A 72,089-nucleotide genomic window follows, 5' to 3' on the forward strand; every position below is an offset into this window, starting at 1 on the left:
CGTCGGCTTCATCACCTTCGACCGTCGTTTCCTGGTCGCGTCGGATGGTACAGCGTGCAGACGGAGCCGGGTTACGTCTCCATTGAAAAGCTTTTTTCCTGTAAGGGCTGGAAGGATCGGTGGGTGTTTGTTGAGGTTCCGGAGGAATATCCCTTGCCCCGGTCCTTCCAGCACCAAGTCAATTTGCGGTGTGAGACTAAGGCGGAGCATGACAGATGGGTCACCCCAAATAAGCTTAAGATGGATGCCAGCAAGGTCCCTCTTAACGCCGATGAGGAGCGGGCGATGAAGCTGTTTGAGGTGGGAGATGATGGGTTGCCAAAGGGATGGATTCCTCCGACGCAGATCATTCTCCAGGATGCGCCGCTCTGCCACGTCGGCCTCATACCGGCCCTAGCACAAGGTGAGTGGGGTCGGTGTGAGGCCCCTTTCTGTCATTTTTAAATGTTCATGTTTCTTGAACTTTGATTTCATTCCTTCCACTTTAATCGTTGCTTTGCTTCTTTTGCAGACCATTTTGGCCCGGACCTGTCGGAGGATATCCTTAGGAGAATGGGGCTTGCTGCAGACAAGTCAGTTGTTGATAAGCACCCTAAGGCTCTGGCTCGTGACCGCAGAACGCCGCCGAATGATCTCATGGATCAGCAGCTGAAAGGCTTAAATGCGGAGGCGGCCCAGGCGACGGTTATTGGTAATATGCCGCGCCGAACGCGGAAAACAAAGAAATCGGTGGTGACGGCGTCGACATCAGTCCCGCCTCTTATTCCTTCGATCAAAAAAGGGACAGTGGAAGTCGTTGATGTTATTGCTGGGGAGGACTCCGATGCAGAGGGATCTCCTCATGTTCGTAAGAGGAAAGAGCCTACCCCTGCCACTGACGCCTCTGCTGCTACTGCCGCTACCGCCGAGGCCGGCAAGGATAAAGGGCATCCGACCAAGAAGGCCAAGCCCTCTGGTACTGATCTAACCTGTGGCTCAGATTTAGCCGGCTCATTAGGCGTTCCTGATGACGGGCTCTCTGGTATGTCTATGTATGTTGACACAGATGCCTTGATTGGATTTTTTGTAGATCAACCGCCGCCGTCTACGGGTCACACTGTCGAGCGGCATGCCGAGAAGAAAACTGCGCAGGCAAGTGGCCAAGACACCGCCGTTGTCACATCCTTCCCGAAGTCCACCCCACTCCAGGTTAGGTCGGAGGGCCTAAGCTTGGTTAAGTTGCTGTCAAAGTGGGCCGAGGTGGCCGGCAACCTCGTTGTGGAGCAGGCTCAGGCCATGGCTGAGGCTGCGCCTTAGCTTGAGTAGCTCCAGTCTGAGCTTGCTGCTGCGAAGGAGGAAGCTTGTAGGGCCAAGGTTGAGGCCGAAAAGGCGGTCCTCGCTGAACGAAAGTTTCGGGAGGACGCCGAAAAGGCACTAGTTGTTGAAAAGGCCAAGGTCGAGGCTGCGGATGGCAATGCCGCTAGGCTGCTGGAGGAGCGTGACCACTTTCAGAGGCTCGCCGACCTCAATGCTAAGAGCTACCAAGAGCTGAGGTCCGGGTATAAGGCCCAGGGGAAGGTGATCCGGAACAAGGACGCTGTTATTGCCCAGAGGGAGAAGGACATTGAGATGCTCCAAACCGTTGTCCTTCCTAACATGTGCACCCAATACCGGGACCTGGCCGAAGAAGCCGCCAGGGAAACAATTGGGGAGCTCTTTCCTCTTGATGGCTCCTTTCCGTGGGGGAAATATGACGAGCTGTTCGATGACAAGCTCGAGGCCAAGGAGAAGGCTGCGGAGGAGAAGGCCAAGGAGGAAGCAAGGGTGAAGAAGGAGGAAGATGAGGCCGCAGGGAAGGCGATACTTGCTGAGGATGCTAACGCGGCCAAGGAAGCTGAGGCTGAGGCCGAGGTTGTCAAGAAGGCTGAGACCGAGGTCGGGGCTACCAAGGAAGCTCCTGGTTCGTCCACCAAGGGCGATGCTGCTAACCCCACCGATGGCGGGCAGCCACAGGCATAGGGAGACGGGCGGTCGTCACCAGGCTCACCGGCATCTCGGATAGCTTTAGCTGTTCGGGGCCAATTATTAGGCCTTTTCTCCCTGCCATCTTTTGGCGCTTCAAATTATAAGTCTGTAACCTTTTGCTTTCTTTTTCCTTGTATTTCGTAACACTTTGGTAGGTAGAGTTTTGGCTTATCCCTATGGGGACGGCCGTCGTCTGTATTCTCCTTGCAATTATTTCCAATGAAGTTTGCTTTTTGGCCTTCGGCCTTGGCCGGGGTTTTTATCACCACTCTTCACTTATCTTCTTGCGTTATTTAATTGAGCGCTTCTTTTTACCTTCGGCCGGGCCGAGGTAGTTTAGAATGCGTATCTCAACTGTGTTTAACGTCTTAAGCTCGGTCTTAATTTGCCGAGGGCAAGTCGCGTTTTACTCGTCTCTTCCCGGTCTTAATTTGCCGGGGGCAACGGAGTTTACGTTTTGACTGCTGTTGCACACATGTTAGCACATTGGCTCGTTCCCCCGTCACTCTCGGTCTTAATTAGCCGAGGTGATCAAGGTTTTGGCTCTATCCATTTTGTGTACATATGTGGAGATGTGGGCTCGTTTCCCGTTGCTCCGGCTTTAGCCGGGTAATCGAGGTTTTGGCCTATCTCGCTTCTTGGTGTGGCCGCCGTGGCGTCTACCACTTGGAGTGACCGCCGCGGCGTCTACCTCTTAGGTGACCGTCGTAGCGTCTACTTCTTGGGGTGACCGCGACGGCGCCGCTTCTTGATAATGATCGCCGTGGCGTCTACCACTTGGAGTGACCGGCTGCGGCGTCTACCTCTTAGGGTGATCGCCGTAGCGTCTACTTCTTGGGGTGATCGCGAGGCGCCGCTTCTTGATAGTGACTATGGGGGGAAATGAACACTTTGATGGAAAACTTGGGACCATTCTTCATTAGAAATAACATGCGTCGGGGTGCCCACAGTTGTTTTGGGCACCTCCGCCGCTATACAAAATTTTTCCGAGATTGCCCGTCCCAATGGTGTATTAAAGGCGCACCCTCCATGTCTGTCAGCCGGTGTGTCTTGAGAGAGCGTCGGACCTGGGAGTGTACTGTATCTGGAAGGACTTTAATTTGGCGGTGTCGGCTTTTATCCTTTCCAGGTATCTTCCCATCCCATCGTCTCGAGCCTCATACTCTCCCCTGACTCGGTTGGCCACCAATAGTGAGCATGTTTTTACCACGACGTGCTCCGCCCCGGCAACCCTAGCTGACTCGACTCCCTTTATCACCGCCTCGTAATCGGACCCGTTGTTTGAGGCCGGGGAGATAAGTTTCAAGGCGTGCTTAGACACGTTCCCGCTTGGGCCGGGATGTGGTTCTTCTTGGTCGGTCGGGATTCCTCCAACCATGCCGACGTTGGTATTCATCGGGTCTTCCTCCTGCTGCAAGGATGGGCTCTTCCCCTTCTCTGACTGTTTTGCCACTTTGAGGGATTGCATGTTGCACCCTCTGGCGGATATCTGGGTGTTGACCACCTCGTCCTTCTCGTTCTAGGAGACGAGCTTATGCGCTTCCCCCCGGTCCGAGACATACATCAGTGTCAGGGCCCGGATGGACATTACTGCGTCTGCCTCGCTCAGAGTGACTCGGCCTATGAGGACGTTGTAGGCGGATGAGCCGTCAATGACCACGAACTCCAATAGGACATTCTTGGCCGCATTCCCCTCGCCGAACATGACCGGCAACCTGATCGATCACAGGGGTACCAGGCCGGCCCCGGAGAAACTATACAGCGGATTGGTGCAGGGGCTCAAGTCTTCAGTCTTCAGGCCGAGTCCTAGGAAGCATTCCCTGAACATAATGTTCGTGTAGGCGCCTGTGTCAATTAGGCACCTCTTGATCAGGTGATTGGATATGTCCAAGTGGACTACTAGTGGGTCGCTGTGCGGGGCGATGACTCCCCCGTAGTCCTTCTTCCCAATGGTTATATCGGGGATGTTGGAAGCGGTGGCCGCTGTCTTGGGCACAAAGTTGATGGCCTGATACAACTCGTTTAAGTGCCGTTTGTGCCCATGAGCGGACCCACCGTTCTCGTTGCCCCCGATGACAACATGGATTACACCTATCCGTTCAAAGACGGATTTCTTATTCGAGCCGCTGGCATCAGTCTTTTGATCTTTGGCGACATACTTGCCGAGGCTCCCCTTCCGGATAAGCTCTTCAATGGCATTCTTGGATGCCGGGCAGCAATGCATCGATATGGTGACCGGTGTGGCCGTGGTATTCACAGTACTGACTCGTGTCGCCGTCTCCCTTTGGTTTGGGGGGCCTTTCCCACTTCTGGCCCTCGCTCTTGCTCAGGGCGAAGACCTCGGCGGTGGGCACGACTAGGGGGGTGTGATCGTTGTACTGCTTCGGGTAGTATGTTCCCGACCTCCCCCCGGCGCCCGCCGAGTTCTGCTTCCTGGCAGATCTGTCAGACCGTGACCTATTATTATCACGGCGTCCTTCATCGGGGTTGTCCTCCGGGCGACTCTTTCTTTCTGAGTGTCCGGCCTCGCTGGGGCCAACCCAGGTTTTGTGGTAGTCCTCTACTTTTATGGCCTGATCGGCCATCTTCCTGGCGGACTCCAGGTTCAGGCCGCCGCACTTGATGAGCTCATTTTTTAGGTCCCCTCTTGGGAGGCCTTTCATCAGCGCGAAGGCCGCCAGCTCGCTGTTCAGCTCACGGATCTGCTGAACCTTGGCGTCGAACCTCTTCACGTAACTCCGGAGAGATTCGCCTCCCTCCCGTTTGATAGTCAGGAGGTCCGATGTCTCGACGGCTCTCCTCTTGTTGCAAGAGTACTGGGCCAGGAAAGTGTCCTTTAGGTCGGCGTAACAGTATACCGACCCGTCGGGTAGCCCCTTGTACCAACTTTGCGCCATCCCATGCAGTGTTGTTGGGAAGACTCGGCACCAAACCTCGTCGGGTTGCTCCCATACCGACATGTGAGACTCGTAAGCCTCAACGTGGTCGGTTGGGTCGCCTTCCCCTTTGTATGCTATGGGTGGCAACTTCAGCTTAGTCGGCACCGGGGTATCCAGGACGTAGGCGCTGAGAGGCTGTCTGACCGCGTGTCGAACGACACGCGGCGATCGACTCCTCGCACCCCTAGTCCGGCTCCTCTCCCCGTGGCGGGAGGGGCTTTTTCTCCGACTCTGGTGAGTCGGACTCCTTCCCCGACTCCGGTGAGTCGGGCTTCTCCCCGACTCTGGTAAGTCGGGCTTCTTCTCCGACTTAGATAAGTCGGACTTCTTTCACTCCTCTGGGGAATGCCTCGTCGGCGCTGCGGCGACGCCGTCCTCCCGTGAGTGCGGGAAGGGCTTAGGTCCGCCACTAGCGCTCCGGCCTCCCGGCGTCTTGACGGGGCCGCTTCTTCCAATGCTTCGTTCAAGTCTCTTGGAGTCACATTATGTGCCCTGGTCTCTGGGACGGGTTCCGCCGCTCTTGTCGGTGTGACGGTGTGAGCGGCGCACTACTTATTAGTTCCAGAAGCAGCCTCAGTTTTGCTGCTTCGACCACATGTCCCATGATGGTGATCTGGTCGGCGGGTAGCGGCGTATCTGGCATTATTGGCATCCCGTATTCCGGCTGAATTACTAGGCGGTGGAGGGTCGCGCAACACGTAATTGTGGACGGTATCATCTTGGTAGAGTTCGGTTTCGTCAGTTACGAATACCTCTTGTTGTTTCGACATCTTCTTAGCTTTTTGGGTGGTTTTTTTGTTTGGGAATGAATGTGACTAGCTTCTAGTATCTATTCCCCACAGACGGCGCCAATTGTTCCGGGTGTAATTCCAGAGCAAGTTTGTTTACCACCCGCGCTTGTAAGATGACGTCTTTGGTTGAATCTTCCTCGCCTTGATTGTTCTCCTCGGCCTCTCCTGCAACAATGAGCGAACTGAGGGCTTGGCTTTGTGTCAAGCGTACTCACTCCGACGCTCAAGTCAGTAAACTCGAATGGACTAAGTTGTATGTTACTTGGCTAAGTATGTGTTGTAGAGAGATAAGGAAGATGTTACCAGATGAATAGTGATTCTTAGGCTAAATTGTGAATCCTCTACTCAATGAGAGTAGAGGAGTATTTATAGACTTTCACCTTTTGTCACGTAGTGGCCAAGTGGCCAAGTGGCTAGCAGGTGGAAAGACTGATCTACCCCTCCGCCGAGGGACCTATGGCAGGCCGGCGGGCCCTGTTGACTCACCGCCGAGGGGTCTTGGATATGAGTACGCTGATGTGTGCCCCGGCTGGCTAGTTGTCTCAGCCGGGACCTAGACAGGCTGCGTCGGTTAGGCTGTCTAGGTCGTTGACTTGTTGTGGATATCCTTGACCTTGCTCAATGTGTTGACTCGGTCAGCGGGTGCAGAATATGCCCCATCAGGTTTAAATATATATTTTATTAAATATTAATGTACTTTTTGTTTAATAAATGATAATTAATGGTTTAAATATATATATTTTATTAAATATTAATGTACTTTTTGTTTAATAAATAATGTTAAACGGGTCATTCTTCGTGCCGGGCCGTGCCAAGCCCGTCGTGCCTTGTCCGTGCCGGGCTCCATCGTGCCTGGGCCGTGCCGTGCCTAGGCACGGATTTTTGAAGAAAATTGCGCCGGAGCCCGTCTCAAGCCCAGTCGTGTCGTGCCCGTGCTTCCTCGATTTTTTCACCGGGCCGTGCCGTGCCGTGGGCCGTTCCTAGCCGTGCCGCCCACCGGCCCGCGGCCCTTTATGCCTACTTTAGCCATAACTCGTGTTTACGAGCTCAGTAAATGACGTTCTTTTTCAAATCATTTATTTTCCCGAGAACCACGATTTGAAAAAAAAGATAGCCGTATTTGAATCCCACATCTAGAAATTTTTGTATGTCAAATTTTTTCTGATCGAACAAATTTTGAGTAATAATATCTCTTGTTCACGCTTTCCAAATTAGAGAATTTTTTTCTCAAATTGTAATTTTTTGAAAGATGAACGATTTAAAAAATATCATTTTTTAAGTTTGAATACGAGTTATGAACACTTAGGCGGCCCTGTTCTTTTGAATTGAAACCGTCTGAATTGAACTGAACTTAATGAAGCTGAATTGAACTAAATGAATCTGACTGAACTGAAGTTAATAGTTAATTTGTGAAGAAAAAAGCTGAACTGAACTGAATTGAATAGAATTGAACTGAACTGAAATAAGCTAAAATTAAGTCCAAAAAACCATGACCTAAAATTTTCAAGCTTATAAAGTGAGTATTTCATATAAAATGTCAAAATTTAAGGATATGACGAAATTTTTGAAATTATTATAAAATGGTTGAGATGAATGGGCAGTGCTTACTAATTAAGGGGTGTCATATTTGTGTGGCAATTGTATCAATAGGTCTTGATATAGGCGGGTGGGGCGAACAGACGGGTAAAGACTTCTAATAAAATAAATAGGAGGGACAAGGTGGGGCACCTCCTATATGCTTCCCACTATATAGCAAATGGGTATTTTATAAGGAAAAATGGTATCCATTTATACGTATAGACGGATAGTGTCTGTATTTGTGCAATTGTATATGCCTACATGGTACATTACCTGATCACACATCCCCAAACGTCTCACTTATACGTGATACTGTGACACGTGGCGTAATATTATAGATGTCGGCCTTTTGCACCGACGTTTCAGTTTTATCGTCTAAATTCGTGGCCGACAACATGGGGTCGACCAAATTATTTACGACAGCGGCTTGACACATGGCAGATGCTCATTGGCTCATACTCTCATAGTATGATCATTTGACAGCCTACTTTGCGATCGTGTTTCTGTTCTCTTTGTCCGCTTTCTTCTCCACTATTATGAGATTATTACGAGATTATTAGAGTATCTCCAATGGTTGAGAAAAATTTGAAACCGCGATTTTAAGAAATCGTTTCAAGAAATTTCAACCATTGGAGTAGTCAAATAAATTAGCTTTGCTTAAAAAAAATTGAGCTAAGTAGCTTTACGAAAGCTATCGCTTAAATGGACCCACAAAAAACATAACCAATAGGAAAATAGTGCCTCATTTATAATGTTTTAATTTTATATTTAGAAATTAAAAATTGAATAAAATAATAGGAGAGTGTGTTAGGTGGGTCACATAAAGCTAAGAGAATCGACTCCACCGTTGGAGTAAGTTGTAGAAATAAATGGTTGTGGCTCAAAAAATAAAAATGATGCGAAAGGTAAGTATTTAATACCAACTAGCTTACCATTGTGGATGCTCTTATGATATTGTGTACGAAACTATGGAGGGTAATATAATACCGAGATCACAAAATTTCACTTTAGAAAAACACTAGCCGTCTACGGTTGAAAATAAGTTAAATATATCACCATTTTTATAATAAGACAAATAATAAGTGAGATGATGAAGGTTATCTTATTATGAAAGTGGTGATATATATATCCGTCTACATTTTTAGACGGATATACTCGTCTAGAATAAGACTAATTATATGGAGATTTACAATAATTTGACATAGTAGTAATTACTTTGACTACTAGATGGAATCGGACACTCGGGTTATTGGGTTGCCACGACTCAATACAATTTATAGCTCATTTTAGCACGACATGTGTTAGACAAATCGTGCGTTGTGCCTGGGCCAAAGCTTGCAGCTAGCCAAGGCACACTCAAATTACGAAAAAATAAGATTTAAATGGAGGATTTACACGGATTTGCCGAAACATAACACGACAAAGCATGGGCGTGCTTGGACCGCCATTTCCATTTCACCGACACATCACAAACCCCACCTACACGTAATTGAATTACCATGGCTTTGCACCTCAACTTTGATATATGGAATAAGGACTCCTAAGTACTTGGCCAAGCAATCCAAAATCACTATTGACCAACCTTGGTCACAAATTGATCATTTCTTGTTTTTGGTCACAAATTAACTACCTTTGGTCACATATTAACAAGCTAATTACTTGATTAACCATGATCAAGCAAGGTCATGACCATGCAATTGACCTTGCTTGAGGATAGTCTTATAGATTTATATTGCAATTTAATACGGTATAAGAATCCATGTTATGATTTAAGTTAAACTAAGTTGCAAATTAACAAAATAAATAAATGAACTACCGACCAATAATCTCAGCTCAATGAGAGATTAACTTCAATTTGTAACCCAAGGTATACATAAGAAAAATGTGAAGGGACGTGTGATTGTCATACACATAGAATTAGATGAAAAACTTTATTACAGAGTTTTTGATTAAATTTATATTATCGATTAATTTAGGATACAATCTCTTAAACTGCGAAGATAAAAAAACTCATCCGTAACAAGTATCACATACATGCAAGTTACACATTGGAAGAAGATGAGAGAGTTGTCAAATTTATAAATCGACCAATTACTTTACTCATTACCAATTAATTTTGAGATAAAACCTCTTTTAACTTATAAACTGAATTCTCTTATCCGTATATATTGATATGACCCAGACCCAATAATGTAGCCTTATTGTAGATGTATCTCGGCCGTGTATCTCTAAATAATCTTTGCATGGATATGGTCCATATCCAGGTCACAAGGGTCCTTTGACTCCTCTCTTCTCGTATGCTCCTCACAAAACCCGCAAAGTAGAATTGATATTTAATTTTGCGACCCACATCACGTCGGCCACAAGATTTCAGTAGGATTCAATTATTAATTTGTTGACTAATAAACTGAAAAAAAAGTAGAGAGATTTAAAAACTTTTAGAGTAGCTCTTCTGCGTTATTTTAGGCTGAAATAATAAGACGAAATTTTAAGATTATTTTATTGTGTATTGTGGCCATTTTTTTGTAAATAAGTGACCATAAACTATCAAATGAGAATCCTGTCCTATTTTTGTGTCCCATCTCCCATCTCCTGTCTCATGATCTCTCCTTTTTGACACATAAACATAAAAATCACATATATGGTATATTTATTACAGAAAATTCACGTGGTACCCTTCAACTTTGCCACTTTTCATATGGTATCCAATATTTTAAGTTCGTGTACACGGTACCCTTTACATTTCATTTTCATGCACAATATGCCCTTTTTGTCACTACAAAAACTTTCAATTGAGCGTAACTCCTACATCGGAATTTGAAATCGACCTTTTTTTTCTTCCTAAAATGATTTTCTTTTCATAATCTACGATTTGAGATAAAAAAAATTGACGACGGGCATTTTATAGAATTTTATTTTTCCGACAACTTTAAATCAACCGTAATTTCGATCTTAAATTTACGAATGACCGTTTTTCGTTTTATAAAATTGTAGATCTCGAAGAGATAATCAAGTTTGAAAAAAATTATTCAATTCCGATTTCCGGTCTACGGTTTGTGCTCAATTGAAGATTTTAAGAACAATAAAAACGACACGCCATACTTGAAAATCAAAGCTTAAGGGTATCTTGTGCACAAACTTAAAAAGTTGGATACCACGTACAAATTGGCGAAATTTAGGGGTACCACGTGAATTTTCCGTTATTTATTTATTTCCTATGTTGATGTGTCAAACAAAGAGTAGCATGAGACAGGAGATGAAACATCACTGATGAGCTGTAACACTACCTTGATCATTGTGGTTATATTTGACCTTAAAATAATTATAAAATCCCGTCTTATTTATTTTAGTCGAACTCGACCGTCTGAAACAAGAATTTGCGAAACTTTAATCCTCGTGTCTCCTAAACGCGTTACAAAACCCCTATAAAAACCCATTACACCCATCAACTAAAAATCCATCACTCAATAAACTCCCAAACCAAAGCAAACAACTTAAAAACATCACTTGAGTATCAAACAAAACAAAAACCCATTTTTATATCCCTTAAACTAATTTCACAAATTCTCGTTTAATACGAAAGTATCCATCCTAATTTAATAATGGCGGAGAGGGTGAACGAGCAAGTTGGTGCTACACCAGTAGAGACGACTTCTCGCGGTATGTTCGATTTCATGAAAAAGGACGAGGTCGAGAAGCCAATCAAGGAGGAGACATTTGCTTCTGAGTTCGATCATAAGGTTCAAGGGGACGAGGTCGAGAAGCCAATCAAGGAGGAGACATTAGCTTCTGATTTCGATCATAAGGTTCAAGTTTCCGACCCGGTAGAGGCAGAGTACCAGGATGCACTAGAGAAGAAGTTTGGTGCGACACCAGAAGAGGCAGAGTACAAGGATGCAGAAGAAAAGACGCAAGGTGCGAACCCACTAGACACAACTGATCATAGCTTGTTCGACTTAATTCAGAACGACACCGAGAATAAAATCCCAGTCACGGAGGAGACATTCGGGTCTGACTTCGATCACAAGGCTCCAGTTTCGGAACCGGCAGAGTATAAGGATGAAGACGAGAAGAAGCACGGTACCGTTGTCGAGATGCTACGATCTTACAGCTCTGTAAGTGTCTTATGCTTTTTTTTTAAACTTATTATTAGCATCGATTCTTGTTTAGAACGGTCTTAACTCATGACAACTCAACGGATTATAATATAGGTGAAAATAAAAAGAAGCTAGACGGATTAAAAATGACATTTATTTTAGCCGCTTCTTTGACATTTATTATAAGCCCATGTAAAGGGAGAAAATCGGAAAAGGTTGGGAGCAGTGGTGGAGCGAAGGGGCTACTTGGAGAGATCATCCCGATAATGTTTGAAAATTTCGAAATTTTTAGTTAAAATTTTCAAATTTTTCCAAGGTTCCATTATAAAATTACTCTTTTGCCCCCGCTGACTTTAAATCTTGGCTCCGTCACTGGTTGGGAGCATTTCTCAGTAATAAATATCGTCTCATAAGTCATAATGCAGTAAAATATAATTGCAATTTGAAATCATGCCTAACAATTTGAGTGTCTACTAATTGCAGTCTGATGAGGAAGGAGATGAGGAGGAGAAGAAGCAGAGGAAAAAAGAAAAGAAGGGATTAAAGGAGAAGCTGGTGGAGAAGCTACCAGGACACAAAGATGATGAGGTGGTGGAGCACACTCACGTGCCAATAGAGAAGCCTCACGTGCAAGAGGCAGTGTACTCTGAGCCACCTCAACAAGAGGAGGAACCTGAGAAGAAGAGCTTCCTTGACAAAATCAAGGATAAACTCCCTGGCCACAGCAAGACTGAGGACAGCCACGATGAGGCGGTGCCACTGTCGGTCGAGCCGGTTGTCAAGGGAGAGGAGGAGGACAAGAAGGGGTTCATGGACAAAATTAAGGATAAGATCCCTGGGTTAAGTAGCTCCAAGGCTAGTGATGAGAAGAATGATCATGTGGATAAGTATTAATTACTAGCTAATTGTTATGCTTAATGACAATTAAAGGGATTTTATATTATGTGCTAAGTGCGCTTTTCGTTGGACAAAAAAAAAATACGGTAATATGTATGGTTGATTAATTTGTTGGTCTTTGGTTTTTTTTTGTTGGTGATTAATTATTTGGGTGTCGTGGGACATTTGTTTTTATTTTTTATTTTATATCTATTTTATGTAACTATGTAAGTACAACGTGCTTATGTTTATGTAATGTGTTTGTTTATTTTTAGATGGTGTAAAGAAGTTTCAAACCCATAATGCTATTACTATATGTTGTTATTTCATTCAATTTAATCCAATCTTTTATGTTCTTAATTTAGTAGGAACAATATATTTAAATGAGTGAGTCATTATCATAAAATATCAAATTGTCAAAATGAAATATAAAGTTGCACGAATACAAATGTTATCATGCTGTAACAACAAATTTTGTATAGCTATAACTGAAATACAAAACAAGGAAACAAAATGAGTTTTTTATTAATATCAGAAAAGTTCGTGTACAATCTCTAATAATCCTCTGATTCTAAACAAATAGAAGTGACGCGTGTAGAGGGTGTATGCACTCTACGCGCGACGTTGACTTGTATTCTTGAGAGGGTCGAACGACTGAGAGTCTCTCTTGAATGTTTGAATGTTTGAACATTCGAGCTTGAATGTTTGAATATTCGAGTTTGAATGTTTGAGTTTTCTTTGCGGGTGCACAAATTTGTTGTCTTGTTGCTAACTACGTTGAATTTCACGAGATTTAGGAGGAGAGAATTAGGAGCCTTTTCTTTCCTTCAAGTTTTTCTCTCCCTGGTAATGAATAAGCCTGGGGTATTTATAGATAAAAAGCTGGGCTTTTCCTCGGGTTTGGTCACAAGCCCATTTCTCGGCCCATTCGCAATTTTAGCCCAATTTGACTTCTGTTTGGACCCGAATAACTCAGAATGACCCAAATTTGATTTAAAAGGGACAAAAATAATAATTAAATTGAGTAATATATTTATTATTAACCCAAATTAATTAACTTCTGTATTTTCGACATTTAAATAAAATTTTAATGCCTACAAATTGCCCCCTCGAGACTTTGTCACGTACACCATTGAAGTGTTTCAGCGTGGCAGGGTCTCGAAGCATTCTTTTGGTTTGACTTGGAAGTCGACGGCTATCCATCATGTTGCATCGATAACATTTTTTTGGCCATCCTGTCATTATCTGACTTGGCGGATAGCATTTGAATTTTTCGTCACCTTGGTCATTTTGTAACCTTTACGGATGATACTTTTTTATGTCACCCTGGTCATTTTGTAACCTTCACGGATGATACGTTAACAGTTGAGCAACAAATATCTTCAACTAATTACTTAAAGAGTAGAAAATGTTTGACTTGGCACCACTATGCTTTTTTAATTGGCACCACTATGCTTTTTTAATTGGCACTACTACACTTCACTTTTTTAATTGGCACTACTACACTTTTTTAATTGGCACCAAAATATTTGACGTATCAAATTTGTTTTAGGTTGTTGGTACAGTAGGACTTTCGGTGGACGGCAAAATTTAATTGGACCAAACCATGAGTTGCCAAATCCCACACTTTTTTAATTGGACCGACACTTGATTTACAGGGACCAATTCTCCTATTTATACTGAGATTAAATGGACCAATTCTTCCTCCAACAAGGTTTCACACCGAGTGAAGCCAATTTTAAGGTACGTTCTTTTTCCCTTCCTTTTGCTAGTTTCAATGCTTAGGAGTCTTTTCCCAATAACTTGCAGTCTTGCACTGTGTTTGGTCTTTTTTTTTTTTTTTTTTTTTTTTTTTTTTTTTTTTTTTTTTTTTGACAGCATGTTTGGTCTTAGTTAGTCACTTGACTTTTGGACCATTTCCTAATTCCTATCTCCATTTCCAAAATAGATTGGCGTCTCTGTTTTCACTTTTGAACAACCTGGAATTTAGGATGAGATTTAATGCTAACCACATGATATTTACACTGATAGAAAGTTGTTAGCAAATTAGTAGGCATCAATTTGACCATAATTTGCCCAGAATTTTCCCCAAAATTTGCACGTTAAGGGCTTAAGGCCATTGTTTACGCCCATCTGTGTCTAGAACTCAAACCTTGATTTCGAGCCGCAAAATTCTGAAATACTGTCATTCCAATTTTCCTTTCTCAATATAATACTAATTGGATTTTATAGTTGTCAACTAGGCAGTTAACCAGACAACGATCCGAAATCATGAATGACGAGGAGCACTTCAGTGAGAATTGAGATTCCGCGACGAACTGATAGTGACGTGAAGGAGTGATAGAGAATCACCGGCGAGCAACGTGGCTGTCACCGATATAGGTGTGGTGGAGACGATGTTCCTTGAAGCTTGTTAGGAGTTTGATCATGAAAACAGTGCCACTTAAGTCTCCTTTTTCCTACGAGAACATAAATTCAGTGTAATACGAAAATTAATGATTTTTTTTTTTTTTTTTTTTTTATGATACCCTTGCTTTTTCAGGGTCGTCATGGTATCCTTCAAGGAGCTTTGCAACAAAGATTTTACCTACCTTGCCATAGTCGACAATGAAAAAGATGATGCAAATTCCGGAACCCGCTTTGTTACTCGCCAATCCTTGCGCTCTTCCAAAGGTGAAGCTAGTGTGGTCAACAAACATTGTTTCGATCCTGAAATGTCATCAAAGTTCGATATTGCCAAGTCGGATGTGACAGCCCGTTTTCTTCTGAAGAGCACCTTCAAGACAATGGCCGACGAATATTCCACCTATCTCTTACTTGGACGGAGAATAATTGCCGGATCAATGAAGTAGGGCTCTAACAACTTGAAGATTTACGGAGAGTCAAGACATACTGCTGGATATTGGGAGTGGACCGAAGATGTGCTTGCTCGCTTAGGTGATATCCTTGAAATCTCTTCCATCAGCTCGGCGATCAACGCATCATTGTACTCATATGACAAACACGTGCCAGTAATGCGCGCCTTCTTTGAAGCTTGGTGCCCTACCACAAACACCTTTCATACCAGAGAAGGAGAACTGTCCATTTCTTTGTGGGAGAATTCGAGACTTTCTGGATGACACATTTTGGTTTCTCATCAAGCAACGCACTTGTCTTGTCAGACGCAAGAGGATTTTAAGCCACTCATGGTTGAGTCGTTTAAGTTCTTTTCCAAGTTATGAAGCAAGCCACATGTCCGTTGGCCATGAAGCATTTGAGGCATCCCGGGTGGATCATTTCAAGACTTGACCGTGGATCGATTGGATACTTCAACCGACTCCAAGGATGCGAGAAATTTAAAATTTGGAGCACGAATTCGATTCTCCTCCAAGTCATCAAGAAGCAAGCAATGGACCGTGCCGACGATTGTTGGAGAGTTTGAAGCATTTCGCGCGCGAGATACCGATTTCTTATTTGACCCATCATGCAAAAATGAACTTGTTCATGGACCGTTGAAGACCGTGAGAGATGCCGAGGAATTTGAGGTGGAGCACTTCGATACTCTCTTGATCAGTCCACCACATGAGGAATTCAAGCTACTTCCTTCAATCCGTTACGCAGTGCGAGATTTGTTCGAAGGTCTTTGCAAGGCTCTCTATGTCCATGTGGAAGAAGGAATGCAATGACCCATATGAAGTAGAGCTCGGAGGATTTGAGCATGAATGATGTTCCTTGAAGCTTGCTTGATCGAGAATCATGGATAATCGAAGGATCATCGTCAACTACTCATGGTCTACACTTGTTCGATGGAAGGCAAGACACTTGGAGATCTAGAAGATACGAGAACATCTTTTTTTTCTTAAGGCAAAATCCGTCAATGATTAAGACTGTCCTTGACCTTAAAGATCAATCGATTTGAAGTTTATTTAGCCGTGCAAAGTTTAAGCTCTTGCGGGCAAGGAGCGATTTGAGAGGTTCGAAATTTTGGTGTGGCTGCATTTAAACAAAGTGTTTGTTCAAAGCGCCTACGTACTCGCAAAGTGACCATTGAGGACAAATTGCAAGATCAAGCCAACGTAGTTCGGGGAAGGATTTTTTTGTTTGGGGATGTGGTCGCACCTAAGTAAATGACTTACTCAAGTTGCCTACGTACTCGCAAAGTACCCAAGTACTCTACAAGATCAAGCCTACGTAGTTCATGGAAGGATTTTGTTCTTTTTTTTTTTTTTTTTTTTTTTTTTTTTTTTTTTTTTATGCGGTTTAGCCTCATACTTAGGAGCTTATGCAGTTTAGCCTCTTGCTTAGGAGTAGTAGCGCTTCAAGAATTTTCCGTTGATCGGTCCTACATGAACACCGTCTTCATCAACAATCTTATAAGCACCATTGGTGTATACCTCTTGCACGACATATGGCCCATCCCACTTAGAAGTGAACTTGCCTTTAGGTTTGTGAGAAGTAATGATCGGCCTTCTTACAAATGAGCACCAAGTCTCCCGCTGAAAAGATCGAGGGCGCACCTTTTTGTTGAATGCGCGTGACAACCGTGCTTGATAACATTGTAGCTTTTGTTGTGCTTGCAACCTTTTCTCGTCTAAAGCTTCCAACTCTTCCAAGCGCAGCTTGTCATTGTCATCACTTGTAAGTTCTTCATGAATGGCAACTCTTAAAGATTGAATTTGAACTTCTAACTAGCAGCAAAGACGGCTTCAACTCCATACACCAACGCATACGGGGTTGCTTGAGTAGGTGTCTTATATGTAGTACGATAGGCCCACAATGCCTCACCGATTCTCTCATGCCAATCACGCTTTGACTTCGCCACCACTTTTCTCAACAAATTGCATAGCGTCTTATTAAAAGCTTGACTAAGCCATTTCCGGAGCATTGTACATGGAAGACTTGTATTGTTTAAATTTAAACTTTTCAGCAAGACTTCTCATCAACTTGTTAAAGAATGGCTTGCCATTATCAGTTATGATGCGTTGTGGTACACCATACCGAAAGATGATTTGAGTGCGAATGAATTCAACAACAGTTTCCTTTTTTACTTCACGTACACTGACAACTTCTGCCCACTTTGAGAAATAATCTATTGCGGCGAGGATATATTCATGCCCATTTGATGCTTTTGGAGCGATGGGTCCTACAACATCTAGTCCCCACATTTCGAATGGCCATGATGAAATGGTAGGATCAAGGGTTACGGAGGTTGGTGTATGAAATTTGCATTAAACTGACAAGCATCACACTTCTTCGCAAAGTCCATGCAATCTTGCACCATGGTTGGCCAATAGTACCCCATTCTTTTCACATGATCATGAAGCTTTGGACCGGATTGGTGAGCGCCACAAACACCCGAATGAGCTTCGTACATGGTTTGAAGCCGGTTTCGCCAAGACATCTTAGCCATTGTTTCGAGGAACGATCGTGCGTAAAGTGTTCCCTTATAATATATGAACCTTGGAGCACGACGACGAATCTCTACCTTATGTCTAGGGTCATCAGGAAGCTTTTGATGTTCCAATAAATCGATGATAGGTTGTCGCCAATCATCATTATCGACTTGGTAGACACTAATCATGTTAGATGACTCTGCAATTTCTCCTCCTTCTAGCGGCGGTTCTAGCGGCGGTACTACCCAACGGTTGCAAACTGGAATTGTCGTGACTTCCTCGCCCAAAGTGTGCCAAAGTGGTCGCAAGATTAGCAAGCGCGTCCCAACTTATTGGTATTCCTAGGCACATGTCCAATGTGAACACAATCCAACTTGTTAAGTAACCGGATTGCATATTGATGGTAGGGAATGAGATCATCTTTCTTCACTTCGAATTCATCAAGGACTTGGTTCACTACCAACAAAGAATCCCCGTAGATGTCTAAATCTTTGACCCCTATTTCAATCGCCATTTGAAGTCCTAAGATTAAAGCTTGATACTCTGCCACATTGTTTGAGCACAGTTCGGTGAGCACAAAGGAGTAAGGCAACACATGACCTTCGGGAGACAAGAATACAACACCGACTCGGCTCCATCACGTCTTCCGCACCATCAAAATACATTTGCCATGGCGGAAGTACATCCACATAGAATATCTCTTCTCCAGGAAGATCATCTTGAAGTTCCCATTTCGCGGGGACTGGATGATCAGCAAGGAAGTCAGCTAAAGCTTGCCCTTTGATGGCTTTTTGAGGCACGTGGACCAAGTCATATTGTTTGAGTAGAACCGCCCACTTTGCTAGACGCAAGGACAAGACCGGCCTTGAGAGTATATACTTGATAGGATCATCCTTTGAAATTACATGGACGGTATGTGACTGCATGTAGTGCCTTAGTTTTTGAATTGCGAAGACCAAAGCCAAGCATATTTTCTCGATTTGAGAGTAATTCGGTTCGGCTCCCACCAAAGTTCGACTTAGGTAATAAAGAGCCCTCTCCTTCTTATCTTCATTCTCTTGAGCACATAATGCCCCCAGTGAACGTTCTTGTGCGGCGATGTAGAGGATAAAAGGCCTTCCCGAATGGTGCCCCCAACACAGTGCGGATGACAAGTACTTTTTGATACTTTCAAAGGCATTATGACATTTGTCATCCCATTGGAATATAGCATCCTTTTTCATAAGATGTGAATGGCGGCGTCCGCGAGGTTAGAGATGAATCTGCGAATATAAGCCAAGCGACCTTGTAGACCACGAAGCTCCTTCAAATTTTTAGGCTCTGGCATTTCTTGAATTGCCTTGATCTTTGATTGATCAACTTCAATTCCTCTATGTCGTACCACGAATCCTAAGAATTTCCCCGAAGTAACTCCAAAGGCACATTTGAGCGGATTCATCTTGAGTTGGCATTTTCATGAGTCTTTCAAAGAAGGATGCGAAGGTCGTTGATATGGTCTTCTCTTTTCTTGGACTTAACCACAACATCATCAACATAGCATTCAATTTTTTTGTGCAACATGTCATCAAATATCCTTTGCATAGCACGTTGATATGTTGCTCCTGCATTCTTGAGACCAAATGGCATAACTTTGTAGCAAAAGATCCCTTTCGGAGTACGAAACGCAGTGGCCTCTTGATCCTCAGGTGCCATAAGAATTTGATTTATATCTGCCGTGCAATCCATGAAGGAAAGAGCTTCATGTCCGGTCGTTGCATCAATCATAAGCTCCGGATGGCAAAGGAAAATCGTCTTTTGGACAAGCATTATTGAGATCCCGAAAATCCACACATACGCGTAACTGGCCATTTTTCTTTCTTACTGGCACAATGTTAGCAATCCATGTTGGGTATGTTACCTCTCGAATGAAACCAGCTTCAATGAGTTTGTTGACTTCTTTCTCAATCTCAGGAATCAAGTCTGACCTAAAACGTCGTTGAGGTTGCTTCTTAGGACTTACACTCTTCTTAATCGCCAAACGATGCATTGCGACTTTAGGACTTAATCCTGGCATTTCTTTGTAACTCCAAGCGAAGACGTCCTTGTACTCAGTTAAGAGCTTGAAGTATTCATCCTCCTCCTTTTCTGTAAGAAGAGCACTAGTATATATTGGTCGAGGGTCCTCCGAAGTACCTAAGTTGAGTTCCTTTAAGTCATCGACGGTTGATTGCCCCCCGTCCTCTAGCAATGCTGGAGCTTCATCAGCTTCAATCTCTTCACTCGCATCAAGGACTTCCTCTACGGTGATGTGATAAGATGTCATTATTTTATCTTCCAATTCTTCTTTGTTGCTTGCACTCGGCGTTGTTGAGGCTTCACCAAGTCGTGACTTCCGCTTTTCTTGGAAATATGATGACTTCTTTTGATTTGTAAGGACCACAACGTGCCTTTTTACCTTGAGGGGTTGCGCTTGCACTATGTCTACTACTTCTATGCGCTTCATTCTGGAAGGGACAACACTTCTGAGATCATTACTAACTTTCACCTCTTCTTTGTTGCTTACTGAGGCTTGATGTGATTGCTTATGATCTTCAATCCCTTTGGGGTCTTTTAAGCGATCAAACACCGAACGAGATGAAGCTCCCAAATGTTTGAGTACTGAACCTTTCTTCTTCAAATGTGATGAGGTACCTGACTGACAAGCACAAGTGGCATTATTTTGAACACCCAATCTCTTGAAGATAGAAAAGCGATTTCTTAAAGGTACTTCTTGTTGTGACAAACTATGCCCCCCTAATCTATCGAACACAGAAAGAGCCACTCTTGTTGCAGGTGGTCGAATCTGATCGAAGACAGAGAGTGTTGGCGATGTTGTGTCATTTGTACTTTCATCTTTCGTCATTTCTTGGTGTGATGCATCGAGAGGATAATGCATCTAATTTTCGTTGAGCACCAATCTTTATAGGCGAAGGAGATTCATAGCCTAAACCAACCTTGGAAGCATCAAGCTCCCTCTTCCTTAAAAAGCTTCTTTTGAGTTTCGTTCAAGCCATAAGGCTCAACACTGATAATTTTGCCCAATGGAGTGGGATTTTCAAAGTCATATCCAGCTTTAGCCAACAACTTATATGCATTGGAGTTGAACACGCCCTTTTCTTGACCCTGGGACGATTCGCTTGATGATGGGACGAACCCTGTAGGAGCGTATCTTATAACTTGTTTTTCAACCGTGCTAGGCAGAGGGGTGATAAGCTTCACCATCCACTCTTGCTTGACTACATTGTTGGACTTAGCTTTCTCTTTGGTCATTGTTTTTGAGTTTTGATATTCTGCAAAAGGGCTTTCACCTTCCTTGCGTCGTGACTTTGGAATGTACCGAAGCACCGGAGCTGCATTCTTTTGTGGATCTTCTTTCTTAGCTTCCTCAACATGTTTGACTTTTTCGTTGCTCTTCGATTGGCTACTTTGGCCCACTTCCATTTTTGCATCGTTACTAGAAGTATTTGGAGAGTTCACAGCTTCTTTTTCTTTGCCTCTCGTCCCAGTTGATGAAATAGTGGATGGTAAGAATTCACTTGAAGTGCCACTTTCCTCGAAGAACTTTGCATCCGCGAAGAATGAATCGACCTTAGAAAAAGGCTTGACATCACCATTGATCCTTCTTTCACCTCCACGATAATATTTTAGACATTGATGGAGAGTTGAAGCAACTACACCATTCTCATGCTTCGGGGCCGACCTAACAATAACTTGAACGAGGTCTTTGCATCAATAACATGAAATAAGGTGTCAGAAGATAAATCCTCCATGCTAAGATTTACACGAATTATGCCAACAGCACGCTCGCCATTCAGGTTGAAGCCATGAATTATTGTTCGACTACTGGATAACTCATCCATCGTAATGCCTAACTCAACCATGGTTGCCTTCGGCATGAGATTTACACCAGACCCTCCATCGATTAAGATACGGTTCACCCTCCTGCCTCTAATATAGCCTGACACATACAAAGGCCTATTGTGGAGCTTTGATCCAAGCAACAAATCTTCATCGAGGAGAATGATAAGGCGGTGTTGCAAGATACACATTTATTTTCTTGCTCTGCGAGCTCCCTGCGTCTTTTACCTTTTCTTCGTATAACTCTGGATTCTGAAGGGCCTGGATAACTTGTTGACGCATCTCCTTAGGAAGGTGAAAAATTTGCTTCCATCCCATGCGCTTTGGAAGAGCATCAAGAACGGTCAGCACTTTGGTGTCTTTGGATTGACTTGAGTGTTCGAACAACGCGGGATCTGAAACACCAACTTTTTGTTTATCTCCTTCATTTTCATCAAGAAACGACGCGTATTGAGAACTTTGTTGAAATAACCTTTTGGGAAAAACTCCTCCGGAATGACGGGGAGTTGGTGGTTGTTGTTCTAACAAATCATTGGAAGGTCATGTGATTTGATCACCTTCTTTAATCTCTTTTTACCTTTGGAACAATGTGATCCCCTCCTCTTAGTTTGTTTTCTCTTTCGTGGTGGAGGTTGTTGATTTTGTGATTTTACTTGCTTCCTTGGCTTCTTTCGCATCACCAATGTCCAACCTTCATTATCATCATCGTTGATGGCCTCCATGGTTGCGATCGCACCTTGATTATCTTCTCGTGGTAGTGATATTGACTTTTGCACTCGAAAAGCTACGGGTTCAAGACTTCCAAATTGAAGCACACATATTTCTTCTTGCTTATGAGGGACTATCACATTCGAAACCTCCATGGTTGGCCCTTCAAGTCCTTCAATCATCACATTTGGTGTGATTTGTTGTTGATGTCATCAAGATCCAAGATGATTTTCCCATCTTTTGCTAGTTGCATAATTTTTTCTTTGAGGGTTATGCACTTCTCAAGGGGATGACTAACTAAACGATGATAACGACAATAGTTTGGATCTGCCGTCTTGTTTGCTTGGTCAGGGCGCTTTGATTCTCGCAATGGATGACCCTCTTTTCCAACGGATCATCGAGCATGCCGAAAGATCCGAGTCGGGGAATGGATACTTCTTGTTCGCAAGTCCTTTAGTGTTGGTTTATCACGCTTGAAGTCCTTGGTGTATGTCTCCTTCTTAGGCTTTGCAGAGATTTTGTGGTGTGTCACTTTGGTGGTAATGTCATAGATTCATTGGATGAGCCTTTAGAACCCTTGTCGGTTTTCTTGAACTCTTTCTTCTCGCCGGTAGGGCTTAGAGGAAGATGAGTTCGTCTTCTTCGAGCATTGATTGTTATCTCCATATCATGAGCACGTGTTGCCAAGTCTTGGAAGCTCTTTGGTTTATTCCCATTCAAGATGTATAGAAGGTCCCACTTCATTCCATTGATGCACATCTCAACTGCTGAAGTCTCGCTCAAACGATCCTTGCATTCCAGACTTAGTGCGCGCCAACGATTGATGTATTCCACAATGACTTCATCTTCCCATTGGGTTGTTTTGGTTAGCTCACTCATGCCCACTATGCGCCTTGTCTTGTAGAACCTATTCATGAACTCGTTCTCCATTTGGTCCCCGGTGTCGATCGACTCGGAACCTAAATCCGTATACCAATCGAAAGCTATGCCCTTGAGGGAACGAACAAAGCGCTTCACTAACAAGTCTCTATCTGTCCGGCATTATTGCATGTCTCCACAAAGTGAGCAATGTGTTGTTTGGGGTTACCTTTTCCATCGAATCGTTGGAACTTGGGGGCGATATCTAACAGGCATGCGTAAGACATCGATTCTCTTTGTGTAGGGCTTCACATATCGAAGATCGCTAGAGGAACCTTCACCTAAGCGGCTCTTGATTGTGTTGGCTATCAAGTCTTGCGATTTCTTCTCGGTGTAGGCACTAAGATCATTTTTAGGGGCTTCTCACCATCCTTCTTATCATCTTCTTCTTCCTCCTCTTGGTGTTATGATGGCTTGAGTTGTCCTTGTTACGAAGCTCTTCCATTTCCCTTTGAAGCTCTTCAATCCTCTTATTCTTCTCTTCATTTTCTTGCATCATCTTCTCGAGGAGCTTGTTCACATTCTCCATTTGTTCTTCGAGACTAGAGCCACCAACCACCATGACTGATTCGAAGATAGGGGTTGAAGCTTCCTCCTTCTTCTTTGGCGTTGCTTTCTTCACTTTGCGAGGGGATGAATCACCACTAGCCTTGAACTCCTTACTCTCCTTTTGTGGAGATGAAGCCTTGTTGATTATAGCGATTTGCAGCAAAGAAAGAATGGATGCAATTGAGTACTTTACGAGGCCTTTTAGGAACATGAGCGGTGCGCAAGCTTTCGATGAAAAAACATTGATAGCGACCTTCTTTGCCATTCTTCTTGTAGAAACACCAATTGAGGGCATGCTTGATGAAGGTGCAACACTAGGAGATCCTTTGAGGATTGATGCATAAGTTCTTGAAGGTGTGCTTGATGTGTTGGAAGACATCCTTGTTCTTGATGTAAACTTGTTATAGAGATGAGAGGTAGAGGTTTTCACGTCGGGTTCACCAAATTTGTAACAACAAATTTTGTATAGCTATAACTGAAATACAAAACAAGGAAACAAAATGAGTTTTTTATTAATATCAGAAAAGTTCGTGTACAATCTCTAATAATCCTCTGATTCTAAACAAATAGGGTACGCGTGTAGAGGGTGTATGCACTCTACGCGCGACGTTGACTTGTATTCTTGAGAGGGTCGAACGACTTGAGTCTCTCTTGAATGTTTGAATGTTTGAACATTCGAGCTTGAATGTTTGAATATTCGAGTTTGAATGTTTGAGTTTTCTTGCGCAGCGCACAAATTTGTTGTGCTTGTTGATCGCTACGTTGAATTTCACGAGATTTGGAGAGAATTAGGAGCTTTTCTTTCCTTCAAGTTTTTCTCTCCCTGGTAATGAATAAGCCTGGGGTATTTATAGATAAAAAGCTGGGCTTTTCCTCGGGTTTGGTCACAAGCCCATTTCTCGGCCCATTCGCAATTTTAGCCCAATTTGACTTCTGTTTGGACCCGAATAACTCAGAATGACCCAAATTTGATTTAAAAGGGACAAAAATAATAATTAAATTGAGTAATATATTTATTATTAACCCAAATTAATTAACTTCTGTATTTTCGACATTTAAATAAAATTTTAATGCCTACACATGCATAAGTAGAGAAAAAGGATTGTACATCGGATGTATTACATCATACTTAATGATTTTTTGTGTATTTTTTTCGAGTACTATAGAGTTTATAAATTACATTTTAGTTTTATGATGTTAAAAATCAAATTTTTTTGAGCTTATATATAATTTTTTTGAGTTATAATGTAACTTTTTGAGATTAAAGTTTAAGTAAATAAACTCAAAAACTTTAAAATAAAACTCAAAAATTTTAGATTAAAACTCAAAAACTTTATCTTAATGCTCAAAAACTATATCATATCTGATGTACTACATCAAATGTATAATCCACTTACTGGAGAAAGTATGTGACACTTATTAAATTCGTCTTATCATTAGATCGTCCGGTAAAAACAGTGAATACCACCTAAGCCAAATGTGCAATACATATAAAGGGATTACAAAATTGTAAAGCCCTCAAATTTGTAATGTCGCATTGAAGGGTTTAAATTCTTCTCATTTATCCATCCATAAAACGCATCGAAGACACTTCCCCTCAAGAAGCAGCTCAAATGCTTCATTGACATCTTCAATCTTCATCTCATGTGTTACAAATTCATCTAACTGTAATTTCTGATAACAATAAAAAAAACAAGTAAAAAATTCAGTTCCCTTAATTTGACAAGGCATATTTAATTACAATAACCTTTTCCAAGCGAGTAAGCGACTATGCATTACCAATATGTAAATGTAAGACCGTGACTCTGTATGTGATCGAGTGCAGTACTGTGTGATGAATGTATTTGTTGCAAACAATTTGAAGAGGACACCAAAATGCAAATTAATAACTAGTGACAAGGGAAAAATAATAATGTACCTTGTCCAAGTACCAGTTGACAAGAGTTGGAACATCAGATTTGGCCTTAAGGCCTCCAAATAAGGACCCTGTCAAAGTCTTTCCATGGTGTAACACGTCATAACAGTTTAAGTTTATGTCCGACTTTGGGTTATCAACGCCAACAACCACCGTCTTCCCCCATCCCTGTGTTCGTACAATGGTAGTAAATTAGTAATAGTTAATCCTACCATGTCACTTACTTCCACTCTCAGATAACTGCTTGTACAATAAAATATCCTGCATCCATTTTTAACACAAAAAATCTCATGAAAACGTTCTTACAATAAAATATTACTCCGTATAATACTACTTGGAATAACCACCAATTACGGAGTACTTTGATTTGAATCAAAATGTCATGGTGCGAGAAAAAAATCGAGGAAGGAAAAAAATTTAGAAACGGGAAGTAATCCAAAATCACGAAAAATAATGCTGCAAACAGGAAAATCAGAACATCTGTGGAAACAGACAGGTTGAAGGAAAGATCAGGACCTCACTGACTGATTTAGTCCCTATGTTTTGAGGGCTCACAAAGTCGGTGACTCCAAACTTCTTTCCTGCAGAAAGCGCGATTATGAGTAGTAATTGCAGAGAGTGCTCATCAAGAATTCATACAAATAATTCAGAAGTCTCGCGCAAGAAATTGTAGAAACCACACTTACACAGCTTACCTGATTCGAATTTGGCAGGATTTAAATCAATGCCAATGATTCTGTTAGCTCCGCATAGTCTTGCACCCTCAGCGACCTTTGCATCAGAAAAAGACAGCCCAACCAGACGCATCAAATCATATCCTTGCATTGTGAAAGATTACATTACAGTCTTATTACTTAGAGTAAGACGCATACCGCTAATCCAATGACTCCTAAGCCAAAAATAGCAACTGTTGATCCTGCTTCGACTTTAGCTGTTTTCCAAGCAGCACCAACTCCTGCACATCTCTTTTGCTTTCAGAAACAAGTTCATTTAATTAGGTCAGTCTCACATGTGAGACCGTCTCATACCAGAAAACAAAGCAAGAATTAAGTACCAGTGGAAAGTCCGCAACTAAGAAGGCAAGCTCTATCAGGTGGAATAGCAGGGTTAATCTTGACAACATGAGCCACATCGACAACTGTATACTGGCTGAAACTCGAGATATGTAAACAATGGTACAAGGCTTCCCCTTTCATATCTGTGAATCTACTTGTATCATCTCTTGGCATAAATGGTGACATCTTAAACGGCAGCGTTTCACATTGATTGCTTTTCGTAGACTTGCAGTCGATACATTCCTTACAGTTGGCCAATAACACTGGCACTACGAAATCTCCTTTTTCAAACTCATTAACTTCCTCTCCTATGCTCTCCACAATACTGTAACAAAATCAAGCATTAGAAATTGCTGGACTAAATTATGCTAGTTCAATCGCAAATTTTATTGTACGACAGAGAAAGAATATGACCACCTTTTAATAAATACTGACCACTTTCTATGACTAAAAAATGATTTTTTTTTAAAGTGGTAACTATTACCAAAAAGTGGTCACATTTTGCCAAAAAAACACGAAAAAGACCGTCGTACAAGAGAATGGATGTAGTTCAATAGATATTATGCCATAGCCCATGGTTTTTCTAACCTTTATTTATTTCATATCCGTCTTAAGATTAAAACGGATTAAATAGTATTCCATTCGCATAAACAAGACAAGTTTTGCTAATATCTCGGCATTCTACTTTTGCCTTATCCGGTGTTAAACAAGAATTTGTGTAATTATTTATCGGCTGGTAGTTGCATAAGAATACGACTTGCTCCTAGAATTCGGGTACATATGTTGGTAATAAGTTCAAATTTAAACGTCTAATTTAGTACAAGACCCCAATCAACTTTATTGTGTAATGTACTAAATACTAATATAACCAAGCACCTAACTATATAATTTTGGTATGGACCATGATTGATTAGGTTTAAGAAGCACAATAATGTCGTAGCTAATGGAAAAAAAATAGCCTAACGTATCGGTACAACTAGGGATGGCAATGGGTAGGGTCTGGGTAGGGTCCACCTAAACCTGGACCCGATCCGAGATTTTTCCTTTGGACCCGTACCCGACCCAGATCCGCAAGGTCTAAAATTTGAGGACTCATACCCGGACCCTATGGGTAAGGGTAGGTCTGGTCTCACCCATGGTCGAAGTTCAAACCACTTTAAGAATAAGATTAACGGTATTTATATGGTCTATAATATTAAAAAAAAAAATCATACTACTTTAACATTATGAGTTTATTAAACTGCCGTTAATGGTGCTTGTCGGTCGCCGGCTATTAGAGAGGTGGTTGCCAGTCGCGTATCAGTGCTGTGGTGGTGGTTTTCTTGTGTCAGTGGTGGAGTGGTGGTATTGTCAGAAGTGTTTGGTTGAGTTTTATCACTTTATGGGACGAGGGAAGAGAAAGAGACTTTAGTTGAGTTTCTACAGTCTGCCAGTATGAATTCAGAAAAGTTGTAATTTTGATTTTTTTTCTTTAATAAAGGGTCTAAGGGTCGGGTATGGGTCTCATAACTTAAACCCGGACTCGGACCCGAAATATTTTCTTAAGACCCATACCCGACCCATACCCATTGGGTCTGAAAAAATGAGACCCATACCCGACCCATTAGGGTCCGACCCTCAGGGTCTGGGTCGGGTCCCCGACCCACTGCCATCCCTAGGTACAACTAATAAAAAAGCTTAACTAATCTCAAGTTCGAAACACGGATTATTATTTACTAGGCAGTGGCGTAAAATCGCTTGTACCGTACTTCAAACCTTGGTCATTTTTCTACAAAGTAACACCAAAACTAACAAACCAACTACATTATACTGATATAAGTCTTATCATATGCCTATTAAACATATTTTCCAGTTAAAACCCTAACAATAATTATCCAGTTTCCTTACAACCTTCGTAATTTAAAGGTGTTACGTATCCTTATCAATAATATTTTGGCAATTACACACATAACTAAAGGTAGTTAAACATAATGTCCATTGTAGATCATACAAAACACAACATAAAGTGGAATGTGAGTTCACGTTTTCAATACACCATCCGTCCATTTATTTCTTTACTTTTTTATTATTTTCGAAAAATATTTTAAATAAAGATAAATAAATAATTAAGACAAATGAATTACTTATGAAGTGAAACATATTAAGGTAGAAGCATTACCCTGCAGATTCATGACCCAAGATTCTCGGAAAATATCCCGGTGGTTCCTACAATAGAGCAATTACGGAGAATAAGGGTTTAACTCAAGTGGTAAAAACTTTCTTACTTCAATCATGAAGTTAGGAGTTCGATTCTCACCCGCGACGTAAATACGCTCATTTGAACCGAAAACAATAGAGCAATCACCAAAGCAATAATACGTTACTATGTTACTAACTATTTAGCGTAAGAAAAGAAAAATTTATGTTCATGTTTTCAAAATGAATAGAGAATAATGTTAAAAGGAAAAATATATAACTAGTTTTAAACCCGTGAAATTCACGAGCGGTTTTATACTCCGTAATTAGATAATTACCTATAAGCTAATACTCCATTGTTAATAAACTTAAAGTTAGATGAAAGTCGATATTATATAAAGGTAGAATACAACAAATTAGAGTTGGTTATTTGTACAATTTGTATCCATATTATTATTTTAACTAAATGATAAGTTATGAGTTTAAGACATGACTAAGATATAAGCCTGTCAAATTTCGACCCGACCCGACCTCATCCATTTTTTCCAGGGTTAAACCCGAAAATCTCGAGCAGTAACCCGTTCGATATGGAACACGAAATGACCCGTTAATTTAAGTGAAACCCGACACGAACACGTCGACCCGTTCAGTCAAAGATAAACTAAAATAATTTTTATAAAAATAATAATATTTATTATATAATATATTTGAAAAAATAATTAAAAAACTAAACATTGAATATGATTAAAATATTAATATTAAATATACTTTAGTTTTAAAAAAATATTTTTCCGATCTATAAAAGGCGTTAGATACTAATTGTTGACCCGCACTTTGCCCCTAATAATCCGACCCATAACCCGTATTAATCGACCCATATTTGAACCCATTGTACCCGACCTGTTTGTTCCGACCCGCCCAGCCCGTTTGAGATCTATAGACAACATAAAGAATATATAACCCCACTTAAATGATGTAAAATATTATCGGGAAAATAATATCAAATGAAGTCCCACCCTTCTACCCATTTATACACATTAAAAAGTCATCGGAAATAAATAATAATAATGTTTGTAAATTGTATTCATAAATTATAGGTTAAGACAACCTCAACTATGAAACTGTTCATTTTTGTTAATAAAAAAATTGTTCAATTTTATTATTAAATTAATAAAAAAAATTGTCTTTTTAATTTATTGAGTTATAAATTATAAAATAAGAGAGTCTTACACCATGAAACGATCCATTTTTATAAAAAATAAAATAAAATTCATTTAATGCTAACAAATAAGGTGTCTTTCCACATTATAGAACCGTCTCACAGTATAAGACTGTATTAGTTTAATAATTATTGACAACCACAATAGCTGATGGAGTATTTTTTTTTTACAATTAATGTAGTTTGTAGATTTAACATATGGTTAGGAGTACGTTTGTTTTTGGGAAGAGTTCCATTAATATAGAAATTTAAATTATATTCCGTAATTTCGATTATAAATTAGTTTTAGAATCATATATTCCGTAATTTTGCTTGAAAGAATATCATATAGCTATAGACCTATAGTAAATTAGTTTATAATCTATTTTTGCTTAGATATTATATTTATATTTATTATTTATTTTATATGTTTTTATAATACGCAAAAGATTATATGGTTTTTAAAGATATATTGTGTAAGAATTTATATATTTTTTAATTTTTAATTTTAAAGATATATTGTGTAAGGATGGGAGAGATTTTCAAAATATATATGAAATATACACCGAAATATATATAAGATATACTCCCTCCAATCCTCTATTTTCTTCCTCTTTACTATGGGCACGAGAATTAAGAAATAGAGTATTATATTGATAAAAAGTTGGGTGGAGTTTGGTGATAGGAGAGAGGGATGAATAATTAAGAGTTAAATAATGAATTGTGGGCCACAAATATTAAAGTAAGGAATAAAATAGGATTAAAAGAGTTGGGTGGGTGTGGTAATAGGAGAGATGTATGAATAAAATAAGAGTAAAAAGTTACCAAAAATAGAAAGGGGAAGAAAACCTGAATAACCGTTTTAGGAAATAGGGAAGAATATGGTGAATTGGAGGGAATATATCATATTTGCCAGGATATCATATGTTAATTTTAACATAAGCTGCCATGTCATCTTTGATACTTTATTATGCTGCCATATCAGCAGTAAACTTAGAGAATTAATATATAGATAGATAGATAGATACGAAGGACTATTGTTTGAAATTTTGTCATTTAATATATAAAAGATAATAGAAAATTAAAACGTAAACAAATAGTTAAACACTTAAACCGGAGGAAATTAAATATAATGTACCTTCCATTTCCATAAGGTAATATCACTATGACAAAGAGAAGTGCAAATGATCTTAATACGAACTTCATGTGCCTTAGGTGGAGAAACCACCACTTCTTCAATCACAAGAGGTTTTCCTGCCTCCCTTGCTACCACGGCTGCACCATTTCGTATACTATCAGGCACCAAGTGACGCGTTTGAACACCGTACCGGAAAAAAAAAGTAACAAAATAAGGTTGCTAAGCATATTACCTTTGCAATGAATGGGTTTTCCTACCGAAGTCATGTTCTTCAAATTTTCTTAGACATGATGTTAGTCTACTGCTCTATTTATATAAGTTAGTAGCCGGAGAATTTTATGGCAAATCCGTGTGCCTCACTTGGGCCCTGTTCTTTTGGATTTAATTTCAGCTCTATTAGGTTCAGTTCAGCCTCACTCAATTCAGTTTAGTTCAACGCATTTTTTCACAAATTAATCCTTACTTGAGTTCAGTTCAGCTTCATTCAGTTCAGTTCCATTCCGCACTATTAAATTTAATTCAACTCTTTTCAGCCGAAAAGAACATGGCCTAATATTATCATCCGAGGGTTTAATTTTCTTGTAGGCCTGGTTATGAAGCAAAAAAAAAGGAGGCCCTTGACATAAAAAAACAAATTATGTTGAGATCATATTATTATCGATCTTTTATTCATATATCGTCATATGACTCGTTTCATATAAGTACTAGATTTAAAGGCCTTATGATATACGAGTTAGGCCCTATTCTTTTGGACTTAAAGTTGCTGAACTTAACTTAATTTTTCTGAACTTAACTTAATTTTGCTGAACTTAACTTATTTTTGTTGAATTTTTCTGAACTTAATTTTTCTGAACTTAATTTTCTTTGAACTTTTCGAACTTAATTTTCTTTGAATTTTTTTGAACTTTTTTGAACTTAACTTATAATAGCTTAACTTTTCTAAATTAAAATAATCTTACTTAAATTAACTTAATTTAATTTCACTTACTACTACTACTACTACTACTACTACTACTACTACTACTACTACTACTAATAATAATAATAATAATAATAATAATAATAATTCCCTTCAAAAAAAAAATAATAATAATAATATTTAATAATAATAATAATAATAATAATAATAATAATAATAAAGAAATATAACTAAAAACACAAATAAAGATTATAAAATACTTTATTTATATAAGTTAATATTTTCGTACACATTACCTAATACATAAAAATAAAAAGTAAATCACATTGAACTGCGGGTTGAGGCGAAGGATTAATGATGGTGCTAGCACGCGGATTTGGAAAGAAGCTTGGATACCTGGTACGCAGACGGGGAGAGTTATCTCGCCATGTGTGAGTGGTGATGATAACATGTTGGTGGTCGAGTGATTAGCGAGAGAAGGGGGGGTGTAGGGACAAGCTGAATGAGTTGTTTCTTCCTTTCGAGGCCCAGAGAATCGCGAATATTAGACTGAGTGATAATAGAATGGCGGATACTTGGTATTGGGAAGCGGATCGATATGGAGAATATACGGTTAAATCGGCCTATAAACTCCTAGCTGGGGAAAATTTAGACATGGGAGATACTTCGGATTGGGAGCGTGAGAAATGGCTCTGGAATAGGCTCTGGAAGGTCCCGGTTTGGCCCCGAGTAAAGCTCTTCTTCTGGCAACTGTGCAGCGACGCCTTAGCAACCGGAGCGAACTTAGCAAGTCGACTGGGAGGTGAGTCTTCTCTTTGTCCTTTGTGTCAATCTTGTCCTGAGTCGAGTCGTCATTTATTTATTGATTGTTGGGTTGCTAACCGGGTTTGGGAAGAATTGGGTTTGGACGGGGATGCAGATAACGAGGATGGAGGGAACATTCGTGACTGGGTAGAGGCTAGGTGGAAGGTCATGGGGACTGCGGAGTATGGGTGGCTGATGGTGGGGTGCTGGGCGTTGTGGGAACATCGAAACAAAAATATTTTCGATGCAGTGACACCTGACCCGTGGGAAGTCATTCGAAGGGTCCGGGATGTTATGGAAGAAACGGAAAATGCGGGGTGGGGGAAGCAGCGCCGTGGGCCTGGAGTGGAGAGAAGTATGGGAGAAGCGGTGAGGGAGAAGTGGATAGCACCCCAGGCGGGCTTTGTGAAGGTCAACGTCGATGCCGGAGCCAAGGAGGGATTAGGAGCTAGTGTGGGAGCGGTCTGTCGGGATGAGGAAGGGAAAGTCCTTTGGGGCCTGTCGGAGTGGAAGGAACAAGTTTGGGAACCAAGAATAGCTGAAGCAGTGGCGGTTTACGATGGCCTGGTGGAAGCTAAGCAGAGGGGTCATCTCCAAGTGGTGGTGGAAAGCGATTGCCAGGACGTGGTGGAAGCATTGAAGACGAAACAACGAGGCCGGAGTTTTTTTCATAAAGTTCTTGACGATATTTTATTTCTTTGTAATTCGTTTAGTTCCATTGGTTGGTCTTTTACTCGTAGAAACAATAATGGTGTGGCACATGCTCTAGCGCACATCGAACCTAGATTAGTTGGTAAACGTATCTGGTCGAACTCTTTGCCTCCGGCCGCGGTTGAGGCTGTACGTTTTGATGCTTTATCTATATAGCTAATACCTTCGGGTGTTCTTCTCAAAAAAAAAAAAAAAAAGTAAATCACATTACTTTTTTTTTCTTTCTAATCATCTAGTTCCATATTATCATCTTCCTCGTCACTTTCTTCATCTTCATTTGGGCTCACCCCGTCAAATCCATTGCCTCGCCAAATGTTCTTGACTATGTTATTTCGCACCTTGTACATAGCTTTTTTCCGCTTCTTATCAAACATGCCTAAATCTTTTGTCCCTAGAACGTTCTCATGTTGTATAACAGGTATCTCATGAGTGTGCATCCGTATAAAATTATGAAGTGTGAAATTAGAAACAATAATGGACATTTGATACTTAGGTGACATTTGAGGCATAACTTTTAACACTTTCCACCTTTTTTTCAATTGACCAAATGCCATTTCAACTTTCATTCTCAATGACGAATGTCGGTAATTAAAATGCTCTAACATACCTTCGGGGGATAGGTAAGAATTCGGCTTTAAATAAATGTTTTTTTTTTTGAAAAATTATATAGAATAATAATTAATCTCGGATTGTTTATACAACAGATTTGAACGAAAATTGTATCTATTTTATAAAACTCGTCAATATTATGAAACTTATTATTCTGCTTAACTTTTCTGAACTTAATTTTGCTGAACTTTTCTGAACTTAATTTTGTTGAACTTAATTTTGCTGAACTTTTCTGAACTTAATTTTGCTCAACTTAATTTAACTTAATTTTGCTGAACTTTTCTGAACTTACTTAATTTTGCTGAACTTAACTTATAGAGAGTGACTTTAAGTCCAAAAGAACAGGGCCTTAATGATCTTAATTATTTTTCAAAAAAATTATAAATATACATTGTTAATATTGTAAAAATGAATAAGTCTAGTTATAAGTAATGTCATGAGTGCGTGTATTCATTTTTGAATATCAAAGATATCTTAACTAAAAGTATATATAGGTATAGAGGCGAGATTAAATCCTCATTCTCACTATATTAAATTACAATAAGTCTTGCTTGTGACGGGTTATCTGTCACAAGCAAGAGACAGGGCGAATAGTAGCGTTTTTAGTGCAAACGGGTTGAGAGTTGATGGGTGTGTACTGTGCATTTCTTTATTGGAAATGACAACAATGACTCTTTTGTCATTAAAAAAACAATAAAAAAACTCTTGCCTTCCTAATGCGAGTTATTTACCACATTTTCAATTCACTTTTAGCTTAATCCTCTCAAACCTACAGTCACACATTCATTTTCAACAAAAAAAATCTTTCCTTTCAAATTCTCTCTTTCTCTCACATATCAAACTTTTCCTACAAATCAACCAAAATCTCAAACATTATCATAAATATTGGTAAGATGAGAAAGAAATAAGCAGCAAAACGGGAACCAGTTAACAAATTTAATTTTTATGTTACGATGAAGATCTTGCTATGTTGTTTATTGTTGATTTTCTCATATAAACTTTTAACCTAAGATGTCATTTTAGTTGTTTATTGTTACTTTTTTTATGGTGATTGTTTAGTTTTTAGATTCAATGTTTGAAATTAATTTTTTATGGTACGATGAAGATCTTGCTATGTTATTATGTTTTGTTTATTTTTTTTATCAAATTTTTAGTTCATTTTCCTTGGTAAGTTGCTTTATTATGTTTGATGTTACCAATTTTAGTTTATTTTCCATTTTTAATTTCGATTCATTCACTTTTCATTATTACTGTTGATTTTGTTGAAAATTGTTACCATTTTTAGTTCGATTGTTATCGTTTTTTAGATCGTTTTTTTTTCTTATGTTTGTTGTTGTTTTTTGTTAAACTTCGTATCAATTTGAAAAATTGATGAACTTTGTTTCTACTATATTAATTTTTTTTCATTCACATATTTTTTTTAATGATGATTAAATTTTTTTTTGATTTGGGGCCTGTTTTAGGATTTTGATATCTTTTTGGTGTTCATGGTTTAAATGGTGAATTAAATTATGTTAATGGTTTATTCATCCATTTTTGGTGACTGTTTTTTTGGTATTCTTTGTTGTTAGATTGTCATCATTTTTTAGTCATATGTTTGCACCCAAGTGAGTTTCGGGTGGTTTAAATGACCTTGAAAGGAAAACGAACTGTTAATCAGTTATAGTTGCCTTGTTGGTTTCCTGGATTTATTTGCAGTTTGGTGTATGTTTAAGAATTGAGCATGATGCTACACTTGACTATATAAATGTAATATCTAATTTGCCAATTTGTAAACTGCTTCGGAATGGTGACATATTCCACAAGAATGTGAACATAATGGGCATATACATACCGAAAGAAAATACAACAGGAATGCCAATTTGTTTACATGTTTAACTCTTATGTTGCCAACATTTATATGGTAATATATTGTGCGATAATGAGTACATTGCTTAACATATACAATGCCATAGACGAGTCACCTTCTAAAATAGTCACATATAGAATGACATAGGTGTCTACATATTTCGACATAATGTTATCAATTTCAATATATAACAGTTTGTGCAAGAATGATAATATTACTTGTAAAATACACTTGTCATAAGAGATACACCAAGAATGTCAATTGTCCACATATTTATTAATTACGTTACCAACTTGTATATGGTAACCTACCGAAAAAGAATTTGAACATTACTTAACATATAGAATGCTATAGGTGTTTACATGTTTAGACATAATGTTACCAGCTTCACTATGGTAACAGTTTGCTTAAGAATGGTAACATTACTTATAAAATACATTGTCATAAGAGATACATAAAGAATGTCAAATGTTCACATATTTACCCAATATGTTACCAAACTGTATATGACAACATATTTTGCAAGAATGAAAACAATACTTGTAAATTACACTGCCATAAGAGAAACACTAAGAATGTCAATTGTTTACATATTTATCTATTATGGTACCAAATTTTATATGCTGACATATTGTGCAAGAATGTGAACCTTAGTTGTAAATTACACTCCCATATGAAATACACCAAGAAGGTCAATTGTTTACATATTTAGTATTGTGTTACCAAATTTAATATAATAACATATTGTGCAAAAATGAAAATATTCATTAATATATTGTGCGAGATGTTGTTTTCCTAATCTTTGAAACTCACAAAACTGTGATAACAGATTATACACTTTAGAACATATACAATGACATATCTAATTCCTTTTTTTAATGGTAACATATTGATAAAAGATATAAACATAATTTGTAAAATGCAGTGGCATAAGTAATACACATTAGTAATACACAAAGAATAACAACTTGTTTATATATTTATCCATTATGATATCAATTTCAATATGGTAACACTTTGTGCAAAAATGATAACATATACAGTGTCATAGGTACTATACTGATTTAAATGGTAACATTTTTAAAATAAGTTCCCCAAAACACCAAACTACTGTTTCTTTGCACGACCTCCACCTTTTGCAGCATCACCACAACCTTGCTTTTAACCTCTTTTGATTTTAATGCGTGTGTAGTGTTGGCTGTACTTGGGATCCTCAGTGGCAGGTTCAGGTTCAGCTGTGGACTAATTTGCACAGAAAATATCGAAATATACATTATGTCACCACGTGAAGAGAACAATGTTACCATAATACAACTGGAAGAAATGGTCACAGACAATTGATAATTGGTTACATTTTATAGTACTCCACAACTTTACTAAATAGTTTACCATGTTGACAGTTTAACATCTATACCATCCTCAATAATATGTTCATTAATTAATAATCAATAAAACAAAACTATATCCACAAGTAGTAACAAATGTACCTTTTGTAACAAAATATGGAATAATCTCAGTTTAACGACATTTTCAAAGAAATTGGTCACAAAATATACTTCACAAATATACTTTACAAGTATAAATTGTTACCATATCTATACAATATGTTACCATATATGCATAAGTCAAAAACAGTCACAACCAATTGATAATTAGTTACATTTTATAGTACTCAAAAACTTTCCTAAGTCAGTCACCCTGTTGATAGTTTAATTCTATATGTTACCATTCTCAGTTATATGTTTATTAATAATGATCGGTTAAACTAAGTTATATCTACAAGTAGTAACAAAGTGTCCAAATTTATAAACATAATATATAAACCATATTAAACAAAGTTGAAATGTAATATGATATGGACAAACCAAAATTAAAACAACAAAAAATCCGTAAAAATGAAAAAACCAAAATATTAACAAAAATTAACAACAAATCCTATTATGACTCCTATGCACACTCAAGCAAAATTTCAACTATAATCAACAAAAAATGAACAACAAAACCTAAAATGGCTCCAAAACAACACATAAACTAAAATCAAAAGTTAAGGCAAACACAATGTTTACCTTCAAATTTCAACATGTTAGATCTAATTAACTAAACATTCAAGGATAATAATAAGAAAAACCCAATATTTACCTTTAATCTCGTTTGTCTGCTCATTTCATTTTGTTTCATTCGGTTATGAAGATGATATGTATTTTTGATTTTTTTTGTTGGATTTTGATATGATGTATTTTCTAGATTTTTGATGAAAATGGAAATAGAGAGGTTTTTGTATTAAACTTTTGTGACTAGAAAAGAAAATTTGAGAACATGGTAAATGAAAAGAGTCCGAATGAAATGTCCTTGCCTCCTTGAAACAACAAATAAATATTAATTTTTTATTTTCAATGTCACTTTAAGAGACACAAGATCACACTACTCAATCCTCTACTCAGCCTACATGCACTAGTGACCCGCCCCATTTTCTTATTATTTGGTATGTATTCGACCCGTCTCTTATTTGTGACGGTAATTAAATTATTACATATACAATTTGATGCGAATTCCTATGGAAGAACTCGAACTTGTGCAATAAACCCATAGCTGAGAGCCTGAGATGCTTCTTCCAATTCGTCTCACAATTTCTTATGAAAAAGACGAACTCAAGAGCAATAAATCTAAAATTAAAAATTAGTAGGCATCGAACTTTTGGCGAGCCTGATAATTTAGAATGCTACGAAATATATTTAAATGAGCAAGTCATAATCATAAATATCGGTAATATAGCAAATCACCCCCATAAGTTTGATACTATGTGCAATCAAACTACTTAACTTATAAATGTAGCAAATTAATCCCATAAGTTTCTTTTAATGTGCAACTAGTTTGAATGCCCGTGCGTTGCAACGGGGTAATTAGCTTATTTATAATGCAAAAAAAAAAAACGTTATAAGCGTTTAATGTTTACATTATATGTCTAATGATTTGTTTACATATTATTAAAATATCTCTTTCAAAAAAAAAAAGATTAATATATACGTGGATTAACTCTTATTTATAAATTATAATCATATAATCACCCCACCTTATACTAATCTTTCGATGTGGGACAATTATACTATTTATAAGTAATATATGCACAAAAATTGGATTTTTTTTCTGATGTGGGACAATTCTAATATTTATACGTAATATATATTTATCAAACCTGCATTATTTTTCAATGTGGGACAAATAACATACTCAGAATTACTCCATCTTTTTTGTACTTAGTTCGACATCCAACCAGATCTCGAATACCGAATACAGATAATTGCTGCTCATTATATCTAATAGTTATATTTAAATTTAATAATATGATCAAGTACTCTCCATTAATATTTGTACGTTGTTTTTCTTCAAAAAAAATTTAACATAATTGAGATACGGAAATTTCTCGTGGTACCCCTTAATTTTGTTAGATTTTCTATGTTACCCCTACTTTTAAAAATCTGCCTATAGTACCCTTGAGGTTCCATTTTTTTTTCCATGGTACCCCCTAATGTAAAGGCTGTTAAATGGACGTTAAGTTTGATGGCGTGGCAATAAAATAACAATTAAAAAATAATACCCCCTTTATTGTTTTATTGGTACAGATATCTCTCTTTTAAATGCAAATTTTATTAACTATATCATTATAATATTGGAAATTTCTCATGGTAACCTTGAACTTTGATAGATTACACATGCTACCATGGACGTTTGTTTTCTATTTTTTTTTTTATCATAATTAAAATATGTGCAAATAATAAGAACCTATACTGTAATGATAGAATATTTTTTAACACAATTCTAATTATATTATTTAAACATATTATATTTACCACACTTACATTATTTTTCAATATGGGACATATAAAATCTAAAGTTAGAAAATATAATGATATAAACTTTTAAGAGCTCTCCAAGACAATACTTAAGCGACTCAAAAGATTTTGGGTTGATGCTTAAGTTCCAAGGATGCTCATAGAATCACCCACCTTATGCTATATTTCGATATGGGAAAATTCTATTTTTTATATGTAGTATATTTATCACACCTATATTATTTTTCAATGTGGGAGATATAACATACTATGAAATACACCATCTTTAATATGTGCAAATTATATGAAATCTATATATACTCTAATGATAGCATTTCTTACCATGAATCTAATAATATTATTTTCATAATTTTTTTACCTACAATATTTTGTCAAATGAAATTTAAAAGTTTTTATATAAAAATTAGAAACATTACTTGAATATAAAATAAGAAATACATAGTATATATTATAATAACTAAAAGATTTTCCAAACATTAACTTAGGTTAGAAACCATTATTGTAGAGACAGTAATACAAACTCTTTTAAGAGTTATCCCTGATAATACTTAAGGGAATCAAAAGATTTTGGGTTATGACTTCTATTTATAATCATAAGATCACCATGCCTTATGATAATCTTCCGATGTGGGACAATTCTAATATTTATACATAGTATATTCACCACACTTACGTTACTTTTCAATGTAGGACAAATAACATACTAAGTACACCATTTTGTTTTTTTGCATCTACTTTGACATCAACCCGATTTAATAATGAGAAAATACAATACAATACAATATACACTCTAATGATAGCATTTTTTTGTCACAATCTAATTATATAATTTTCATACGATACTTTTTTTTCAAATGAAATATAAAGTTTTTATATGAAAATTATAAACATCACTTTAATATAATATAGAAAATGTATATATATGGGACATATCTATTATTTATACATAATATATTCACAACACCTACATTATTTTTCAATATGGGACATATAACATGCTAAAAAGTCTATATCTTTTATATCAAAAAATTTTGGATTAATACATAAGTTTCAAGGATGCCTCCTATTTATATTTATAAAATCACCCTACCGTATACTATTATTTCAATGTGAGATAGATAATTTAATTATTTAGACGTAGTATGTTCATAATGCCTACATTATTTTTCAATGTGAAAGATATAACATACCAAGAAATACATGTCTCTTCTTAAAAAATCACTATTGTATACATATTATTTTTCTTTGAAGGTAAAATCTTTTAGTCTCAATCATTAAAAATGAATCTCTACATCGTACATATAACGACTTATTAACGCTCTATTACTGCATTCAGAAGACAACCATTAGTAAAATCTTTAGTTTTGTATTGTGTCAGGAGATTACCATTAGTAAAACATTTAGTTATTTTTTGATTTTCTTGTTCATGTTCTTAACTCTTTCCCGGGTAGTTCCCAATGATTTCCACTTTAGTTTTTATATCATATCGTAGATAATGATAAAAAATCTTAAGAGCTCTTTAAAACAATGTTTATGAGACTCAAAAAAGTTTGGGTGGATACATAAGTTCCAAATATGCATCCTATTTATAATCATAGGATCACATCACCTTATACTAATCTTTCGGTGTGGGACAATTCTACTATTTATATGTAGTATATTCACCACACCTACTTATTTTCCGATGTGGGACAAAACATACTAAAAAATACACAATTTTACGTATTAAGAAGTACACCATCTTTAATATGTGCAAATAATAGGAAATTTATACTCTAATGATAGCATTTTTTAACACAAAGCTAATTATATTATTTTCATAATTTTTTTAACGATATTTTTTTGCCAAATGAAATGTAAAAGTTTGATATAAAAATTGGAAATATCACTTGAATATAATTTAGGAAATATACATATTATAATAATTAAAAGATTTTCCACTTTATTTTTTACATCAAAAATTATACTTTCCTAAATTGATTTTTGATGATGTGGACGCTCTCAGATCGCTCGAAAAAACTCTCTTTTATATATATATATAGATAGATTAACCACATGTTCAAAATTAAAATTTGCTAATTAATTATTTTACTATTAATGAAAATCAAAATTATTGATTAGATTTTAATCTTAAAATTCTTGATTATTAAAAAACATGTTCAAATGTTTTATTTATTTATTTTGGCGAAAAATGTTCCTTATATGAGAATAGTTAATGATGTTATAATAAAAAGTTATATGACCAATTTTTTGTTTATACTAAAATTGGTTCACATTCTCATTGAATATGTAAATATTATAATTAATTATTTAAGAAATATATTTATAATAGTAATTATAATAGAAAACAATAGGTTTTAGTTAAAAAAATGGTCTTATAATAAAATATAAAGTTACATGAATACAAATGTTGTCACATAAGTGACACTAATAAAATTCGTCTTATCATAGGATCGTCTTATAAAAACGTTGAATACCAGCTAATGGCAAATGTGCAATACAATATCAAGGTATTACAAAATATTAAAGCCCTCAAATTTGTAATGTCGCACTAAAGGGTTTATAGTTTCCGTCATTTATCCATCCATAAAACACATCGAAGACACTTTCCGTCGAGAAGCAGCTGAAATGCTTCATTGACATCTTCAATCTTCATCTCATGTGTTACAAATTCATCTAACTGTAATTTCTGATAACGGTAAAAAAAAACAAGTAAAAAATCAATTCCCTTGATTTGATAAGACGTATTTAATTACAATGATCTATTCCACGCAACACTATGCATTACGACTATTTAAGTGTAAGACCGTGACTATGTATGTGATCGAGTGCAGTGTGACAATTGAAAATATGCGTGGTTACATTTTATGCATTATTTGCATATGTTAGCTAACTTAGATAGGTTAAGTCACGAGAAATAGTATATTCATAATATAATCTGGGTTCAAATTCCATCATATATTCGACCTTATGTGAATCAGGGAATGTATTTGTCGCAAATAATTTGAGGAGGACACCAAAATGCAAATTAATAACTAGTGACAAGGGAAAAACAATAATGTACCTTATCCAAGTACCAGTTGACAAGAGTTGGAACATCAGATTTGGCCTTGAGGCCTCCAAATAAGGACCCTGTCAAAGTTTTTCCATTGTGTAGCACGTCGTGACAGTTTAAATTTATCTCCGACTTTGGGTTATCAACGCCTACAACCACCGTCTTCCCCCATCCCTGCTTTCGTACAATGGTAGTAATGGTTAATCCTACCATGTCACTTACTTCCACTCAGATAACTTCTTGTACTGTGATAATAGTTGGACATGAGTATGCCAACTCAGCACTTTGTTTAAGACCATATTGATTGATATGTAGAATTATAAATCAGGTTGATTTGAGGCGGTTTTGGGTCGTGTTGATTTTAAACTCATATGTTTGCAATCAGGTGACGCTAAGTGGGTTTCAGTTCACCATATTTTTGAGTTCTATCGGGTTTGGTTAAAAAAGGGGCGAGTTTCTTAGGTCGGGGTGGTCAAGGTCCACAAACATGAAGATCTTATGAGTGAAAGAGAATAAGAACCTTTCGACAGCAATCATAGGCTTCTCGCACCAAAGATGACATGCCTACACACTCAAAGCAGTAATCCGCTCCTCCTCCTGTCATTTCCTTAATAACCTGCATCAATTTTTAACACAAAAAATCTCATGAAACTGTCTTACAACAAAATATTAACCTCCGTCATGGGTCATAGGAAACATTTTCCCTGCAGAGGCTACTGAACTAGAAATCAGAATTTCAGAATGTTATTTAATCTGTATCTGCATCTAAGCTTTAGAAATAGGAAGTAATCCAAGATCACAAAAATCAATACTACCAACAGAAGAAAATCAGGACATCTGTGGAAACAGACGGTGAAAGGAAAGATTGAGACCTCACTGACTGATTTAGTCCCTGTGTCTTGAGGGTTCACAAAGTCTGTGACACCGAACTTTTTTCCTGCAGAAAGTGCGATTATGAGAAGTAATACTATTGGAATCATGATTTGATCAGAACTCAGAAGTCAAACTTGCTGGTAGTCAAACTCGCGCAAGAAATTGTAGAAACCACACTTACACAGCTTACCTGATTCGAATTTGGCAGGATTTAAATCAATGCCAATGATTCTGTTAGCTCCGCAGAGTCTTGCACCCTCAGCGACCTTTGCATCAGAAAAAGACGGCCCAACCAGACGCATCAAATCATATCCTTGGATTGTAAAAGATTATATTACAGTATTACCTAAGAGTAAGACGCTTACTGCTAATCCAATGACTCCTAAGCCAAAGATTGCAACTGTAGATCCTGCTTCGACTTTAGCTCTTTTCCAAGCAGCACCAACTCCTGCACATCACTTTTGCTTTCAGAAACAACTTCATTTAATTAGGTCAGTCTCACATGTGAGACCGTCTTATACCAGAAAAGAAAGCAAGAATTAAGTACCAGTGGAAAGTCCGCAACTAAGAAGGCAAGCTCTATCAGGTGGAATAGCAGGGTTAATCTTGACAACATGAGCAACATCGACGACTGTATACTGGCTGAAACTCGAGACATGTAAACAATGGTACAAGGCTTCCCCGTTCATATCTGTGAACCTACTTGTCTCATCTCTTGGCATAAATGGTGACAGTTTAAACGGCAGCGTTTCACATTGATTGCTTTTCGTGGACTTGCAGTCGATACATTCCCTACAGTTGGCCAAAAACACTGGCACTACGAAATCTCCTTCTCTAAACTCATCAACTCCCTCTCCTATGCTCTCCACAATACTGTAACAAAATCAAGCATCAGAATTTGCTTGACTAAATTATGTTAATTCAATAGATATTATATGCCATAGGTGAAATTTTCCGCTACAAGTGTTCAAGATTAGAGGTGGCAATTATTGATCCGACTAGCAAGATTATTTCTGTATTACCACTGAATACTATTTCTCATTTTAATGTCTAATGTAGCGATCCGTACAGGACCCCATTAAATAATGGCATACTCGTATTACAATTGCGAGGAGGGGGATTGGAACCTTGGACCTATTGTCCACAATACCCCGTTTTAACCACTAGACTACGATATATTCGGTGTCTAAAAGTATTGGTACAACTATTAATAAAGCTTTAACTAACCCAAAATTCGAAACATGGATTACTAAACAATGGGCCAAATAGGACACAATTGCTTAAAAATATCTTTAGTCATTGATCCTAAAAATAAATACCACTATTCAAATTCTCAATTTAAACGTGTTACATTTATTTATAGTGACAGAGTCATGAAAAAATTTCAGGACAAACGATTAAAGCTTTAGAAGTTTCATTTTTCAGCGGGCGAGCCGCTCCTAGCCCCGTAGCTCCTCCACTATTTACTTATCAACTTTTTTTTTTGTGAATACATGCATAACTAAAGGTAACAAACATAATGTCCATAGTAGGTAGAACTGTAGAAGCATTACCCAGCAGCCTCATGACCCAAGATTCTTGGAAAGTATCCAGGCGGTTCCTACAATATATAGAGCATTCACCAAAGCAATAATACGTTACTATGTCACCACGACCGTATAAATTTTAAAATAGACGTGACACAGTCACACGGGTTATAAAATTCGCAATGGTTTTCAAAAATTTAACATTATCAAATTCTTTTTAGACAATATGGAATTATGGATGCATGTGTAGTGTTATATTGACGATTGATCTTAGGATGATGGTGGTAATTCGATATTCAATGGAAGTTCCTATCGTAAGACACATATACGGTCATATAGATGTATTATTGTTTGAAATTATTGTCATGACTCATGACATACAAAAGATAATAGAAAAATAAAACGTAAACAATTAATTAAGGCAGAGAAATTAAATATAGTCTACCTTCCATTTCCATAACGTAAGATCACTATGACAAAGAGAAGTACAAATGATCTTAATACGAACTTCATGTGCCTTAGGTGGAGCAACCACCACTTCTTCAATCACCAATGGTTTTCCTGCCTCCCTTGCTACCGCGGCTGCACCGTTTCATATACCATCAAGCATCAAATGGTCAAAACGATGCGTTTGAACACCAAAAAAATCACGGAACAAAATAAGGTTGATAAACATATTACCTTTGCAATGAATGGGTTTCCCTACTGAAGTCATATTCTTGGGAAATTCTTAAGACATGATCTTCAAAGTCTACTACTCTTAATTTATAACTTAATAGCCGGAAAATTTTATGCCAATTACCTGTGGCCCACAAATTAATATCAACCGGGTGTTTAATGTTCTTTTGGGTCCGGTTTTGAAGCCAAAAAGGAGGCCCTTTACAAGAAATAAAAACTAGGTTGAAATCATTTATTTTTCGCAGTAAAAAGGGAGTTACAAAGATGAATATTATGTTTACGGGGTTTGAAGCCAGGTCATATAAGTATTAGTATTACGAAGTATATTAAAACACAAGTTACTTGCGTGTGACGTGTCAGGTCAAGTTTTTTATTCATGTGTCGCTTCTGTGATTTAAAGAGACTTTTAAATTGACTTTGAGAAAATTATCAAAAGGCTACGCATACACATGGTGTACAAATTTTTTAAACACAAACCAATAGCTACGTAACACGTGACAAACCATAGTGAGCTAGCTTAGATTAATTTAGGGTTAGATTAGTCATTTTGCATATATAGTTAACTAATTTATGGTTAGTTTTTTTCCTTATTTCATTTATTTTATTTCCATTTAGATTTAGTCAATTACATAAAAATAGAATTATTTATTATTCAATTACATCAATTTCTGCAAAATCTAATTATCATATTCAATTACACATTTGACTAACTTTTGCATCAATCAAAATTTTACATCAAATTAATGAAACCCTAATTTTAAATATGTTCGACTAAATTAGGGTTCATCCAAAATTTGAATTAGGGATCATAACAATGAATTTCGTTAAACATTTTCCCCCTAATTTAATTGTATTATTAAAATTGATGGATCGATTTTTCAATTAATCTAAATTGTTCAACGTTTTCCCCCTAAATTAAGTATTTCAAATATAGACCTAATTTAGCCATAATTCAATTAAACAGAAAAATCGATCATACAATTGATGATGAACCCTAATTGAAATCGTGTAATTGGATTAACCTTAGTTTTATTCGATTTATTTTATTAATAATGATGAACCCTAATTTAATTTTTGTGTAAATTTCATGGGTTAGTGTGGAATTAGGGGAAAAATTGAGGAAAAAAATTTAAAACCAAAAACATCCCCTTATACTTAAAGAATAAAAGATCTCTCAAATTTTCCCGCCTAAATAACTTTGGTTATAATTGGGCTTTCAGTATATCATATTTGTAATTGGGCTTTTATTAAATCATATCTGTAATTGGACTTTCATTATATTATATTTACAACTGGATTATATCGAACTTTCCCTTTTCCACCGATTAATGCAAAACATTAATAATAATAAAATTTACAATTAAATTTTAAATTAAGTTAAATATCAGTTGTATAATTGTATTTTCTTTAATATTCCTATCTAAATAACCGCGCATTTGTGCGGGATCTATACTAGTTGTTAGTAAGGTTCAAACACGCGTTGCATTAGAAGGGAGTTAGTTTTTGCAAGTATACTCGTAACCAGTTAAGCAAGGGGTATCAGCACGTCTACTAGCCAATTTATTTGCATTATATAGTGTTAAATAATCGTAATTTATAAAATAGTCAAACTTTCTTAATATATTGCCCTAATATTCGTCCATTATCGTTTCCTATTTGGAAGCCCTAATTTTCGCCCATATTGTTTCCTATTCGGTTTTATTTTCTTATTCCTTATTTTTGTAAATAAATTATTTAAGAAATCTTTTTGATGCCATTTATTTATTTAAAATTATTCTTAATTGATCTTATAATATTAAGTAATCTTATATTTTTATTCTTAATGGATTCTAAATTTATTCTTAATTCTTAATGGTTTTTTTTCTTTTTCGTGGTTAATGTTGGTGGGAAAATTTGGAGGGAAAAATAGGAGGGAAAAATGGAGGGAATTTTTATTTGGGATTGTATTTAAGTTCAACCCTTTGCTCATTTTAACTCACACAAAACTCATTCATAACATAACCCAATTTTAATATCTAATCAAAACTAACCCTAAATTACAAATGGATAATCAAGATGTAAAAATGGCTCAACTTATGCTACGAAATCCTGTGTTGGATTATCAGCTTGAAAGTGAGAGGAAAGCTCGCGCATATATATGATGTGTTGGAAACAATAAGGTACGTTCAAGCAATGATTGAAATTGTTTCACAGAAGCAATTTGAAAAAGCTCTATATGGTACTGTTCAGTTATAAATTACCGCAAGTGCACGATTTCTGTTGTAGCACTTACGGGTCGATCTCAAGGAAGTGATGGTCAAGTACTAGTCGATTTAAGATTGATTCGTCTACGTTAGACGAATATTTGTGTATGTATCAGGTATGAAAGAATAAAACTAAGATATACTAACTAGATAACGAGATTAATTCAATAATAAAAAGCTCTAGGACAACGGTATCATCATTAAAATAGATTGATCAACACAGACTATTGAAAGGAATAACATATTCAATTGTGTACTTAGGTGCGACTAATCTTCTGGTTTTAACTCTGAAAACTAAAACCAATACTTGTTATTCTCTCTCGAGATATAATAAGCCTTCCTATAGTGAAATAATCCTATTCTCATGGGACTTATACCACATATAAGAGCTTTAAGGACCAAAATTAAAATGTCTCAATTATCGCTCTCACCATTCTCATAGGAGAGATTTAATTTTGACTCGGGTTCTCTAAGTGGAAATTCAACTCTCATTGCAATTTCAACTGAGTAATAATTAATTATATTAAATCACAATGTATATGCTTAACTAAAAAAGACTAAACCCAACTCTCATTGTAGTATTAATCAAATGCTACGCATATAGATTATGACCAATAAATTAATACTTTAACACAACCTTATCAAACCTAAGTACAACCATTACATAATGTTTATAAAATTATAACATTGAGCAATACATATTAAGGTTCCACCGAAGCCTAGTTGAGAAGGCTACTCACGACCCATAATTATGACCGCTATAACAATTTTAATAATAGAAAAAAATATATTTAAACAAATAAATAAAACAAATATAAATGAGATAAATAAGGGAGATAAATATAGAATTAACTATGGCAATAGCAAGTTCAGAAGTTGGAGCTTGCCTTCAAATAATACTATAATAGCATGAAGATGTAAAAATATGATAAAGATAATTGATGTAAATAATGAGAGAATAAATAGAATTTAATATAAAACTAATTATTTTAATACTTATTGTCTGTCTCTCTCCGTCTGTCTGTCTCTCTCTCTCTCTACTACTTCACATCCTTTATATAGATGACCAAGTAACATTTCAAATTAAAGATACATGTACGTTTAAAGTAAGAATAAATATAAAAATATTACATGTAATTTATATCCTTCAATTTGTGCTCTTTGTGCATGAATGCTATTCAAATGGATGGATGTTTCATGAATTAAATAATTAAATTTGAGAGTTTCATGTTGTAATTATCAGAAGAAACTCTTCATCCATGTAAATGTTAGCATGCGCTTTCCTCGTAAAAATCCTTCAATGTTTCATCATCAAATTGAATGCCTCAAGACTTGATGTTCAATGCACCAACTTCTACGAATATGCTTCTTTATTTCATCATTTGTAAAATGATGGTCTTGTCAACATTTTATTCAATTGTTGGCTTTTCATTTTATTTTGGACGGCTTTGTCTTTATTTTGTGGACTTGGAGGTTTTGAATATGAGCTTGAAGTCCTTATTTATTTTGTCGTCTTTATTCATCGTCTCGCTTAGTTGTTTAGCTAGTATCAGCATCAAAATAGCTCCTTCCTACAAATAATTATATAAATCGCAGTACGATGTTCTAGGAAAGAATTTATTAATAAAATGAAATATAATGCTGAAAATATAAGTAAAATTATGGGAAATAAATATATAAAATATTGTAAATTATACGTTTAACAAATTCCCCCATGATAGACCTTTACTCGTCCTCGAGTAAACTCCAAAGACATAAATAACTAATACACAAGGTTTTCGAAAAGAAATTAAACATAAGTTCAAAAGCATTTTAATTTCGAAATAGAGTTTAAGATCACAAATTAGCTCGCAAGAACAATCATCCTAACAAATCCAACAAAATATAATGTGCCCAAGTGATCTTTCAATCTTACTACCAACCATCTAGACAAGTGACAAACCAGTGGACCCTCACTTTAGGGAATGTAAATGCAGAAAATCACTACTCTCATGTGTCCAAGTTATAAAGACACGGGTCACACATATAAAACTAAGCCTAAACTTACCGACTACAACATGTCAAGAGGACTTTTATGAGTTGTAACAGTGCTAGGGGTTAAAGGTGTGGATTATTCTGAAAATGTGGTGCTAAGAGTAAGAGTTAACGAAGAACATGTCAAATCTCGGTCGAAAGTATGGATACAAAAACCTCCAACAACTGCTCTTTGTATGAAATGTAGAACAAACACCAATTTTATTACCAAATTCCATGATTTACAACATACACCTTCATAAATAGTAAAACTCGAACCCATTTATTAACAACTACAACTATAACCGTTCTTTTTCTTTTTCCTTTTTTTTTCATTTACTTTGGTCTTTTTCGATTTTTTTTTGTGAGTCTTTTTTCAAACAACCATCAACCCATTTCATATATCAATGTTCACCAAAATACCATCAGTTACTCCCCTATGCTTTGCTTGTATCATACCTCTACTCAAACCGAGAAAACAAACACTTCATTAACCTTTAATAGGGTAGGATAATGTAGGGAAACAGCTTGCAATTTTGGTTATCAAAGAAATAAGGCTAAAGGCTCAAAGGGGTTGCAAATAAGAAATATTAAATTCGGGACGGTTTTTTGGATCATGTAGCTTATAAACAAATGAATGCCTCTATCATTCATGCAATCCTAATGGCAAGTACTAATCCTAAACCACTCATGAAAGAATTAGATTGGCATGGATGTCCCAATCTTATTTGGCAATGTGATCTCACGGCTTTTGGTCACATGTTTATATTATCACAAGCCTACTCAAAACATCTTACCGCTTTCGGTGCCACAAGGAAAACACAAAACAAACACTTTATCAAAATCTCAAAGGTGAAGTTGTCTCGCTTACCTCATGTGATGAAAATAGGAAAATCATTGTAAATTTCGAAATAATAAATCGATCATATTATGCTCAATATCCATAGGACTCGCCACAAATCAATTACATTTGTTTGTTTTATGATTTTTTTTGTGTTTTTTTTGTTTTTGTTTTTTTTTAGAAATGTAAAACAAAGTAAAGTAAGCTAATTTTAAAACTAAATCAATACAATTACTCTCCCCCATGCTTAAACCAAACATTGTCCTCAATGTATGAAATTAAAGGACATCAAATGATTAGGGAAAGGAAACGAGCTCACCAAGCATTGTCGGATGAAATTTGAGCACGAGTGTGACCTGCACAATTTAGCTTGTATTGATTAGTTCTTTTTATTTATAATTTTTTTTCCATTTTTTTTTTGAAAATAAAGATCCATGGGTTGCCTCCCTACAGCGCTTGTTTAACATCACGAGCATGACTCCTTTCAATATTTTCATTTGCGATCATTTCCAATGGAAGAAGCATTTAACGATCATAAGAGTCGATCATAAGCCTGCAAGCACTCTTCATAACAATGTAAGTAGCAACATTTAAAATCGTAGACAAGTAAAATCATGGATAAAAGCCGTTGTAACTTATCATACTTCCCTGAAGAACTCCCATCAAAGATAAATATGTTAATCCACTCCTTAGTTGGTTGCTCCCAAAGTAAGTTGCATATGACCCAAAATATTGTTCATTATTCTCGATATTACAAAACATCACCTCACAATGATCATTTATCGTTTCACATGGGCCAGGTGGTCCACCTTTATAAGTCTCTAAATGGCCAAAGAGGAAATGCGATGAAGATTCATCAAACTCCTCCAGACGGTCGTAGGAATAGGAAAGTGGTAATGAGCTTAAACCTGGAGGGGGATAAAGGAGAGGAAAAGATGGGACTAAATCAATAAGCTTTGGAGGGATATATGTATAAAGGGTAGCATCTCTAAAAACACACTTAGTACAATTGCTTATACCATCTTCCTTAGTTGAGCAATCACCACCCTCTTCATCTTCTATAATAATATCAATAATCTGCTTAGGTGATGTGTCAACAATTTTATTCAAACCTTTATCATCCTCGTCATTACCATCTAAGGCTTCAAAATTTTCATTGGTTTTCAGATTAGAGTTTATCTTACTACTCACTGAAAACGAGAAATTAGGGCGGCGATTTTCACGTTCTAACCAGTCGAAAAGATCATAAGCCTCGTCAATTGATTTGGAAAAAATATCATCACATAAAGAGTTAAATAAAAATATAACTTGCCTATTTACACCATTCTCAATTGTAAGACGTAACTCCTCATCGCTAAAGCCGTGACCATCCAAGTTGTCAAGGAATTGTTTGAGTCTATCAAGATAAGCCCAAAATTTCTCATTTTCATATTGTGGAAACCCAAGATAGAACAACATATGAAAAGGGGTAAAAGTGTAAGCTAAACTAATATAAAATAAACTAATATCAACCATTACTTCCCCGGCAACGGCGCCAAAAACTTGTTCAGTTATAAATTACCGCAAGTGAACAGTGTATGTTGTAGCACTTACGGATCGATCTCAAGGAAGTGATCGCCGAGTACTAGTCGATTTAAGATTGATTCATCTACGTTAAACGGATATTTATGTTTGTGTCGGGTATGAAAGAATAAAATTAAAATATACTAACTAGATAATGAGATTAATTCAATAATAAAAAGCTATAGGACAACGGTATCATCATTAACATAGATTGATCAACATAGACTATTGAAAGGAACAACATATTCAATTGTGTACTTAGGTGATACTAATTTTCTGGTTTTAACTCTGAAAACTAAAACCAATACTTGATATTCTCTCTCGAGATATAATAAGCCTTCCTATAGTGAAATAATCTTATTCTCATGGGACTTATACCGCATATAAGAGCTTCAAGGACCAAAATTAAAATGTCTCAATTATCACTCTCACCATTCTCATAGGAGAGGTTTAATTTTGACTCGGGCTCTGTAAGTGGAAATTCAACTCTCATTGCAATTTCAAGTGAGTAATAATTAATTATATTAAATCACAATGTATATGCTTAACTCAAAAAGACTAAACTCAACTCTCATTGTAGTATTAATCAAGTGCTACGTATATAGATTATGACCAATAAATAAATACTTTAACACAACCCTATCAATCCTAAGTACAACCATTAAATAATGTTACTAAAATTACAACGTTGAGCAATCCATATTAAGGCTCCTCCGAGCCCTAGATGAGACGGAATTTATAAATCGCAGTTAGATGTTCTAGGAAGGAATTTATTATTAAAATGAAATATAATGCTGAAAATATAAGTAAAATTATGGGAAATAAGTATATAAAATATTGTAAATTATACGCTTAATAGGTACCCCTTGCCAAAATATCGATTACATATACGATGAGGAGTTTAATGTGAAAAATGCAGCAATTCTACCCGATGATCATCTTAAATGGCATCAAGTTGGTGATTTGGAGTACCTTCATATGCCCGCTGTGGACGATACAATAAATGTTCGGGATGAATTTGGATATAATTCTGATCGTCCTACACCTCCTCCTCCTACGCATCCGGAATGGAGGACTAGGGATCGATATCGGTTGCCGGCACGGGCTATTAGACGCCTCCAATTTTAGTTAATTTATAGGTTTTTGTTTATTAATTTTTGTCAGTTTCCCACGTTTATCAATTTCAGTTTAGTACGTAATCTAGAATTTCAGTTCATATTGTAGAATTTTTAATTGAAATAAATTTGATAGTTATTTCGTCAATATCTTTTTAATTATTTGTTTGAATTAAAAATATGGCAACATCGAAAGCAATTAGACGAATTATGGTTCGAAAGCAATTAAACGACTTGATATAAGCCGTCTTAACCTAAGTTGAAAATCCTAAACCCTAAATGGATAGTCTTAGGTGAAAAAAAATGTGGTTAGTAGAGTTCGAACCGGCGATGCATAAGAAGAGATTTATTGTTTGCAATTAGACTAGTAGTAACCAATAGTGTAGATCCCGCGCAATGCGCGGTAGTTTAGATAATAATTACAAAGACGTTAAATATTATAGCTTGGTAACATGCTTAAGCAATATACTCGTAATAGAAAAAATTTGATAGTTTTCATACCAGATAAGATTGACATTTTAACTGTACCTAATTATATAAATTACTTCATTATTACGTATGATAATATTATACGATTACATTAACCAAAAGAATAACCTCGAGTAATGACTTAATTATACAATAAAATTAGAAAATTGGTTTGGACCCCGTTACAGATTTTAAATTGAGCCGGTAGGCATATTTTTTAGCCGAACTTCTTATCATAAAATGTCAATAAATTTTTATCGTAAAATTATTAAAAGAAAAAAAAATTCCGTATCATAAAAAGAAAAAGACTGGAGATAAATTTGTAGAGAATGTAATTATATTTTGAATCTTGAAAATATTTACAGGTAAAAATTATGCCAATTTATAACCATCAAACCTATATTATATGCTACAAATACTTATCCCAAATTAGGAAATATTTTTTAGGCGGGAAAAATGTGAGTTTCGCCTATTCATTTAGTGAACAGGGGATTACGCTATGGGGATCAACCGAGTACGTATTGATTTCATTTGATTATAATGTAAATGGAAATAAATGAAATTAATAAAATAAAAATAATATCTCCCAAAATATGATTTTTGAAACTTAAGTAAAGTTTCCTAATTTTAAGCCCTAAATTTCGGCCAAAATATAGTTTCCTAATTGTATCCCTATATTTCGGCCAAAATATCTTGGCATAATTTTAAAAAATTAAAAATGAATATATTATAGCAAGATACAATAATACTCAATAAAATTAAAAACGGAAAAGATATGCAATAAAGTAATTGAATATGAATAAAATTAAAAATGGAAAGATATGTAATAAAAACGAAAAAAAAGTGATAACCTAAATTGAAAATCCTAAACCCTAAACGGAATGTCTTATGTGAAAAAAATGTGGTTAGTAGGGTTCGAACCCTCGATGCATCAGAAGAGGGCTAGTGTTTCTAAAAAAAATAAAGGTTAATTTGCAATTTGAAAATTAAATTCAAATTTAAGTATAATGATCTCTAATGTAAAAACTATTATACGTAGATTAGTTAATTTGCAATTTGAAATTGAAATATTTGGAACTCAATTTTAGGTTCGTAATTTGACTAACCCTAATCGATTGTCAATTTGAAATTTCATTTTTATTTTTATTGAATTTAATATTATTGAATATGTATTTGATTTTTAAATTATAAATAGTTTGGCGTAAAATTTATTTTAACTAACATAGCCAATGATAACACTTTATTTTACGTATTTTTATCCCATATTTTATCTCTTATTCGATCGAATTAATAACTCGAGTTAGTGTAATTTACTTATTCTAGTGTTAAATAGCTCTTTAGATTATTTCTTTAAAATAATTATTACTTCATACAATTTGCCGGAATTTGGTTACTACTCTTGTATTTTTGTATATATAGGTACCGAGTTAAGTGAGAGCAAGACAAGACGGGATCAAAAGGACTGAAGTGGACCGAGAGCACTAAACTCGGGGAATTTCATTCGTCAACTAGTCGGATCAAAGTCGCTAAAAAAGGCCAGATTGCTTCGTGTCCTACACTTTCATTTTGGTGTGCATGGGCTAGATAAGGCCCACTTTCATTTGCCAACTGAATTCACAATTCCAGATCTCCTATCTACTACAAGAATAGGCAATCTCCATCATTTTCCCGCCAAAAAGCATATTCACAAAAAAGGAAACTAATGATAATTATGTTTATTCACTAAGTAAGGAAACTAACAATTATAATTTGATTCATCTATTATCTTTTTATTAAAATTAATCTTTTCATCAAATTATATTATTTTCACAAAATTCTAAACTATATATTTTAAATAAAATAAAATAAAATTGATTTAAAACTATAAATTGCTAAATCTTTTATTAATCTTATCATTAGATGATGAGTTGACCCATATTCTGTATAAAACCAAAACTAGAAATCATTGTTGTTACTTTCGTGATAAAAAAAAAATTGAAAAAGAAAAATATAAATTGAAACTCATTTGCTTTATGTTGTAAAAATATTTTCATTAAAATATATTTCAACTCATTACTCAATTCTCTCAACTAATTTTCAGTTCTAGCTTTTATTTATCAAAGCAAAATATAATGATAAGAAATATAAACAATTATAAGGTACCAATATTATATAAGTAGTTTTAAAGAAATATTAAACTAGTCTAAACTAGTTATAAAACAAATAGAAAAGAAAAAGGAGACAAAAAGGAGGAGCTGGCATTAAGTGGAGAAAAAACAAAAGAGCCTCCATTTGTTTACGTTTTCAGGTTGCCTCATGCAACGATCTCATGTCTATGTACTGTAAGTTTTATAGTCTAAAATTAACATGTTCTAATCTCATAATGAACATGTATAAAATGAATGCGGAAGCGATAAAAGAGATCGATTACTTACCTCCAGCCATTGCTTGAAATATTTGATCCGTCTTAATAAGTAACCCAATTCCTTATACCCCAAATCTGACTTGGCTTCCAAACCCTCAGCCTCACAATTTAGATGGTGTATTTTCTTAATGAGGTAGACTTGGTGAACCTTAATCAGAATAAATATGTTCCCCTTATATAGACTCTTGCCATCAAAGAGTCAACTGAACAGTTTCCTAAATTGTGAGTGGTAACTTATGGGAGACAATAGTGGAAACAAAATCCTAGGTAAATTCCACCATACAATGGACCATCTTAATTTCCATAAAATAACTTAATTAAATATTAATATAATACTTATTTGATTTATGGAAATATCTTACATTCTCCCACTTGGTCCATTTAACAAGAGACACAACATATGGATCATGGCGACGAATTCTCTTAGAGCAAGAATTAATCTTCCATGTATCACAATATATCAAGTCACTCACACCACACCCATTTAACTTAATGAGTAAACCCCATGTTTACTCGAGGTTCAAACAAAATGATATTTCTCAACATAACTTTAATAAATATGCGCATATAAATCCAAAAGAGAAAATATCCAACTTAATAAAAGTTTCTTACAAAAACTTAATGAATGTACTACATAATGGAACCAAGTCCCATTCTCACTACATGATCCTTGAAAGTCTTAATTGGCATGCCTTTAGTCAAGGGATCTGCAATCATCAACTCTGTGCTAATGTGTTCAATGATCACTTTCTTTTCCTGAACACGCTCCTTTATGGCTAGATACTTTATGTCGATGTGTTTACTTCGACTTCCACTTTTATTATTCTTAGCCATAAACACAAAGAGCTGAATTATCACAATACATTCTTAGCGGCCTACAAATAGAGTCAATAACTCTAAGCCCAGATATGAAACTTTTAAACCAAACACCATGTGAGGTAGCCTCAAAACAAGATACGAACTCAGCCTCCATAGTAGAAGTAGCCGTCAAGGTTTGCTTCACACTCCTCCATGACACAGCTCCATTAGCTAGCATAAACACATATCCTGATGTGGATTTACATGAATCTATGCAACCAGCGTAGTCGGAGTCGGAGTAACCTACTACTTCAAGATTCTCAGTCCGTCTAAACATAAGCATGTAATCCTTAGTACCTTGAAGGTATCTCAACACTTTCTTTGCAGCCTTCCAGTGATCAAGACCTGGGTTACTCTGATATCTTCCTAACACTCCAACCGCATATGAAATGTCAGGTCTTGTACAGACCTGAGCATACATAATGCTACCAATAGCTGAAACATATGGAATATTCTTCATTTGTTCTCTTTCAATGTCATTCCTGGGGCACTGGTCCAAGCAGAACCGGTCACCTTTCACAATTGGTACTACACTTGGTGAACAATCTTTCATCCTGAATCTTTCAAGTACTTTATTGATATAGGCCTCTTGAGACAACCCCAAATGCCTCGAGATCTATCTCTATGGATCTTAATGCCAATGACATAAGATGCCTCACCCATATCTTTCATATCAAAATTACTTGAAAGGAATTGTTTCACCTCATGTTGCAACCCTTTATCATTGGTTGCTAGCAAAATATCATCCACATACAACACTAGAAAACAAACTTTACTCCCACTGACCTTAAGATATATACATTGATCCATTATATTTTCTTCGAAACCAAATGAAGAAATAACTTCATGGAATTTCTTATACCATTGGCGGGAAGCTTGTTTTAAACCGTATATGGATTTATTTAGCTTACAAACCAAATGCTCACCATCTTTAGAGAAGAATCCTTCAGGTTGTTTCATATAAACCTCTTCCTCTAAATCACCATTGAGAAATGCTGTTTTCACATCCATCTGATGTAACTCGTAATCAAAATGAGCTACTAATGCCATGACAATTCGAAAAGAATCTTTCTTTGATACAGGAGAAAAAGTCTCTGTGTAGTCAATTCCTTCCCTTTGAGTGAATCCTTTAGCAACGAGTCTTGCTTTATATCTCTTGATGTTGCCAAGTGAATCTCTTTTAGTCTTATAGACCCACATGCACCCAATAAGTTTTACACCATCAGGCAATACAACGAGATCCCAAACTCCATTAGATGCCATAGAATTCATCTCATCATTCATAGCATTCATCCATAAGTTTGAATCTGTAGAACTTACGGCTTGTGAAAACGACATAGGATCATTATCAGCTCCAACATTATAATCCAATTCTTGTAGATATACTTCATAGTCATCAGGAATAGCCGATCTCCTTTCACGAATAGATCTTCTTAATGGAAGTTGTTCACCCTCATGGTGAACCTCTTCCTCATTATGATCTACCATATTTTGATCGACATTTGGTGGAATTTCTATCACTGGTTGTGTAACTGAAGAGTCTATCACACCCGAAATACCAGAGGGGGGGGGGGGGGGTTGAACGAGTATTTAAAAATTATGCCTACTTTTTATTTTATATGAAGGTAATTAATTACTTAAAGTTTATTGATTAAACTTTAACTAATTAACTAATTGATTATGAACGTAATGAAATGAGTGAAACGAAAGATGCAAAGACACACGATATTTGAAGTGGTTCAGCTTCACACGTCGAAGCCTACGTCCACTATTCTCGATTAATAATTTTAGTACCTTACTCCGGATTACAAAATTATCAACCCAACTCGTATAGTTAACTCTAACTATAACTCGATTTGAATATCACTAGATATTCGATTTGACTATCTTAAGTTACTAAGAAAGCACTTGATTGTTCTTCTAAGTGTTCACACAATTGAACGAGTAAGAAACAATATGAAGTACTATTATCTTATGACGTAATCTTAAGAAAGATAAGCAATTTGATGAGCACGACTTTTCGCAATATTTTCAAAAACAAAACATTAAGACAATTAAGAATTAAACTCAAATATGTTTTGCAAAGATTGTTGTATTTCCGAAAAGCTTATTTAAACAAGGAATGATCAATTGTATTTATAGTAGAAGAGGGAACTAGGGTTTGCACGAAACCCTAGGATGCCGTGAGATAGGCGGCAAAGACTTCAAGAGATAAATCTTGATCTCTTTCCTAATTAAATCCAAGATATTATAGTTTAGGTAAATAAGATAAAAGTAAATCTTATTTGTTATCTAAAACTATATCTTTTAAGAAGTTAGAATAAGTAAACAAATCAAATCATATATTATAAAGATAGGAAAATATCTTATATAAATATAAGCTAGATTTGATTAGATAGTTTACTTAAGCACAACAACCTCACACGCCCCAATGGTTTGCAGCTCACGGCTGAAACCCTAGGCCCGTGCCCATCTTGGATAAAAACCTATCTTCATGAATTAGGGTTAGGTTAAATAGACTAGCAAACCCTAGGTAGCATGACGACCCATAAGTCGTTTTACAAACCAAAGGGATATGCAAGTCATCCATTATAACAACCCATAATTCAGCTCTACCATATACACAAATGATTTCGAAATATGTTTAAAGAATTTTATCCTTTGAAAAATGATTTTAAAAACTATTAAAATCGTGCCATTAAAATGCTACCTAAAGTTATAGTAGAAACAGCTATAACTTTAAGTTTGGTTAGTAAAGTTATAGGTGAAATAGCTATAACTTTACTTTCCCAATACTCTTATCTTAAGATACCGTCATTAGATGAAGACCTATACTAACTAATCTTCCTTGAGATCTTCAGTAAAGGATCTTCTCTTTATCTTGACCAAAAGCTTTTCATCTTGAGCTTTGTTAAAGACTTGATCTAGCCTTTTGCTTGAATGATCATCATACTTGAAACTTGTTACAGTTGCTTATGATGCTTTAAGAACCTTTAATGTTATAGCTCAAGCTGCTATAACATGACTTGAATGATGCTTCACAAATCTTCAATGTTATAGCTAAGAGAGCTATAACATTACTTGCTAAACTTGTAATCCTAAGTTATTCTAACACAGACTAAACAAACGATTACAAGCAAGAGTATATATAAAACGAAGCACACACTTGTCATTATCAAAACTTAATCATATATCTATATGGTTCAACAAATTTTCCCTTTTTGATGATGACAAGTCTCTTAGGATTTGTGACTAAGTGTAAGTTCCCCCTCAACATAATACTATAAAAAAAAATCATAGACAGTTGAACGCAAGAACAATCACTTATATACAAAGTATAGCATCTAAGGACCTTAAGAGATTAAAGATTCCGACAAGGAGCAAGCTTAGGCAAATACTTAAGTCACGAAGATTTCTTCCCCCTCTTGACATCATCGAAAAGACGAGAAAAGACATAAAACAACTAGAATGATATGAGTCGAGACACGGATTAATCATGCAAGGAAATATTAGAAAATGAGAAAGTAATAAACATAAACAAGCCAAATAGAAAATAAGTGTACTACAAACCAAACTAGTCTAATTGTCAATTGGGCCGAATAAGAATAAGTATTTAAGCCAAATGGGCCGAATGAAAAGCAAGCCAAAATGGGCCGAATTAGACAATTATTCAAAATATAAAGTCTAACAAAAGAAAAGGCAAGGAAAAGAGGAGGACGGGTTTAAGGAATGTCACGTTTCACGACATTGGGGTTGACATAACCGGGACGGGTCCTAAACTCAAGAGAGTCAAGACGATCAAAGCATGAACGAACATGGTTAGCTTGTGCCGTGAGACACCGCTCAAAATTAAGCACCTTCATTGACAAGGCTTGAGTAGCCTCATACACAACCCGCATATCCTCATGCATAGCCTTCCCTTCCTTCCACAAAGCCCCACCTTGACTAGCTAATTTAGCCAACGAACTAGAATGACGAACACACTCCTTGGCCTCCCTAGCCGCATCCTTAGACATAGCATCAACCCGTGCTTCAAGCCCATGCAAATAAGCTAAGACTTCACCATGATCCGAACCCTTCGAACCCGAAGCCTCACTCTTGTCTTTTCCCAAACCCGAGACCAACTCCACAACCATCTTATTTTGTGCATCCAATTTCTCACAAATACTTGCCATAAACACTTCCAATTTTTGTTCAACAATCGAGACCACATCCGACGATTTCTCCACCACATTCCCTTTTGCCAAAAACACCAAATCGGGTCCAATAGCACCGACTTTCATAAATTTAAGATGAGTGTCACACATCTCATCTTTCACCTTGACACCATAGCTAGAAATTCCAATCACCCCTTTTTGTTCCAAAAGCCGAGAGACCCACATACCATATGGCAAATCCAAAGTTGTATAAAACTTTTCCTCGGTGACACAAACACTTGTTTGAACGATTTTATGAAACACGAGACGAGGAAGACTAACTTTAGATCCTTCAAGCCACTTAGACAACAATACCATCTCATAACTAGACAACTTATCATGACCACCCCTTCTCGGAACAACCGTGTTCCAAATGAAATTGAGAAAGAATTTCAATTTTGGGGTAAATGACCCCGCAAGCATGTTACTTGACCCCGTAGCATCAACATCAAACGAATTCTTAATTGTAAGCTTTTCTTCCTCCGTCACATCTCCCCATTCCGCACTCGGATTTATTTCGATCCCATCACCAGGGACCGAAAACAGAGTACAAAAATCGGTAAGGGAGATTTTGACTTCACTATCATTCACCACCGCATGCAACACATTATTTTTGACAGAGACGGAAGAATAAAATTGGATTACCTCAATAGGATAAACCGGACCAACAAAGGAACAAACTTTCTTCAATTCTTGAAAATTCAAGAAGTCCTTAAAGAATTGTAAGGCTTCAATTTTTCCATACCACTTTTCGGAATAAATACGACCACCATGAATACCGTACCTCATAACATAGTTGACACGGGTTCTTTCATCCGCGGTGAGTCGAAGCTTATCAAGCCCCATTGATGTTGCATTCGGCATGTATTCTCGAAACATCGTCCTTTGATGACCTTCTTGATTAGCTACAACCTCAGTTTCTTCCATCGAATCTTCAAACCCCACGGCCTTCTTTTTCCCTTTATTTAATTTCCGTCTTTTCCCTTCTAAGTTAGGATCACCCCAGTTATGATCGGGGTTAGTTGGTTTTTGGTTTGATGAAGGTGAGGGAGTTTTGATAGGGACATAGGTTTTGTTGCATGAAGGTTTGGAGGACCCGGTCCGAGTTGTGGACCAAGTTGATGGCGAGTGAAAACGGGTTGAGGGAGGAGTCATGATGATGAAATGATTTTGGAGGTTGAGTGTGTAGAAAAGTCTAAAAGAAAGATCTTTGGGTGTTGTGTTTGTGATGGTGACGGTAGGAGGAAGTATTTATGGGAGCATGGAATTAATTATGGTAATAGTGGTTTAAGGGAAATAGGATAGTGGAGGTGGCGTGTGGAGAGGAGTTAGGTAAGTTTTTGATTTTTTTTTTTTAACAAAAAGATATTTACCATAATATAAACAAGTGGTTAGGGCAATTTGTCTAAAAGATATGACAAGATATATTGAGATATGGTAAGATATGGTAAGATATGGTAAGAGATGATAAGAGATAAATTTGTGGGAATTTCGGTTTTGGCAAGAAATTGGAACAATTGGTTACGACTTTTGGCTCATAATAAAACTTAAGATATATATGACTAGAAAATGGAATATTCTCATAATATAATATAAATTTGACATAAATAAACGTGCAACGAAAAATACGGACACAGTCATACAATCTCGTCAAATATAGTCAGTCATATAGAGAATAAAATATTTGTGACAAGTTTAGTTGCCACCAATTAAACCAATTTCCAATCGTAAAATCTCAAAACGTTCTCTAGCCAATGCTTTGGTAAAAATATCAGCCCATTGTTTCTCTGTACTACAAAATTCCAGTCTTATGTTGCCCTTATCTACATGATCCCGTAGAAAATGGTGTCTAATGTCTATATGCTTAGTTCGTGAGTGCTGTGCAGGATTTTTAGATATAATGATAGCACTTGTGTTGTCACATAAAATAGGTATACACCCTACATTAACACCGTAATCACATAGTTGTTGCTTAAGCCATAAAAGTTGAGAACATACCAGTCCAAAGAACAATGTATTCGGCCCAGTGATAGATAATGCAACGGAATTTTGCTTCTTTGACCCCCACGTGATGATACACGGTCCAACAAACGTCGCTATGCCGGAAGTACTTTTTCTGTCAAGTGAACATCCTGCATAATCTGCATCTGAATACCCTATGAGATCGAAATTACACTCAAGAGGATACCACAGATATAATTTAGATATACCAATCAAATACTTCAAGATTCTCTTAACTGCGATCATATGCGATTCTTTAGGGCTCGATTGAAATCGAGCACATACGCATACACTAAACATAATATCCGGACGACTTGCAATTAAATAAAGGAGTGAGCCAATCATACCTCGATAAGTCGTCTCATCGACAGACTTACCGTTCTCATCCAAGGTCAACTTCTTCTCAGTGCCCATAGGAGTTGGCTTAGAGTTAGAATTTTCCATACCGAATTTCTTGATTAGCTCCTTGATGTATTTTTGTTGGTGTATCATAATCCCTTCGGGAGTTTGTTGGATTTGGAGTCCAAGGAAGAACTTGAGTTCTCCCATCATGCTCATCTCGAATTCTGAGGTCATTAAATCTGAAAAATACTTGCATAACCGATTATTAGTTGAACCAAAAATAATATCGTCAACGTATATTTGTACAACTAATAAATCAGAAACCTCAATTTTCAGGAATAGCGTTTTATCGACAGATCCTCTTTTAAAACCACTTTCAAGAAGATATTTTGACAATCTGTCGTACCACGATCTCGGAGCTAGTTTCAAACCATACAAGGCTTTATCTAATTTGAAAACGTGGTTTTGAACCTTGCTATCGAGAAATCCTGGGGTTTGTTCAACAAAAACCTCCTCATTCAAATAACCGTTAAGAAAAGCTGTTTTAACGTCCATTTGAAAAAGTTTAATTCCTTTATGAGCAGCAAATGCTATTAATAATCTAATAGCCTCAAGTCTGGCTACAGGAGCGAAGGTTTCATCGTAGTCAATTCCTTCTTGTTGATTATACCCTTGTACAACCAATCTAGCTTTGTTTCGAACAATAATAACTCTGTATCGTCCGACTTGTTCCTAAACACCCATCTCGTACCGATAACCGTTCGGTCTTTAGGTCTTGGAACCAAATGCCACACTTTGTTTCGTTCGAACTGTTGAAGCTCTTCTTGCATAGCAACGATCCAATCTGGTTCGGCAAGTGCTTCTTTGATATTTGTTGGCTCAATGGTTGAAAGAAAGGAGTAGAATGAGCAAAAGTTGTTAAGTCTTCTACGAGTTCGAACGCCTTCATTCAGACTTCCTATGATGGTTTCCATTGGGTGAGAATCTTTATATTTCCATTTCTTAAAAATAGAAGGCACATCTTCATCTGAACTTGTCTCCCCTTCTTCGAATGATTGGGGTTCAAGCCTTGTTCCCCCTGAATCCAAGTCTGGGGTTATAACAGAATCAGTTATAACTTTGGACTTAGTTCGTTGATTAGAAGTTGAAGTTATAGCTTCATCAGTTATAACTTTATCCTCCAATTGCTTGGATTGAGAAGAGGTTTTAGTATCATCAACTAAACTCTCAGTACTCTTTCCTTTATCATTCGAAGGGCTTCCTTGTTCATCATTTGTGCCCTCAATTTCTTTATCTTCCTCATCCAATTCTGGAAGTTCATCCCTGGATAATCGGAAATCAGGTTCGTTCAAATCTTCTTCCTCATCCTGTTCAGCTTTGTCAAACATATTATTCTCATCAAAAACGACATGAACACTTTCTTCGATGCATAAGGTTCTTTTATTGAAAACCTTATATGCTTTACTATGATTAGAATAACTGACAAACACCGTTTCGTCACTTCCGGGATCGAATTTACTTAATCTATTCTTACCATTATTATGGACAAAACATTTACTCTCGAAGCAACGTAGATGTGATATGTTAGGTTTACGTCCCCTGAGAAGCTCATAAGGAGTCTTCTTGAGGATGGGTCTAATCAAAGCTCGATTATGAACATAGCATGCAGTACTAATAGCTTCAGCCCAGAAATTTCGAGGTAGCCCACTACACAATAACATTGTGCGTGCCATATCCTCCAATGTTCTATTCATACGTTCAACAACACCGTTTTGCTGTGGGGTTCGTGGTGCCGAGAAGTTATGCCCAACACCATTCTCCCTACAATATTGTATAAAAGCTTGATTATCAAATTCGGTGCCATGATCCGTACGAATGGAAACTAATTTTGATTTATATTTATTTTGGGCAAGCTTCATTAGAACTTCAAATTTTTCGAAAGTTTCATCTTTTGAGTTGAGAAAGATTGGCCAAACAAATCTAGAATAGTCATCAACTAGAACGAAGACATACCTGGCTGGATCCACCTCTACTTCTTACCTTCATTGGGCCACAAAGATCCATATGCACGAGTTCTAGTGGTTCTTTGGTACTTACTATTCTCTTGGGTTTGAACGATGATCTAACGTGTTTGCAACGAGCACAAGAATCACATAGGGTTTCTTGATCGAATTTGATTGATGGAAGTCCTTCAACCAGATCCCATTTCTTTAGCTTATTCAACGTTGTTGAATTTATGTGAGCAAATATTTTGTGCCAAAGACACGGATCATCTGTTGTTACTTTCATGCATGTGAATGAATTAGTAGGAATATTATTTAAATCAATCATATAGACATTCCTTCTACGGTGTCCTTCAAGCACAACACTACTCGTTCCTTCAATTATTATTCGACAGGAATCTGGATGAAAGACAACTTTATTTCCTTTGTCGCACAATTGAGAGATACTCAGTAAATTGTGCTTGAGACCACTAACAAGATAAACATCACTAATTTCATGAGAAGAGGATATTCCAACTTTACCAACACCGTTGATCTTACCCTTCTTGTTATCACCAAATGTGACCTTACCTCCATCGAAGGGTTCAAGTGAAAGAAATAAATTTACATCTCCAGTCATGTGCCTTGAGCATTCACTGTCAAGGTACCATAGGTTATTTTCTTTCACCACAACCTGCAAAATGATTAGATACAGTTTTTAGGTACCCAAGCTAAGTTAGGTCCTTTGACGTTAGTCACTCTAAAAACTAGATCTTTTCTAACCCAAACCCTTTTTATGACTTTACGCTTTGGAGGCGAATGGGTTTGTTTAGGAACCGTCTTAGGTTGAGTTGTGGGTTCCTTATGTCGAGGTCTTTCAGGTTGTTTGGGGGGAGCTTTGGTTTCGAAGGGCTCTTTAGGTTTAGGTGTTTGTTTTGATTTGGTAGCCTTCTTGAAATCGAAGCTCATATCGTAGAACCAACGATGATCATTGTTGCGTTCCTCACTTGTACTTGGTTCTGATGGGGTACAATCATTATCTTCGAAAATAGTGTCGGATGCTTTAACAAAGTTGATTCCTTTTCTTAAATCCTGAGCATATTTGACACAATTTTCTTGGATATGTCCAGTATGACCACAGTAATTGCAAATCAAATATTCTGGTAAATTCGTATATTTTCTCCTTCTGAAATCTTGTTCGGAAGGGGTTGATTTGCATTTAGAGTGATCTCTACGACCGTAGCACTCATGTCCTAATCCCATTTTCATAATATTATCTGATTGCTCAGTTAGAAAATTTAGGACACGTGTGCTAACTTCCCATTTCTCATGAACTTTCCTAGCATGCAAAAGTAATTCCTTTAGGGACTCTATTTCTTTGTTGCATTTAGAATGGTCTGACTCTACGACTTTGGGAGGATGAGTCTCTTCATAGTTGTCACGAAAGTTCTGGAATCTATCATTAAGAACTCGAACCATCTCGGTATGCGTTCTTTTAGTGTTTGAAAGAACAGTCTTAGATTCCTTTAATTGCTGAGTTAGAGATTCAATCTCCTTCTTTTGATCTGAGATCACGGCCTCTCTAGCTGTAGCCTTGGTCTCAAGAAGCTCTTTGACTTTCCTCAATTCCAATGTTATAGCTTCACTAGCTATAACTTTGGCTTGAAGATGCTTAATGTTGAGTTTTAGGTCTGAGGTTATAGCTTCATTAGCTATAACTTTAAACTCAAGAGCCTTCTTCTCAGCATTTGTCGTATCTGAAGTTGTAGCCGTATTAGCTGTAACTTTAGATTTGAGCTTTTTGGCTTTTGTTTTAAGGAGTTGATTCTCTTCAGCAATATCGAGAATTTTTTCTTTCAAGTCTTTCAATTCCATCTCTTGTTCGTGACACTTATCAAGAGATTGCTCAAAATATTCTATTAAGGCATTCTTAGACAATTTCTTAACGCTCTTCTTAAGTTCAAGATAGCTTACCTCTTCTTCTTCTTCTTCTGAATCAGAATCTCCTAGGAAGCAGCAGTAGGAGTCCACACTATCTTTATCATCGTCTGAGAAGAGGTCAAGACTGACGTTGCTTAAGCATAGGTTATCAACTTCTTCTTCTTCTGATGCTTCGTCGTCCTCAGGGTCTAGATCTCCCCAGCAAGATGCTATCATCACTTGCTTGAATTCCTTCTTAGTTTTGTCACGTTTTGCTTTGTCTTTAATTTTCTCCCATGTGGGACAATCCTTAATCATATGACCGGATTCTCCACACTTGAAGCATCCTCTATTAGCAAACGTACTCTTTGACTCTGAAATTTTCTTATTAGAGAACTTATTATTGTTATTGAACGATTTTGCTTGCTTATTTCTGAAAATGCGTTTGTTGAATCGTTTAGCAAACAAGACCGTTTCGTCCTCTATTTCTAAATCATCTTCTTCTTTAGAAGAAGCTTGTAGAGCCATGCTCTTATTATTACTGGACTCGGCCTCATCGTCATTCAGGACGAGTTCATGAGCCATGAGAGCACCAATAAGTTCTGCATAAGGAAGGGAAGTGAGATCTCTGACTTCTTCCATAACCGTGACCTTGGGACGCCATATCTTGGTTAGCCTCCTAAGTACTTTTCTAGCAATATCCTCGGAGTTAAAGGTTTTACCAAGATTTTTGAGCTCATTGACTATAGTAGAAAATCGTGCTGACATGCTATCAAGTGATTCATTATTTTCCATTCTAAAAAGTTCATATTTTTGAATTAGCAAGTCAATGCGATATTTCCTTACAGCCGATGTTCCTTCATAGGCCAACTCAAGACCATCCCATATTTCCTTGGCCGAAGTAAAAGAAGAAAAACGATCGAATTCAGTCGATGTCATGCCATTTTGTAACAGGCTTATCGCTTTCGAGTTTTTCTCAGCCTTCTTGTAATCAGCCTCAACATAGTCTTCTTCTTTTTTCTCATAGGTAGTGCCTTCCGAAGATGCGAACAAGATTTTATGTGGTCCGTTCTTTATAATCGTCCAGCACTCCCAATCATGTCCTTTTATGTAGTGTGTCATCATGTTTTTCCAAAGTCCATAATTCTTCCCATCAAAGACAGGACACTTAAGATACTTGGAATCCATTTCACACGTGTAAAAAAAAAAAAAATGGAATAAAAATAAAATAAAAAGATAAAAAGATAGACGGATCTAGCCTCTTTGCGGTTAGGCAATCAAGAGCACGAGGCTCTGATACCAATTGAAGAGTCTATCACACCCGAAATACTCGAGAGGGGGGGGGGGGGGATGAATTGAGTATTTAAAAATTATGCCTAATTTTTATTTTATATCAAGGTAATTAATTACTTAAAGTTTATTGATTAAACTTTAACTAATTAACTAATTGATTATGAACGTAATGAAATGACTGAAACGAAAGATGCAAAGACACACGATATTTGAAGTGGTTCAGCTTCACACGTCGAAGCCTACGTCCACTATTCTCGATTAATAATTTTAGTACCTTACTCCGGATTACAAAATTATCAACCCAACTCGTATAGTTAACTCTAACTATAACTCGATTTGAATATCACTAGATATTCGATTTGACTATCTTAAGTTACTAAGAAAGCACTTGATTGTTCTTCTAAGTGTTCACACAATTGAACGAGTAAGAAACAATATGAAGTACTATTATCTTATGACGTAATCTTAAGAAAGATAAGCAATTTGATGAGCACGACTTTTCGCAATATTTTCAAAAACAAAACATTAAGACAATTAAGAATTAAACTCAAATATGTTTTGCAAGGATTGTTGTATTTCCGAAAAGCTTATTTAAACAAGGAATGATCAATTGTATTTATAGTAGAAGAGGGAACTAGGGTTTGCACTAAACCCTAGGATGCCGTGAGATAGGCGGCAAAGACTTCAAGAGATAAATCTTGATCTCTTTCCTAATTAAATCCAAGATATTATAGTTTAGGTAAATAAGATAAAAGTAAATCTTATTTGTTATCTAAAATTATATCTTTTAAGAAGTTAGAATAAGTAAACAAATTGTGGACAAGGCCCTCGGGAACTGCGTCCGCGGGATCCACACTAGGCATAATCGACTCGAGGTTCTTTCGAATCGAATTAAGACATATTAGAGTCGCCACCAAGTTTTTTGGGAACTTGGAACCGTTCAAGTCAACTTTACACCTTTCATCGAAAAGCATAAAGCCCATCGACTACGAGTGATTAAAGATAAAGACTTGTACCCTATATCACTCGATTTGAATGACTCTCGTAATCCAATGGTATTTAGACGGATCCACAAACCATAGATCTTGAGTAAGGGGTGAGGGTACGTGTTGGGAAGCCCATAAGGACACCCAACCCCGCCCGTCAATAACGGCCTCTACTAAGTCAAGTATGGATTTCAAACAAGGTCATAGCTACTACGATATATGATATGCAAACATCGTTTTAAAACCCTAGCATGTGAAGTTTCTATGTCGATTTAGATGCAACTAAACTAACTTTGTCAAAGTTGTAATTTAGCATGTGGGTTGATTGATCTAACAACATACAAAGCAAACAAACAAGGCTTGATGGGAATGGGGGAGCCGTTGGGATCTATCCTATTACAACCCAGGCATTTCATGCCGACACAACGATAAATTAAAGATACAACTTGATCTAAATACAATTGCTATATACGACACCATACACGACACATGGCCATTCGGCCTAGGAAACCGTGCACAGGAGGGGTGGCCCACGGCTTACATAACTCACGGCCTTGGATCACTCCTCGTGATGTGTGCTTTCACTTAATCTTATCGAATTAGACATTGGGTCACACACCAAAGCATGCATTAGCATAAATCGGGCCATGTTGTTTTAAACAACATGCGATTTACTACGCTCTCACTTGCATTGGGGCACAACCGTCTAACCAAACAAGACTAAGGTTTTTAGAAACCATTTGACTCGATAAAGGAAAACTAATTACAAACAAACTACAAAACGCGACTCAATAAACATAAATTAATTACAAGATACAAACAACGAGACTAAGATAAAAAGAGAACGAGAAAAGGGATACACAAGACACGGCCAAACACGACCTCATACACGGCTATCCTAGTTCCTAGGTTAGATTCATTAGGTTAGATGGATTTGCAAAGCGATGCGGAAAATACATTAGAAATCGATGACAAAAAGAGGTCAGAAGGCTTCGCCTAAAACCGGGTGTTCTACACGGCCTAAGGGGTCAAATTAGGTCAAGTTCGCTAATTAAATTAACTCGTCGAGTGTTAATAAGAAGGTGCTAGTCACGCACTCTTATACTAGCGAGAAATTAGGTGAAAGAGAGAGATGTGTTCATTAAGTTACAGAATTGTTAGTTGATTTTTAAAGCTATGTCGATGTACCCTAAAGTGTCTAATTAGGTTATTAAATTGATCTAATGTCATCTAAATAAGTCATATGTTAACAATCAGAAGTCATACTAACATGCAACGGGTCCTAAGGTGGGTCGAATTGGCCGAGACAAACAAAGGGTAAAAAACGAGGAGCGAAGTTAGAAATTCGTTTTATTTATGCCCTACCTTGAACACGAGGATATGTAAATGAGACGGGGGTGTACGACCGACTGATGTAGCGGTTTCTTTTCCCATCTCAAGTCAACGCGGGTGTTCATGGTGGTACTTTAACTCATACTCGGACTAAACTAGTTTCATAGTTAATTTAAACGATAAATAAAACGATAAACGAATAAAAACAAACTATAAAAAACAAACATAAAAAACGAAATAAAAGGGAAGAAAGAGGAGGATTTGATGCACCCTCAACCTACATGTATCGTTTCCACCGTCTTGGGTCGTAATCGATGGTAGATTTTATCTCGAGAGGCCGTCGTCGACGAAGAAGCAAAGCAAACAACACGATTTTATCGAATCTGGACAGCAACTTTCAAACAGTGATTTCTCTCTCGTTTCACGATGAAAATTCGATTTAAAAGATGTTTTGAAAACTAGAAAGAG

General features: G+C 36.8%; 3 protein-coding genes and 1 long non-coding RNA gene across 6 annotated transcripts; 2 read left to right on the forward strand and 2 right to left on the reverse strand.

Annotated features, from left to right (window-relative positions):
* The first annotated feature begins 10,755 nt into the window (after positions 1 to 10,755).
* Positions 10,756 to 12,619, forward strand: LOC141586511 (uncharacterized). The gene is made up of 2 exons (XM_074407765.1): positions 10,756 to 11,427; positions 11,893 to 12,619. Exons 1-2 carry the CDS (start codon positions 10,915 to 10,917, stop codon positions 12,301 to 12,303), a joined length of 924 nt encoding a protein of 307 aa, XP_074263866.1. The 5' UTR covers positions 10,756 to 10,914; the 3' UTR covers positions 12,304 to 12,619.
* A 1,308-nt stretch (positions 12,620 to 13,927) lies between these two features.
* LOC141586513 (uncharacterized) lies at positions 13,928 to 14,800 on the forward strand. The gene is made up of 2 exons (XR_012519547.1): positions 13,928 to 14,028; positions 14,518 to 14,800. It is a non-coding gene; the product is annotated as an uncharacterized LOC141586513 (long non-coding RNA).
* A 2,664-nt stretch (positions 14,801 to 17,464) lies between these two features.
* Positions 17,465 to 17,845, reverse strand: LOC141587737 (uncharacterized). The gene has a single exon (XM_074409206.1). It carries the CDS (start codon positions 17,843 to 17,845, stop codon positions 17,465 to 17,467), a length of 381 nt encoding a protein of 126 aa, XP_074265307.1.
* A 7,276-nt stretch (positions 17,846 to 25,121) lies between these two features.
* LOC141586514 (alcohol dehydrogenase-like 7) lies at positions 25,122 to 46,140 on the reverse strand. 3 transcript variants are annotated; one of them, XM_074407767.1, is made up of 10 exons: positions 46,068 to 46,140; positions 45,832 to 45,968; positions 45,414 to 45,460; positions 44,408 to 44,733; positions 44,226 to 44,308; positions 44,051 to 44,126; positions 43,860 to 43,924; positions 43,508 to 43,603; positions 25,627 to 25,791; positions 25,122 to 25,382 (listed from the first exon to the last, which is right to left on the reverse strand). In XM_074407767.1, exons 1-10 carry the CDS (start codon positions 46,099 to 46,101, stop codon positions 25,266 to 25,268), a joined length of 1,146 nt encoding a protein of 381 aa, XP_074263868.1. In that variant the 5' UTR covers positions 46,102 to 46,140; the 3' UTR covers positions 25,122 to 25,265. The 3 variants fall into 3 exon arrangements, with proteins under 3 accessions (XP_074263868.1, XP_074263870.1, XP_074263869.1); XM_074407768.1 differs by lacking the exons at positions 25,122 to 25,382; positions 25,627 to 25,791 and adding exons at positions 42,296 to 42,621; positions 42,997 to 43,161; XM_074407769.1 differs by lacking the exons at positions 43,508 to 43,603; positions 43,860 to 43,924; positions 44,051 to 44,126; ... (3 more) ...; positions 45,832 to 45,968; positions 46,068 to 46,140 and adding exons at positions 26,140 to 26,204; positions 26,319 to 26,394; positions 26,496 to 26,578; ... (2 more) ...; positions 31,190 to 31,326; positions 31,422 to 31,497.
* Positions 46,141 to 72,089: the final 25,949 nt, after the last annotated feature.

The sequence above is a fragment of the Silene latifolia genome, chromosome 6, assembly GCF_048544455.1.
Source record: "Silene latifolia isolate original U9 population chromosome 6, ASM4854445v1, whole genome shotgun sequence".
Lineage (NCBI taxonomy): Eukaryota > Viridiplantae > Streptophyta > Magnoliopsida > Caryophyllales > Caryophyllaceae > Silene > Silene latifolia.

What these genes read in the sequence shown, in the direction of transcription:
- LOC141587737 (XM_074409206.1), bottom strand. Translation starts at nt 17,845, where the DNA reads ATGATTAGTGTCTACCAAGTCGATAATGATGATTGGCGACAACCTATC.
- LOC141586514 (XM_074407767.1), bottom strand. Translation starts at nt 46,101, where the DNA reads ATGACTTCAGTAGGGAAACCCATTCATTGCAAAG. An exon ending in TTACGTTATGGAAATGGAAG is followed by an intron (nt 45,461 to 45,831) that starts GTAGACTATATT and finishes TATATATTGTAG; the next exon opens with GAACCGCCTGGATACTTTCC. An exon ending in TTGGGTCATGAGGCTGCTGG is followed by an intron (nt 44,734 to 45,413) that starts GTAATGCTTCTA and finishes ATTTTGTTACAG; the next exon opens with TATTGTGGAGAGCATAGGAG.
- LOC141586511 (XM_074407765.1), top strand. Translation starts at nt 10,915, where the DNA reads ATGGCGGAGAGGGTGAACGAGCAAGTTGGTGCTACACCAGTAGAGACG. An exon ending in TGCTACGATCTTACAGCTCT is followed by an intron (nt 11,428 to 11,892) that starts GTAAGTGTCTTA and finishes TACTAATTGCAG; the next exon opens with TCTGATGAGGAAGGAGATGA.